Source organism: Toxotes jaculatrix, chromosome 11 (assembly GCF_017976425.1).
Source record: "Toxotes jaculatrix isolate fToxJac2 chromosome 11, fToxJac2.pri, whole genome shotgun sequence".
Classification (NCBI taxonomy): Eukaryota; Metazoa; Chordata; class Actinopteri; family Toxotidae; genus Toxotes; species Toxotes jaculatrix.
In genome coordinates this window covers 25,575,602-25,647,690 of record NC_054404.1, presented here as the reverse complement: position 1 = coordinate 25,647,690, position 72,089 = coordinate 25,575,602, and the positions used below count along the sequence as shown (strand labels likewise).

The 72,089-nt window shown below is 41.6% G+C and overlaps 1 protein-coding gene, 1 long non-coding RNA gene and 3 other non-coding genes across 5 annotated transcripts; 2 read left to right on the top strand and 3 right to left on the bottom strand.

The window, feature by feature from the left end:
* Positions 1-9,010: 9,010 nt before the first annotated feature.
* Positions 9,011-9,125, bottom strand: LOC121190156. Its single transcript, XR_005894951.1, has one exon. It is a non-coding gene; the product is annotated as a U5 spliceosomal RNA (small nuclear RNA).
* A 381-nt stretch (positions 9,126-9,506) lies between these two features.
* On the bottom strand, positions 9,507-9,697 carry LOC121190137. The gene has a single exon (XR_005894934.1). It is a non-coding gene; the product is annotated as a U2 spliceosomal RNA (small nuclear RNA).
* A 557-nt stretch (positions 9,698-10,254) lies between these two features.
* LOC121190160 lies at positions 10,255-10,418 on the bottom strand. Its single transcript, XR_005894956.1, has one exon. It is a non-coding gene; the product is annotated as a U1 spliceosomal RNA (small nuclear RNA).
* A 29,217-nt stretch (positions 10,419-39,635) lies between these two features.
* LOC121189272 lies at positions 39,636-40,114 on the top strand. Its single transcript, XR_005894862.1, has 3 exons — positions 39,636-39,686; positions 39,799-39,939; positions 40,054-40,114. It is a non-coding gene; the product is annotated as an uncharacterized LOC121189272 (long non-coding RNA).
* A 4,057-nt stretch (positions 40,115-44,171) lies between these two features.
* On the top strand, positions 44,172-47,706 carry LOC121189290 (stonustoxin subunit alpha-like; the record flags this gene model as incomplete). The annotated part of the gene is made up of 5 exons (XM_041049243.1): positions 44,172-44,329; positions 45,849-46,022; positions 46,726-46,729; positions 46,984-47,488; positions 47,681-47,706. Coding segments are annotated over 5 exons (867 nt in total), but the record flags the coding sequence as incomplete, so codon positions are not given.
* Between the last annotated feature and the right edge of the window lie 24,383 nt (positions 47,707-72,089).

Sequence of the window (72,089 nt, the reverse complement as noted above, 5' to 3'; positions counted from 1 at the left end):
AGAGGTCGTCCATATTAACTATAGAGGGAGGAGAAATGGGAGGATATGAAACAGCTCAAATACGAACTAACACTGACAGACAATGAAACACTATTGTTCATGATTCAGTTCCAGTTCCCAGAGGCCTGAGGGCTTTAATATGTTACTGTTTCAGCAACAAGCAGTGAAGGATCAATGATTCTGATTTTCTATCAGTCACTTTACAGGAAACTGGGGATCAATAAACCTCAGTTATTGAAGCTGTATTCACATTGTGTAGAGACCTGAGCTTTTATTGTTTCGAGCCAATGATCAAATAACCACAGTCCATTTGATTCTAATGTTAAATTCAGGACTCATAACCCACAGCCTCTCTCTCTCTCTCAGGAACATCAATCAGAGATGTTTAAGATACAAACAGTGTGAATGTAGATGTGGTGATGTTGCTCAGTCTGTCTGTGCTGTGATCCAACACTTGGATGGATTTTACTGTCACTCCTTCCTGTGCAGGCTGCACAAACACAATAGTTCATCATGGAGAAAAAGCTCTTTGTAATTTATCAGTGAAGTTCTCTCATTGCTTCAGGATTATAAACCATTTTAACTAAGAAGATGGACAAAGGAGCTCAAAAGGTTTTTGCCTGTAGACGTGTGATGGTTTTAATATTGAAATATATTATGCCTTTAACTTTGTGACAGTGGGATTAGTCAGGATCAGGGTCTGTTCATGGTCCAAGAAGAAGAAACGCAGTCCTTTAGCTGTGATAATGTTTTCACACGTTCATGATTTGCTTGACTCTGCCATTTCTCTTCCTCCATTGTCTCTCATCCTAAAGGTGTAACAGTTTTTCTGGCCCAGCAGGAAGTCATTTTTAAGTAAGCAGTACTAACCACTGACCCTCCTCCTCCACTGTTGATTGAATGAAACTCAGTGAGAGTGGGTGGTGTTGTACAGGAGTTTAACTCAGTGAACCATGAAGTGAGGAAATGGACAAAAACTTTAAATCCTGTTTATCTTTCTGCTTCATATCACTGGAGACATTTTGGTTTGGATTAGTGTTATGGCTGAGAGGTTCTTGATGAGAGCAGTTGTACAGTTTTGCCACTGAGCCACTGTCAGGCCGTTTACTTAGAGATACAATGAAATGTAATGTTAAAGGCATAGAGTGATGTAGAAAGTGTGCTTCAGCTTTTGTTATGTACAGACAGACTGCAGCACTCAGGCCACGTTAAAGACCTTGTTACCAAAGATTCTTCTGCTTTAGTTTGATCCTCCACTGAGCTCTCACCTTGGAAAACTGCCAACTTTTCAGTGTGATGAGAAATTCTCTGAACATGTTCAGGAAACATGCAGCTTTTTCTCTGGATGCTTTTCTCTTATTTTATAGTCTAATATAATCTGCATCATATGAAACCTGCTGTAAAACAAAAGTCTGTGTGCTTTTCTCTTTTTCAGTAGATTAGATCCATAATTAACTTCAACATACACAGATCACATGAAATCATTTTCTCTGTGTCTGTGCATTGTACAGTGAACTTCTCCTCCATCAGGACAAGCCAGGGACACATATGTCCACCGTCACCTCTCACCCATCAATAGATCATGCTAATGTTTGTGTAGCTTTTTTAGCTGGAGTGACAGAAGACACTGCTGTGGAGAAAGAGTTTGAAGAAAGTATTTGCTCAGGGTTTTGGTTTCATGGACACTGTGAATTAGAATTCATTTCTCAGTTTGGTGCTCATGCTGATTCCCTGAAGGTTTGGCTGCCATTTGTTCTGCAGGCCTGGTACAGTTTGTATTCATACATATGCAATTTCTGTGCTATAGAAAACATTTTGAATTGTTGTCTTATTATGGCAAAAGAGAAGTTTCATTATTTTAATCAGATTTGTTGCTATAATTTATTGCTGTTGTTTTAAAGCTGCTGTATATTATATATTATTTTCTTGAAGTGTGTGTGAGGTGAAGCTGATTCATCCATGTTGAGTCTGTGGAAAAAAAAAACTGGAGCGGAAAGTTTACAGAGTCTGATGCAAATAACTCAATCAAATGTTTCAGTGTAGGAGATGAAGACGTCGTCTTGATGTTAAAATAGTAAAAACAAAAACAAAATAGTGATAAATTTCACAATGAACAAAGGTGAATTGTGTGAGAGCTGATAAGAAATGTTTTGATGATGCAGTAAATCACAAGTCAATGAAACATTTGATTTCTTTTCTGTTTTCTTTCAGGTACTGGATGCTCATATTTTACTGACAAACCTTCAGGCTAAAACACTGGAGCAGGTTTGACTTTGAAGAGAGATACATGTGTCAGAGCCAGAGGAAATGTTTCAAAGAGAGGAGCTGTTCTGTTAGAGAGAGAGAGAGAGAGAGTCTGTGTGTGTGTGTGTGTGTGTTTGTGTTTGTGTGTGCATGTGCATGGAGTTTAGGCAGAGTTTTTTTCTTTTTTCCTGTGCACATCCAGCACAGTTGTCTCTTCTTTGTGGAGCTGCTGGCGGTGGTGTCAGTGTCAGGGCCCACTGTGGGAGCAGCTGAAGAGGCCTGTGAATCCTGCACCACAGTAGCAGCAGGCAGTGTACGGGGGAGGCGACCTCTCCTCATCATTTCTGCAGACACCAGGTTTTTCCGCAGCTCCTCCAAGAAAAGCCTCCTCCTGTGTGTCTTTGCATGGTTCCAGGTGGGATCCACAGCAGTAAATAGCACGAAGGAGTTGAAGACAGAGACATCGGTCATGTCAAAGAAAAGAACCTGTGGCCACCGACAGGTCTTTCGTCTGCAGCTGTAGGTGCAGATAACCTACAAAAGACTAAAATAAAAAATAAGCCTACTGAATACTAAAAATAAAAATAAAGTCACCAAATACAGTATATCTCAGACAAGCCCATTATTTTAGTAAGAATAAGGAGGCTAAGTTTGGAATAGATGCATGCAGTAATAAATATGTAAAGGCTCATACCTTGTCCAAGTTGTCAACACCTCCCCTGCAGCGGTTATAATCTGTGATGATCGCAGGTTTCCTTTTCTGATCCTCATTGACAGCTGCTTCTTGATGTTTGCTGCTTAGAAGGATCACATTTTTCCCCCGTCTGGGAATGTAGCTCACCACTGTGGTTGTCTTTGTGAAGGCAAAAACAGAGGACAGGATAGCTCTCCCTCTCAGCTGCAGGAGTTTGGGTGGAAGCTCATGCTTATTTTTTCTAATTCTCCCAACCAAGGTCCCTTTCTTCTTCAGAAGTTCCTGCACAAGTGAATATGTAGTAAAAAAATGTGACAGTGAAGCCTTGGAGCTCCTCTGTCATCTCCAGGACGACACGTTTTCCCTGGCCGACCTCCACAGCACTGCCAGCAGCCTTTCCTGTGTAAATCTGGCACTTCCAGGCATAGGAAGTGGCAACATCAGCAGTGACCCAGATTTTATTTTGCTGGCTTGCTTGGCATATACTGGTGAAAGTTGCACCAGCCTTTGAAAGGGACACGCTGCTCATCAACGCACACACCTCTCCCAGGGTTGAAAAGCATGGAGAGACGATGTATCCACATTTCCAAGATTGAGCGGATGGGTGTAAGCTTGTCCTCTCCGAGACAAGAAGGGTTGTTCAGCTTGTCATCAAATGGGACGGTGGAGTTGATTACCCTGAATTTGGTGTGATTCATGGTGGTCATCCCAGAGACTGGAGGTGGATTCCCCCTTGGACCGGTACACTCCAGCCAAAATCAGGAGTCCAATGTAGGCTTTCACCTCAGTGTGATCGATATCACTCCAGTTTCACACTGTGCGTCCTCCATTCAGGTTTGTCATGTTAAATCAAATCAAAAGAGGATTCCACATCACAAGTCCTGGTGATGGTGTACCGTGTCAGCCCCGGAGTCACACCTGTGGCAACAGGAACATAGTGAGCAGTTTCTGCATGTTGGAAAACTGAACCATCCCTTAGATGTGCTTCTATGGGCCTAGGCTGCTGGGGGACCTCCCATGATCCTCTGCACACCTCTTCTCTTCTCTCTTTCTCTCCTCAGACCCACTCTCACATTTATTAGCCTTTATTCCATGTCATTAACTCTGTGTCCTCTCTGTCCCGTAGTCCTGTGCTTGTTTCTCTCTGGTCTCTCTGTCTCTGTACCTTTCTGCAGGTGTCTCTGGCTCCACCCACCTGCTGCTGTTTACTGTCTACAATGATCCATTTCTAACACATTACTATGTTTAATATTCTGTCCTGACTGACAGATAGCTAACAAATAAATAAAAAGACCCAGTAGACTTTCCTTATTGTTTTACTGACTCTTCTTATGTCTTTTGTAAAACTGAAACACAAATAGATACACAACATGTTACAAACATACTACAGTTCACATCAGAACACACAATGAGGCTAAACAATAAAGTAAATTAGCCATAATGGCTTAACTAGCTTCTTGCTAGCGCTTAGCTGAGCGATGTTTTCTTAATCTTAAAATAAACATCTTAAACACTACCTCAAATAAGACCTCAGTGCCACAAACAAACAAACAAACAAACGAAATGCATCCACTCATACCGTCGGTTCCATTTCAAGGCTCGACAATCAACGTTGTGGTGGAACACTCGAACATCGCTACACACACCAGAGTCCGGCAGAAAAACTGCAGTACGCAGAAAACGCCACTAGGTGGAGCTCAACCCCACACAACACAACATAACTTTATTGAAACACTGACAAAGTCAGAACATTTAACGTTCCACTCTGCTACAGATACATGTTGGATTAATATTCTATGCAGACTGTAATGTAAATAATTACCAATCATGAAGCTTTTTGCTTCTGTGCTCTGTTTCCTATCATAACTGTAATCTGCTGAGCACACAGTATCCACTAACTGTTCTGTAATCTGAATGCTGGCCCTCTAACATTGTTCACTGCCAACCCTGTTTGTATCATGTTTTATATGCTGCATGTCCTTCTCCTCCTCTCCTCCATTCCTAGCTGTCCTATCTTCCTCCTTTTCCTCCTTTCAGCCCGGCCATCGGCAGGAGGGTCCCTCATATGAGCCACGTCTGGGTCTCTGTAAAGCTCTTTGAGACAATTTTGATTGTGGAAGGAGCTATATAAATTAAACTGAATTGAATTGAATTGAACTGAATTGATAAGATAAGATAAGAAAATCCTTTATTAGTCCCTCATTGGTGAAATTGCAGCAACAGCAGGGGTACAGTACAGTAAGTAAATATAAGTAAGAGGCCAATATGGCCAGAACAAGATTAAATAAACACTATTCCAATAGTAGAATAACTAAGAAACTAAATTAAGAAAGATAGCTGCTGTATACACATACATAAATATGAGATGGAAATTGCTGAGTAGTGTAACTATAGTACACAATAAATATAACTATTGCACATTGATAATACACTGATAGTTGCATGGAATTGTAATCAAGTTCGTGTGTCAACAATGCTCGTTATTGAACTCCATCTGTATAGAATCTCATTATTCAGTCGTGTAACAGGACTGATTCAGACACACTCAGCAGCAGAGGACAGTGGAATCATCTTCCCTGATCCATCCTGTCTGTCTCATCCACATCCTGTAAGACTTTCTGCTTGTCAATAATCCAACCATCATAAATGATTGTCCCTCAGTGCTTTCACTGTAAAAACAGCCTGTGTGACACCATGAGCCTCAGTGAGAACTGGACATAATGTCAAGTTGTTGGTGTTTAATGTGGTAACAAGTTGTTCTGATGGTGAAAGTGGATTAAATAATATAACAGCAATAAGAGACAGAGGACCACCTGACAGCATTAATGGACATGGACAGATATGTGCTCACACATTGCCGAGCTGCACACACTGTTAAACACTGTCACAGCTCATTAGCATCACGTTCTACCTGCAATTCAAGATCAACGAGTTGGTTCAGGATGGAGCTGAGAGAGAGCAATGGAGGAGAGAAACTTTAAAGTCCAACAGTGATTCATCATAGTTTGTGAAAACTACCTGATACTTGTCCTGAGTGTTCAGTCAGTGAAAGAAAGCATGAAAACAAAGCTGATTCTTCATTTTACATTTATCATGAATGACTAAGGGACTTTTTGTTGGATCACTTGATTATTCATCTGAGAAAAGCAGTAAGTTCTTTGAGTTACTGAGTCACTGCAGTGTGTTCAAAACAGCTATACTTATAGAAATGAAGGCACTGATCACACAGTCTAAAACATAAGCTTCAGAAAAAAATGAATACATTTCATATGCTGAAGGAAATGTTAGGTTTGTGTCATGTCTGACAGTCGACAATCAACCAAATACCCAACAAATCTAAGTCATTTAGCTTTGTAGCTCTGCACACATCCTTCTTCAAACACTGTGGTTTATGACACAGCCAGTTAAGTCTGGACTTCAAACCAGTTCAAACACAGTCATGCAGCATGTAGATGCAGAATGTAAATCATTTTCTCAAACATCTGCACCAGCACTGAGGAATAAACATCAATGATAATTCATCATGATTTATGTAATAAAAAAAGAGAAGTTTAATGTTTCTGTTGTTTTACTGTTTGAAAGAGGAGAAACAATGTTTGTATATTTGAAGACTAAAATCAGCTGTGAAGAACATTTTCCTTTGATTTCTTCTTTTCAGAGGTTTTTGAAAATCAGATAAAATGAATCAGTGGATGTATCAGAATATGGAGAGAATCTTTATCGACTACAAACTTGTGACTTTTGGAAATTTCCCAAAGCAAAACTCTGTTCATGTGAATCAAACCAGTAAATGTCTGGTTTCAGCTAATTTAACCTTTGGGCTGATGAATGAATGAACGACTACCTGCTGCATAATCAGACTCATCACTACATTATTCACTGCACAAGCAGCTGCACACTGGTTCACACCTGAGAGAATAACGTCTGTCACTGTTCAGTTAGAAGAGCAAAGAAGAAGCAGGTGGTAGAAGAAAAACTGATGAGAGGAGGAAACGGAGGAGGGTGAGAAAAAGATGAATAATTACTGAAGCTGCAACATCAACAGATGCCTGTCAGTGCCAAAGAAATGATTCTTATCAAGAAAGGCAGAGATTAAAGCAACTAGCCTCATCTTCATGTTCCAGATGCTCACACAGTTTTTGAAAAGTAAAGTAAACCAGATGAAAATAAATCATTCATGATTTGACTCAAGATGAAGAAAACAGATCTCTTTACCTGGATGCATGAAATAAAAGTAATAAATCAGTGAAGGTTCAGAATGGTTTCAGTTTAATATCACAGATCTTATTTAAAGCTCTGTTACTCTGTCACAGCAGACAGCAGGACAATGACAGTGAGAAGACTAAAGGAGACATGGAGCTTTGTCCTGGTTTGAAGGACAGAAGACAGAGGACACAAGAGAGCAGCTCCAGCCCTCTGACAGAAGACAGGCTGGGAGGGAGGACAGCTGTCCAGCTGTGGATCAGCTACTGGACACTGACGGGACACACACCATCCCTCTGGCTGTCCCATAGAACAAACCCTGACTTCATATCAGGTGAGGATGTGTCCTTCATTTAAACTGAGGACTACAGGAAAAGTATAAACTTCATTTCTTCAGAAGCTGTTTCCAGTTACTGGAATTTTAAAATAAATAAAATCTCAGTTTGATCACAAACAAAACAGATTCTATAAATTCCCTTGACAGAAGTAAAAACCAATCTCATTTCTATTATCAGCTGAATAAATGTTCATTTTCTCCATCATGAAGGATCATCAGCTCACCATCTGCTGGGCTACAGAGCTGATCAGCTCAGCAGACGTGTTGTGATCTAATAGGATCAGACAGGTGGAGACATGAAGGATGAAAACAGCTCTGCTCCAATGAAGGAAGCAGAACTAGAAACAGGCAGAGACACCTGCTGTACTGATTTCATCAACACTAACAGAGAAACACAGAGATGGAGTGAAGTTTCATTCATGCATCTTAGTTTAATCTTTAAAGTTTATTCTGGACCATGGAAAATAAAAGCCCCAGAAAAAGCTAGTACTCCTGACATCAGGAATGAATTTTAAAATGACTCATGAGCTGATTTAAAAATCTCAAATGTTTTGATGTGCATTTAAAAATATTAATTATGAGGGAAAGCTGTGTTTTTATTCAGTGTATTGAAAACTCACCACTTCAAGCTTCTCCTTCCTCCACCTGTTTCTCTCCCTCCTTTCATCTGTCTCTATGTAGACTCACTCCTTCCTGTACTGTCTCTCTGCATCTCCTTCATTTCACCTTCAGCTTTACTTTTCATGTCAGTATCATCCACATACAGAGACGATAGAAGCAAATGGGTCATTTAGCAAAGACAAACACATCAAAGATAAAACACAAACTTTCTACATGCTCCTAAAGTCAGAAACACACTCAAACAGCAAAATTCTCTTGTTGTTTCTCAGGCAAACACATGCACACCCTCCTACAGACTGTCCACACTGCTGCTCTCTGTGTCTGTGAGATCACTCGTTACCACTTTGTTCCTCCAAATATAACAGTGATAACATTTGTGTCTGTGAAAGGACACATATACACACACTGTTACACATTCTCCACCTGCTTTGTAGTTGTGTGAGGAGTGTGTGAAGTGTGGAGGCGAACGTCACAATGACTGACTTCTCCTCTCTGCTTGGTTCCACTCAGCTGCCTGTCACTGACTCTTCAGAGCAAAGTGTTGGAGGTTAAAAATCTATTTACTGAAGCTGGAGCTTTTAACAGGTCACATTCACATTCAAATTCGCAGGGGTCAGCACAGCAACACAGCCAGGTAAGTATGAGCTGCAGTTGTATATGTCAGCTTTTGCAGTCTGTCCACAAAGCCACTAGTCAAGCTGTCTCTTGGGAAATAAAGCAAAGACCCACGTGCAACACTTTTCTTGTCTCAAAGACGCCAGCATCCCCACCAAAGCCTAAAAATAAAGTATACCAGCGAAATGACAACACCTAGCACACATTTCTTCCACAAAGAAAGAGCAAAGTCGGACAGGGGAGCTCACACTTGTGGCGCTCTATAAAGATGTTCGACTTTTCACCAACTCAAAAAGCTCAGCCATAAGGCCAAGCCAGCCAAAAATAACTTCAACTCATTGGTGTTCCTCGCGACGGAAGTCTTTAGTAAAAGGCGAAAGACTTGTGCGTTAAGAAGAGAAACAAGAGTCAGAACGGGCCTGTCTCAGAGAGCAGCTGAGGACCCTAGTCGTCCCAGCTACCACCGTCGCGGTGCGCCTCCCTTGGCTTGCCGCGTGCTAAATCCCAGCCTCCCCACCACCTCCAGCCTGAAAAATCCAGGCCTGGCTTTTACATGGAGACTACAAAGTCTGGGAAACGATCAGGCGTCTTCAGGGAGTCCGCGACCAATCATCGTAGCTGAGGTGCACTGTGTTGTTGAGCTGGGTTCCCTGGGTGATATCAGTAAATCTACTGACTGGTTGTGCACAATTCACTTGATAAAAACTTAAACGCATTTTCCTTCAGCCACTGTAAAAGTTTGACTCCTAAACTAAACATGTGTGTCAAAACTTGATTTTCTACAAAGCAAGATAAAGGTGCACCGTTCCCGGCGGCACTGCAATGCCGGGTTGATGCATGGAGTGAACGGAGCAAGCTCCCTTTTCAGCTCCCTCTCCTAAAAATGGGTTTAATACATTATCCCCATATAGGGGACATATCAGATATTAAACTGATAAGAACAGATACTACACTTGATCTTAGCCAAAAGGCCGAGAAGCGATGAGGCCCAAGCCTTTGACGTCCAAATCAAGCTCTTGGTACAACCGCGGTGTCCCGTTTGTTAGCCAGCTTATCACTTAGCAACTCCGCCCATCTGTCTGCTGTGTACTTTTCCCTGCCGCTATACAAAGATGTTTGACTTTTCACCAACTCAAAAGGCTCAGCCATACGGCAAAGCCGGCCAAAAATAGCTTCAACTCATTGCTGTTCCACACCAAAGCCTAGAAATAAAGCATACTAGAACAACATCTAGCACACATTTCTTCCACAAACAAGCAGCAAAGTCGGACAGGAGAGCTCACACTTCATTTTGTCATGGAAAGGCCACGCCCACTTCCCCAATTCCAATGGGAACACGGGGAATTGTCATGACTAAACACGCCACTCTGTAGCGCACGCCAGAGAGCTTCTGCAGAGCAACACTGCCGCTTTGCGGACAGACTGCAAAAGCTGACATGTAACTCCAAATCAACAAAGCTACTTCACAAAACGGAGAGTCTTCAACAGGTTAGCACATGGGCATTCCTGACACATTGTGTTTTCTTCTACACGCACGCAACAGGGGAGAGCGCGAACGCAGTCCCCCACTACCAGAAATTATGCAGTCGAGATTCCCATATTTGGGGAATTCGCAGGGATCAGCACAGCCGGAGTGCAATGGCTGAGCCTCACCCTGGGTGAACCACCTTGTTGATCATGGTATCTCCCCTGCCAGGTAAGTATGAGCTGCAGTTGGAAGAGAGCGAGTGGTGGTCACCAGGCACAGCACTCTGGCTGACGGTGCCCACAATGCATAATCCCACATTTCAGTGCCTTGAGCATCAGCTCCCCTTTGTCTGTTACGTTTATGGCTGAAAAGACACAAACACTGCTGCAAATAGGCTGCGGCATGCGGCAAACGCGCTTTGTTGGATCTACCCATCATGCACTGCTCTGCCAAAAACAAAGGAACACTGTGTGAAATGCCACTAGTCAAGCTGTCTCTTGGGAAAGAAAGCAAAGGCCCACGTGGGACACTTTTCAAAACATTTCACTAAATGAACTAAACACTGACATGAACTACTAACATGTATGGACTTACTGAAAACCTTGGAGCTGATCTGGACTTTCCTGTAGTTTCCTCTTGTCCTTGTAACAGCAGTAGCTCCTCCCTTCCTTGTCAATAATTGTGCAGAAATATCTGAGTGCTTCTTTCTTCCTAAATCATGAGCAAGTCCTGTCCAGTCCAACTGTTTCTGCTCCTGTTTGACTTCTGAACTTGTCTCTGGCTGTGTGTCCACTTACTGCAGCCTGTGACATCAGGCTGTAGAATGTTGATACATCAAAGGCATCAAAGGACAAACACTCTCTCTCTCTCTCTCTCTCTCTCTCTCTCTCACACACACACACACACACACACACATTGTTGTCTTCATATAGTTATGAGGACACATCATAACTGAAAGCCTAACATTAACCAAAACATAAAACATACTAATGATTTTGAACCTTCTCAAAAATACCAAATGAATTACAACAATAAACACTCAGGACCATTCAGCTGGGTTGGTGAATTCAGCACCAAGGACAGCAGCAGCTGAACTGTACACAACTACATGTACTAACACACAGCAAATTCACAAAGTACTAAAATCTGGAGTCAGGCAAAAAAGTGTGAAAGAGTTAAATTTCTGGAGTTTATTTTATAACTCTGACTACAGTTTGTGTTAAGGTGTTTGTGGTGGAAAAATACTTTCCTCCTGATGAGAAGTGAAATAGAATTCTTTAGACAGTTATTGTCTTTTGATGTTTTATTATAAAATAAGGTTTACAGAGTAATCAATTTCTGCAGAAAGGACAGAGCTCACGCAGCATGTCATGCTACAGAGGTCTGACCCCGAGCTCCATGTTGCCAGGGCTTTTAATGTTTCTTTCTCACATACCAGGATTGCAGGGATGGCAGGGAAAGAAAACAAGCTCGAGGTCAAGTGATAAAATTAATGAGCAACTGAGATAAAGTGTAAGTTATGCTCAGAGACACCGGACAGCAACAAAGATAAAGAATAGACAGTCTTTGTCCAAGACATAAGCAGGTGTCCTCACAAAGCACAATGAACAGCATACTCAGCACATTAGGTCACTTCAGGTCAAGTTATATGTACTTCACACAGAATTGAATATACGAGTTTATGAGAATATACGAGTGTATGATAGGAGAATATATGGCTATATGATAAATTGGCATTACAATTCCCCCTTTGGCCATAAAATGGCCACACAAAAGTATATACAAATTTATCATATCATCAGTGACTACATTCCTTTAGGTTTAAGTAGACACATCATTAGCTGATAAATGTTAAAATATGCATTTAGCTGTTTTTGTAGGACACAGACATCCTTAAGTTGATAGCAAGCTGGGGAAAATACAAAACTTAAAACCTAAACATCATCTTCATCATCATCATCATTAAAAGGAGGAATCCAATCAGTGGGGTTTTCAACATCTGACAGGAGATGGGTCTCAGCCAGAGAGGCCATCTGGTGTGTGATTGACCTATCAATAGACCTTACAATGAGACTTCTAATGCAGGGAATAATACAACATCCAATCAGACTGAACACACTTGCACCAATAAGTATAACACACTTGCACCAATAAGTATACCAGTGATAGCAGATACGATAATTGACTTCCATTTACCAAACTTACTGTCAAACCAGTCCATCATCCATGTGTCAGTACCTGCATTGTTTTTTAACTCTACCGTAAGGGCTTCTAATTTGGTCAGTGCCCGTGTAAAGCTACCATTGGAGGCCGTATTGTTGGGAATGAATGTACAACAGGATTCTCCAAACATAACGCAAATGCCACCTCTTTCAGCCAGCAACATGTCCAGTGCTATACGATTTTGCCAAGCTATTAGGGACGTGGCATGTAGTTGTTCTCCTAGGGCTTTAAAGGAGTCTCTAGTGTAGTTGAAAAAACGCTGTTGATTGTAATAGATATAATTGATCCAGTCGACATTTTTGTTCATCGTTACCCAGATAAAAATGGATTCAAACCCTGCGGCTATTGAATTTCTAGCCTTAAATTCATTAGGCACACCACGGGGAACGCCAATCTCATCAATGTATATGTTAGGGTCCATTCCAAAGACATCTCGCGTCTGCCGGTGACGGTCAGTGGCTGCAAGGAACCTTTGTTCAGGAATGACAACAATTTCCTGTAACAGCATTACATGACCACACAAACCTGTCCAATTAAAAGGCAGGACAGAACGCAATTTATTATCTCCACAAACCCAGAAAACATCAGGAACTGGATAGATTTGCTTACCTATCCACTCGTACCATACCAGGGCTTGCAGTTGTTTTTTATTCAGGACAAAGTCGCTAGAGATGTTCTTTTGTGCCACTACAATTTGAGTACACGGCCCCGTCCAATTTCCGACGGACTGGTTACCGGTGGGGCGATAATAACAGACAATGTGTGTTGTTTAAAGGTGGTGGAGCTGTCCTTGTAGGCGGCGGGAGTCTTCCTGCAGTGGATCCTAGATTACATGAGGACCAAGAGGAGGCTCTAGAGCGGGCTCCTCGAGCTAGTAAACAGTCGTGCCTACACAGATTAGTACTGGTGGAAACACAATCATCTCCTTCAAACGGAATACCTATCATAAGCAATCTGGGTCTGCCTGCTGCACACATAAAACAGGATGTATTACCTCCATACAGTTGTTGAGCTGTGAAATTTAGCCATGATGTTCACAGATTAGTTTCATATAAATCAACAGAGCGTGGAGTGCGCATGTGCGCTCGGAATTGTGACACATTAGGATGTACACTGGTTAGGTTATGAACATTAGCTGGTGGTGTATGATGTGTGAAAAAAATAACAAATACCACAAATACAGCTAAAAGTATAAGTAAAGCTGTTGAACCTCTGAGACCGCACCATCCTGGCCCCCTGAAGGGATGCCATGGTCTGGGCTCCATTGTTGCTCTTGTTGGTGACACGGAGCTTGTGGTCACTTCGTTGGAGCTTGGCACGCTACTGGTGGAGGAGGGCGCTTTTTTCACCCCTCACTCTTATATTGCAGATGGTTCCAACGCAGCTGCAGGTTAGGGGCAGCGCACGGCGTACACCCCAGTTGTCTTCCTCAACGTCTAGATGAGTCAATTGTATTCTTAGACCATTATTCTGGGTCTAGAGGTGAATTTGTGTCAGCTCCTCAGCTTTACTCCTCTGGTGTCTAGATGTCGGCTGTTGGTTCAGGAACCTGTTTACAGTGGCTGGCGTGTACCCATGCGGCCTTCTCCGCAACCTTTACAGCTGTCTCAGTGGTCAGCAGAACCTGGAACGGGCCCTGGAATCGCCTTTGTTTCCAGTGACGGCGTCTGTGATCTTTAATGAGAACCCAATCTCCAGGCTGTAAGTTGTGGAGGACTGCTGTGGCTGCAGATGGCAGGGCACTCTTCACCTGTGAATGCAATGCTGACAAGGTTGTAGACAAGTTGGCACAGTATCTCAACATAGCATCATCACATGCACCTGTGGTAAGGGGAGGATGCCTAACTGGACCTACACCTGTCTGAGGGGGTCTACCAAACAAGATTTCAAATGGACTCAAACCATGTTTATTTCTGATTCGTGTGCGCATGTGGAAAAGCACCAGTGGAAGTGCTTTAACCCACGAAAGACCAGTTTCATCACAACATTTAGCAAGTTTTGCTTTAATGGTGCCATTTTCTCTTTCAACAGCACCTGCACTCTGTGGATGATATGAACAATGATGACGTATGTCAAACCCAAGATAGTCTGACACTTCTTTCAGGGCTTGGTTGACAAAACCTGGTCCATTGTCACTGCTGATGACTGAAGGAATTCCCCACCTAGGAATAATTTCAGTTAGCAGTGCTTTAGCCACAGCTCCAGCATCCTGTTTGGAAGAGGGGAAAACTTCAACCCATTTGCTGAACATGTCAACAATTACAAGACAGTATCTTTTCCCTTCACTTGGTGTTAGGTCAATGAAATCCATCATTAAATGATCAAAAGGTTTGTCAGGTGGTGGATGACCAGCAGGTGGCATATGAATAGCCCCTGATGCATTGTTGGATGCACAAATTAGGCATTTCCTGCAAAAATCCTGTGCAAAAGTTGAAAAACCACGTGTATACCAAAATGAATTAACAGCAGCACACATTCCCCCTTTGCCCACGTGGTCTCTTCCATGGGACAGTTTAGCATAACAGTGGAAAAGAGCACGTGGCAAACAAGGTTTGTTATCTGGACCCATCCACACTGAGTCTTTAAATGCAGCACCTGATTTTGACCACATGGTGCGCTCTTGAGGAGTGGAAAGAGACTGCAGAACAGAAACATCAGCAGATGAGCAGGTGTCAGGAGTGTTAGACAACATCAAACAGTTAACTGTGAAAGGTGAACCAGACAATGCTGCAGCTTTAGCTGCTGCGTCTGCTGCAGCATTTCCTGTAGAAATAGAGTCAGAACTGTTAGTGTGAGCTTCACATTTAATCACAGAGATAGATGCTGGAAGGAGGATGGCATCTAGCAATGCAGACACAAGTTTATGGTGTGAGATGGGCTTGCCAGAAGATGTAAGAAATCCTCTATGTCGCCAGAGGGCCCCAAAATCGTGCACTACTCCAAACGCATAACGCGAGTCTGTGTAAATATTCACAGTTTTACCTGAAGCCAGTTTACAGGCTTCAGTAAGAGCTACAAGTTCTGCAGCTTGTGCTGAAAAGTGTGGTGGCAGTTTGCCACTGAGCAAATTGTCATGTGGTGTCACTACTGCAAAACCCACTTGAGCAGCACCTGTGTCCACGTTGCGAGACGCCGAACCATCCACAAACAGATCCATGTCTGCATTTGGTATGGGCTGAGTGGAAAGATCTGGTCTGGGTGTGCAAACTTCATCAAGAATCTGAAGACAGTCATGTGGCTCTCCATCTGCTGCAGTTGGGAGAAGAGTTGCTGGATTAAGTACACTGCATCTTTTAACAGTAATGTTAGGCATATCAAGCAAAGTAGTGTGATATCTTAACCAGCGCTGTGCAGAGAGATGAGAGGTCTTCTGTGTGTGCAGAATGTGAGCAACAGCATGAGGAACCATGAGTGTCAAATCTCCATAACCCACAATGTCACGTGATGCAACCACAGCCTTCTCTGCTGCAGCTACAGCATGCAGACAGAGAGGGAGACCAGCAGCAACAGCATCAAGCTTGGTGGAAAAATAAGCTACAGGTCTCAGTCTACCCCCATGTTCCTGTGTCAAAACAGAGGTCATGTATCCGTCCTTCTGGTCAACAAACTGAGTAAAGGGAAGGTCAGGGTTTGGCAGTCCCAGTGTGGGAGCAGCCTGCAAAGAAGCCTTTAAGTCAGTGAAGGCTTTGTCAGTGTGGTCAGTCCAAGTCAGTTTGTCATGTGCACAAAGATTGTTACCATGAATCATGGAAGAGAGAGGTGCCTCTCTCTCTGAATAATTTGGGATCCACTGTCTGCAATATGACGTCATGCCTAAGAAACTCATCATTTGCTTTTTGGTGATTGGTTTTGGTACAGATTGAACTGCTTCAATACGTTTGGGAGAGAGAGATTTGCCCTCTGCTGTGATCACATGTCCCAAATATGTAACACAGGTCTGAGCAAACTGCAGTTTTGACAAGCTAGCTTTATGGCCATTATTTGCTAGATGTTTTAGCAATGCTATTGTATCTGTTTTACATGCTTCCTGTGATGGACTACAAATCATCAAATCATCAACATACTGTAACAAAACAGAGCCTAGAGGCAAATGGAGGCTCTGTAAGTTGTCACGCAGTGCACTGTGGAATACTCCAGGACTTTCTGAATATCCCTGTGGACAGCGAGTCCAAGTGTAGCCCTTACCATCGAAAGAAAACGCAAACCAGAATTGACTGTCTGGATGAACGGGAACGGAGAAAAAAGCATTTGTGAGATCAATGACAGAAAAATGAGTGGCATTAGGTGGAATTAATGACAGAATTGTATGTGGATTTGAAACTTGGGGCACCCGCGGATGTATTGCAGCGTTTACTGCTTGCAAATCTTGTACAAATCGCCACTCAGTGGGTTGATCTGCGTCTCGGATTTTCTTTACTGGAAAAATTGGTGTTCTGACAGGGGAGTCATCGCACGGAACTATAACTCCAGCCTTTAAAAGTGAATCAAAAACAGGCCTGATACCATTTAGCGCTTCTGGTTTCAATGGATATTGTCTCATGCATGGTCTGTAATCTGATTTTGGGTGAACTACAAGAGGTGTGGCTCCCTCAATAAGCCCCACGTCATATTTGTGACGCGCCCACAAACAGGGTGGCACCTCAGATAGTTCAGCCATGTCAACTGATGTGTCGTGTGAAAGCATGCAAGGTGTAGTGTGTGTATTAGGAATCAAGCAAATCGTTCTGTCGACAAAGGCAGTAGATGTAAGTTTTGTTTTATATACATCACCCCTTTCGCTGTACAGTGTTCTGGGATCCCCTTTCGTGGGCCTGAAATCAGAGAGGGTCTGTTGTCTGTGAAGCCATGGTCCCATATCCTGCCATGTCCAGTGGGCGGGTTTTGCCAGCGACACGTGTGGAGACGCACCATCAAACAGTTCATCTTGTGAATGAGAGAGAGATACAGAGACAGCAGCAGCCTTCTTTGTCCAATAAATACATGTCATATTCAATTTCTCCACTTCTAGTGGCTTTCTGTTCCAAACTTTCTCAAACCTTTCATCTGGCCCTTCTGAAACATGTGTTGTGCAGTGTAGTCAATCAGCTGACATGTCCTGTAGTGTGTGAGCAAAGCTGGTCTTCATTGCAAGCAGTGTGTGTGTGTGTGTGTGCGTGTGTGTGTGTTACCTCCTGTAGTCTGTGAGTCAGTGTCGCTGTGGTCAGATCGCTCCTCTCCCCCTGCCCCGTCCCACACCCACTTTTCAGCAGTTGTAGTTTGCACAGAGCCATTCTTCTGAGGGCATTCTTTAGCCCAGTGTCCTTGCTTATGACAGTCAAAACAGATGTTTAGGGTCATATTGCCAGTGTCCACCTCCATCGTATTCACGTTCTCGTCCCCGACCTCTATGTGGCCGGTCGCGGCCACGTCCTTGTCCGCCAGCCATAGGTTGAGCACCCCTGTACATGGTTAAGGCTGCCGTGTGTAGATCCTTCCTCGACTTTGTCTTTCTTTCTCCTCTGTTGATCCTTGATAGTGGTCTCGACATGCACAGTGTGTCGTCTGAGATCATTTAATCAAGCTTTGTCCCTTATTGCCAGATGTGTTCTCATCCAGCTGTCGGAGTTCTTCTCTCAGCTGTGACTCAGTCCTGGTCTGTAAAGCATCAGGTTTAGATGTGGTTGAATCAGGGGATGAGGATGATGTTGGTGGAGGTGATGAAGTTTCTGTTAGACGTCTGGAGGATCCTTCTGCTGTTCCCAGATCCCCACCAGGCTCATGTGGCAGTGAAGGTGCGGTCGGAGGGCAGGAGTCGAGGTCGCAATCCACCTTGACATATTGACTCACAGAAGGAACAGAAGGACAAAGTGTATTAGTTTCTTCATTTTCCTGTAAGGAATGTGTCTTGTACTTTTGCGTTTGTTACTTTCAATTCTTTATCTCCTTCTTTCCCTCTTCTCTCCGCATGCTATGTGCCTTCCAGTCTGCTTTAAACTGTTCATCCTTCTCTCGTTTACGTTTGGACAAAGCTGCATGCTGCTCTGCACTTTTTTTTTTTTTTTTTTTTTTTTTGCCTCCAAACATGTCTTCAGTTTGTCTAATTGTCTCAGGCTAAAGCTGCCATTTCCTGGAAACCCAAAATCAACCCACTGTTTAAATTGATTCATACATTGATTCATACTTTCAGATTTTTCTCAATCATCAATTTTATTATTGGTGGGAGGATTTTGGGAGTTGGCTCCACATCAGACTTCTCCTTACTCTGACTTTTACCCAACCTTTATCTCTGATTATTTTGTCTCTTGTATTCACAGAATAAACTGGTCCACTTTTTCAAGCAGATACACCAGAAATCCTCAAACACTACAATAATAACCAAGACACGTCTGTCTGCAAGTGCTTATGCGAGATATACCGGTTTAATTCCCTGATTAACTCTGTAACCTCTCACAAACAACATCAAAACACTTCTCACCGTGTGTGATTCTTTCCCTTTAAATCCTTTGGGATTGGAGCGATGACTGGGCTCCGTCCGAGGACAGCTTCTCACCCACAGGGAGGAATCTTTTGCAGCCGGCTTTCTGTCTTTTCAACAGAGTCCAGATCACACGTCCAATCCCATCCTCGTCGCCAAGTTTGTGGTGGAAAAATACTTTCCTCCTGATGAGAAGTGAAATAGAATTCTTTAGACAGTTGTTGTCTTTTGATGTTTTATTATAAAATAAGGTTTACAGAGTAATCAATTTCTGCAGAAAGGACAGAGCTCACGCAGCAACACCATGCTACAGAGGTCTGACCCCGAGCTCCATGTTGCCAGGGCTTTTAATGTTTCTTTCTCACATACCAGGATTGCAGGGATGGCAGGGAAAGAAAACAAGCTCGAGGTCAAGTGATAAAATTAATGAGCAACTGAGATAAAGTGTAAGTTATGCTCAGAGACACCGGACAGCAACAAAGATAAAGAATAGACAGTCTTTGTCCAAGACATAAGCAGGTGTCCTCACAAAGCACAATGAACAGCATACTCAGCACATTAGGTCACTTCAGGTCAAGTTATATGTACTTCACACAGAATTGAATATACGAGTTTATGAGAATATACGAGTGTATGATAGGAGAATATATGGCTATATGATAAATTGGCATTACAGTGTTCACCCAGGCCGAGTTGAATTTTGGAGTTTATTCCCCGGTGTTCAGGATCTGGTTTTAACTCTGTCCCTGGAGTTCACGACGCATTTTATCGCGGCATGAGCAGCACAAGGAACGTCGTCACAAGGCTGGTAAGAGCATGATTTTTATCAAAAAGTACTTTAAATGCGTGATATTTTGTCATTGTTCTCACTTTATCTACTTACATAGTACCGCTAATGACTGCGAACTTGATGTTGAACGTAACTCCATTGCTTTTACTCCATTATTTAGAGCAAGTAGCTCCCGCAGCATTAGTTAGCTAACTGTCCTTAGCTGCCATTGTGGAGCTGTTAGCTTTCACTCAAACGTTAATGTCGGCCATACTGTCTGTGGCGTGTGATGTGTCTGTATGACGGTAATGACAAACTGTTTGATAAGCTTCACAAATTAATGACGACGCGCATCTTGAAGGTAATTAATACAGTTTTGGAAATAACCATCCAACAATGCAACCGCATGTCGGTGTTTTAAGAGAATAATTTCCAGCTCAACGGCGCAGACGTAGCTGAAAAGTCAGTTTTGGCTAGCATGCTAACAGTTGAGCTTATAAACTGTAGCCTTGCTGTTTTGAACAGCGGTGAGAAACGTGTATTTTAACAGTGTGTAGTTGGGATAAACTTTAACTTGAACATGTTATTCTCAGACATATGACATTTTCTTCCTTTATGTCAAACCAACATGTTGATCAAAGTACAACATGGAGGGAAGAAGAAGTACATTAAACTGGAAGAGGCTTGCTTCTCAGATTTTCTCAGTGCAGGTCAGTCAGATGTTTAGTATTAAATTAATAAAGATGTAAACATGTTGTAACGTGGAGTTGTTATACAGCAGAGATGACTCTGAATACAAAGAGTATGAAGAGACTGGAAGTTTGAAATATTCCACCACACGGTTACTGGTTAATATTATTGTTGCTCACATGCATGGAAAAGAAGAGTAAGAGGCTTCAACTTAATCCTGTATCCTTTTATTAAAGAAATATGTATATAAAATATATTTTAAAAAATGGTAAGAGGTTTTTTTTCCCGCTTACAGGAGAGGTGCAGTAAATCGACAAAAGAGTTTCATGACCTCGGGATTGTTTCACTTTTCCCATCTTTGAAAGACCCATACTCCAAAAATGATATGTAAGTTTAACTCCCTTGTTTGCATATAAGCAACATACAGTATTTGTTCTTGAGACACATTTTTTTCTTTCAGGAACTTCTATGATATTCAAAGCAACAAAGGCCCTAACACTTTCCTGAGTGGTGCATGAAGACAAATCCAGAACCACCTCTTCATCCCAGAGTAGAGTGGAGCTAAAAGCAGGTCCCACATCATCCAGAACATATGATGATCAGCCAATCAGAGATGAATGTATGGAAGCCATATCTCTCCTTCACCACACAGCTGATCCTGACTTAGTGTTTCAGAGGATGTAAGTAAAAATATCGGTTTATTTTCATCGTTTGAAAATGTTGTTTTTCTGTTTTTATTTAGATTTTTAAAGACTTCTCACTGATGTTTGGAGCAGAGGTTGCTTCAAGGTTCCTTGAAAAATGGAACAGCAGTTTTAAAGATAAAGTTATCAAGGAGGCAGGAACCTGAAAGAGACGTCTCTCTTAAAACAACAACTGAAAGCTGCTCTGAATGAAGGATCTGACACTGCTGATGAAGCAGGTACAGTTATCATCAGAATAGTAATGCAGTTATGTGAGTCGTCCAACAGTCGTCAGTTTATTGTGTTTTTATTGATTTATTTTACAAAAGCATCTGAGTCTAAATAGGCCACTTAAGTCTGCAGTTAAGATTCAGTGTGAGGGCTGAACATTGCTTTGCTCTCCAGCACAGATTTATAATGACTGGGCCATTAATAGTTGTTATATGTGTATATGTTTAAGATCATAGTAAAACCATTAGAACAATGCACAGAGCAATATCATAAACACACTACTTAATATATATAATGAGTGTAAAAGTACTTTTCACTCTGTCCTCAGAGTGGGACAGCAACATGGCTTCTCTTCTGGTGCTGCTTCATCTTCTCACTCCACAACCAGCTGGAAGAAAGCATCCCACAAAGATCAGCGTCGGAGAGACAACGGATCATCTGGTAAAATTTCAGAAGGTTTGTCAAAACTTCCAAATACTGTAGATGTTGCTGAGTTTTAGAAACACATTTTTGTAAACATATTTCTCTTGTTTCAGTCATCCCAAAGCCTTGAGGATCATCTCCTGACCACTGAAGGAACCCATCAGCCATATCTTCTTTCCACAGAAACTTCAAAGACCCAGGTTTTCACCTTTTATATTGTCTTGGACAAAAAGCTTCTGTCATGTCAGTCATGTACATCCTTTGGTGCTTTTGATGAACTGTTCAAGTCACATTTTGTTTTCGGTGTGAAGTATGATGACGCTCTCTCCAGCCTGTACACATTTTTGCAGACAGAGTAAAAGAGCTCAGAGCAAAGCTGTTCAGTCCTTCAGTTTTGGGTTGTGGTAGAGGAATTTATCAAGCAGCTATCACTGGGAATGCCTGTCCTTAAAAACAGTTGAGTCTGGTCCAGTTAAAATGTGTTCAGTTGAAACACTGGATTTCTCTGAAGATATAACAGAATCTCTTCACCTTGATTCTGAAGCCATCGTCTGTCACACAGTGGGTGAAATGCTGTGGAGCTGAGTATCGTGTTGGACTCTTTGTGTGCACTGGTACTGATGAAAACATGAACCATTGTTCAGCAAAATAACATCAATCATTTTGCACAAATTGGTTGGTCTTGGAAGGGGTTTAGGGTTTATAATGCTCCGGCCAACAAAGCACTCGAGGAGAGAGTGAGGGATGTAATACCCAGTAAATTATGGATTTAATGTTTGTTAATTTTGCCTTGCTTTTTGATAGCACTTTTTTTTGGCTGTAAATTAAGGCACCGCTCAAATGCTATTTGTGAATCCGGCCATCATTTTTTAAAATTTCCTAAACTAAGAAGTAGTGGTGGGCAAGTGAAGCCTCATGAGACACTGAAGCTTTCCTAACAATTGTGCCAAAAAAGATTCAAAGCTTCAAGACTTCAGTCACGGTGACATCTGGTGGACAACTGAAGCCATAGCACCTTCTAAAGAGAACGACTGAAGCACTGGCACTGTTTCAATCCCATGACAGCAATAAAAGTTCAGAAAAGTCTGTGTGTTTTGTTCATTCATACCAAATAATGATTATATCATCATTACAATAAAATATGCAGATGCTCTCCCCCATACTCTAAAACACATTCCAGATTGACCCAAAGAATAAATGCTAATTATATTAAGGGTTAAATGTTGGTTAAGGGTTTATTTAAAGCTTTGAGCTTTATTTCTTTATGTCAAAAAAGTCCCTAACAGGACTAGAGATCCTTCTTACTTTGAAAATGACCATGGTGTTTGTCTTTGTCTTCACGGGTTTTTATTGAGAAATATAATTTAATAATAAATAAATAGAAATAATATTTTTTTCTCCTGTCACAGGCTTTAGTCGGCTCCTCTTCTGGCTGACCAGCTCCCCAGCTTTGGAAAATATCCTTTCACAGAGAACAGATGATGCTGGGTTGCACAGATACTTCCATGCAAGTTTCCACAGCGTAGGATATGAAGTCTTTCGTGCCACTCAGTACTTCAGGGGATCCTCTGCTCTTGTCAGAATCTGTTCTTTCAAATATCTGTTACACAGGCAGTAAGACAGTGAATGACTGAATAAAACAACTGATGTTTCAACAGTAATCAACATGCATACCTCTGGATCTCCACTGCAGCGCTGACAGATGCACTGCTGGTGCTGAGACTCTACATAGTTGTCCAGTAAAACCCACAAGTTGTAATTTTCTTCACCAGCACTGGCAGATGTTGTTGCAGTCTCCAGTGGCACATCTTCTGCCGACCCATCAATAAGACTGGCACACTCTCTGTCAGCCTTTCTACAGCAGCCTGAGCATTGCTTTGATTAGTAAAGCCAGCCTGTTTAAACCGTGGATCCAAGATGGTGGCCACAGACAGGGAGTTCACCTTTTCCAAGCCACTGAATTGTTCATTCAAATCAGTTTTCAAATGGTTAGCAAGCATGGCACCAATACAAGGAGCCATTTGGGCACATTCGGCAGAAATGACATGTCTCAGCATTTTGGCTATAGGAATTGCCTTTGACCCCGACACTCTCCTTTCCTCATAAAGCTCAACAGTTGCCTGAGAGAATGGCCTTAAAACTGTCAGGCAACTGGTTGATTGCTGCATAGTCATCAGCAGTGAAAGGCACTATGTCAGTGTTAAGTGATGCCAGGGCTGCCCCTAAAGGTTCTCTCTGCTCATAAAGCCTATGGAGCATGGCATAAGTGCTGTTCCATCTGGTTTCGACCTCTTGAACAAGCTTTTTTGGGGGCATGCCCATATTAGCTTGAATAGAGCACAACTTTTCCTTTGCTTTTGAACTGGACTTGAAGTGTGCCACTATTTTTCGGGCCCTACTGTGCATGTTTTCCAGCTCAGAAGTCTGACAGAGTGATTTTTTGACAATGAGATTCAGCATGTGGGCAAAGCAATAAATATGTCTAACTGAGTAACACTTGCCACAATATTGTGAGCTCCATCAGTAACCATCCCACAGACCAAGGCCTTCTCTTTGGTTACAGTGTACCTTGCTTCCACCATTGCCTTTACAGTTTTGCGGCTTGGAATGGAGCATGATGGGTCCAGGATTTTAATGAAATTTTGGAACCCTTCATCCTCAACGACAGAAAAAGGCTGACCATCTTTAACTATCATGTCCTCCAAGGCCTCATCCAGCTGCTGTTTTCTGGACACTGTGTTGGAGAAAGGTTGCTTCATCTATAATAAATAGACACACACATACATATATGCACTATATATATATATATGTATATATTTAATTTCAATTCAATTCAATTCAATTTTATTTATATAGCGCCTTCCACAATCAAAATTGTCTCAAAGCGCTTTACAGAGACCCAGAGCCTGACCCCAGAGCAAGCACTTAAGGCGACAGTGGAGAGGAAAACTCTCCTTTAACAGGAAGAAACCTTGAGCAGAACCTGGCTCAGATGGGGGACCCTCCTGCCGATGGCCGGGCTGGGTGAAAGGAGGAAAAGGAGGAAGATAGGACAGCTAGGAATGGAGGAGAGGAGGAGAAAGACATGCAGCATAATACAGACAATGTGGGTCATTATTTACATTACAGTTAGTGAACAGTTATTGGATAATGTGTGCTCAGCAGATTAGAATGATGAAACAGAGCACGGAGGCAAAAAGCTGTCATGACTGGTAATTATTTACATTACAGTTTGCAAAGAATATTAATCAAATATTTATCTGTAGCAGAATGGAACATTAAACATGTTAGAAATAGATCATTGTAAACAATAAACAGCAGCAGGTGGGTGGAGCCAGGACCATAGGACATGCAGCTCCGGAGCCAGAGGTACCTGCAGAAAGGTACAGAGAAAGAGAGACCAGAGAGAAACAAACACAGGACTACGGGACAGAGAGGACACCGAGTTAATGACATGTAATAAAGGCTAATAAATTTGAGAGTGCATCTGAGGAGAGAAAGAGAAAGAAGAAGAAGTGCGCAGTAAATCATGGGATGTCCCCCAGCAGCCTAGGCCTATAGCAGCATAACTAGGGGATGATTCAGTTGCCTGAGCCAGCCCTACTAAGGGCTATATCCTTAACTGTAACAGTGTCTATAGAGATAATTGTGACTAACTATAAGTTTAATAAATAACTAGGACTGTAACTACAACTAATTATAAGCTTTATCAAACAAGAAGGTTTTAAGCTTAGAATTAATTATTATTAATTAGAGAGGGTGTCTGCTTCCCTAACCCAAACTGGCAGTTGGTTCCATAGGTGAGGGGCGTGATAGCTAAAGGCTCGGCCTCCCATTCTACTTTTAGAGATTTTGGGAACCATAAGCAAACCTGCATTCTGGGAACGAAGCAATCTGTTGGGATTACTGATTACTGTTTAGATTACTGTCAGGATTTCCAGTGTTGACAGGGTCACTGGTTTGCTGGGTATGATTGTCATCATGCCTGCCACGCAAGTGTCTCAGCATAGAAGATGTGTTGTTGCTGTAAGACAACTCTTGTGTGCAGAGCAAACACCTCACCTACAAGCAACTGTAATTTTGAGACCCATTTAAAGATTAAAAATACAATTATGGAAACATAAAATCTATGCCATAAACTGCATTATACCTTATTTGGTGGTATGAGATCAAAATGATCCCAAACTTTAGAACATCGCTTTTTGGTGGTACTCACCATGAAACTTGCCAAAATACTCTCACTCTCACTCTCCAAATCTCTGTCTCCTCACAACCCCATTTTGAAGCATAATGATGCATCTTATATAGCTGGTATGGCACCAAACCACTCAAATCTGTCAAACCTGTCAAACTGTCATTGGCTCAGAATGCACTGAAACACCATGAGCCAATGACACACACGTAAATACTATGAGCCAATGAAAAGCTTCGTTTTGAACATTTTGAAGCAATGAAGCACGAAGCGAAACATCGGTCATGTGACACTGGTGTTTTGATACAAGCTCCGACACAGCGTTTCGAATCACTCCGCTTCAGGAAGAGTGACACAAGCTATAAAGCCTCAGTATCATTTGCCCATCACTAGGTACTGTGCAAAACCTGTCGCGCTAAAGTTGCAACATCCAGCGGAAACACAACCAGTTTATACCGACACCTGAAAAATCCCCACAGGTATTTGCATGACGAAAAAGTTCCGGTGAAAAGTCTGAGAATGATGCTCAGGCCCAAAGAAGCCAACAGACAATTATATCATGTTTCGCCAGCATAACTCCATTTGATAAGAGCAGCTGAAGACACCGGGAGATGACGTGGTGACTGTTAACACAGTCACCAAAGATTTAAAAACCTCCTCCACACGCTGGACAGAAGATATGTGATTCCCTCCTGCACCTACTTCAGCCAGGTTCCCATCCCACAGCTGTATGCAGAGTGTAAAGAAAACATGCTAACAGAGCTGAAAAATGTGGATATATCTGCCAGAAAAATCGCAATTAGACCTTTTCCTAAAATCGTCCAGCTCTACTTCACACCCTTGCTGCAGGACACTTAGATCTGAAGATCACACACACACAAGTATAAGGCAAATAAAATCTAAAGTCCAGCACATTAAAACTATATCACATACCTGGCTGGATATTACCTGTCTCAAGACAAAACACTACCATTACCTATAACTCTGCTTACCACAAGTAGTGAGGGTCACATATTCTGTCAGGTCTGAACGATCAGCCAGGTTCATAGATGCTTCAGTAGATGGGAGGTCTGAAATGCAGACAACACATACAGCTTAATATGAACTGATTAAATACTGTACTTTGGAATTCTTATCATCCACTTCTCACAATCACATATTTTTGTCTGTGTCAAGATACAAATCTCTGTCTGAGAATAACATGTTCAAGTTAAAATTTATCCCAACTACACACTGTTAAAATACACGTTTCTCACCGCTGTTCAAAACAGCAAGGCTACAGTTTATAAGCTCAACTGTTAGCATGCTAGCCAAAACTGACTTTTCAGCTGCGTCTGTGCCGTTGAGCCAGAAATTATTCTCTTAAAACACCGACATGCGGTTGCATTGTTGGATGGTTATTTCCAAAACAGTATTAATTACCTTCATTAATTTGTGAAGCTTATCAAACAGTTTGTCATTACCGTCATACAGACACATCACACGCCACAGACAGTATGGCCGACATTAACGTTTGAGTGAAAGCTAACAGCTCCACAATGGCAGCTAAGGACAGTTAGCTAACTAATGCTGCGGGAGCTACTTGCTCTAAATAATGGAGTAAAAGCAATGGGGTTACGTTCAACATCAAGTTCGCAGTCATTAGCGGTACTATGTAAGTAGATAAAGTGAGAACAATGACAAAATATCACACATTTAAAGTACTTTCTGATAAAAATCATGCTCTTACCAGCCTTGTGACGACGTTCCTTGTGCTGCTCATGCCGCGATAAAATGCGTTGTGAACTCCAGGGACAGAGTTAAAACCAGATCCTGAACACCAGGGAATAAACTCCAAAATTCAGCTCGGCCTGGGTGTACACCTTAACACAAACTGTAGTCAGAGTTATAAAATAAACTCCAGAAATGTAACTCTTTCACACTTTTTTGCCTGACTCCAGATTTTAGTACTTTGTGAATTTGCTGTGTGTTAGTACATGTAGTTGTGTACAGTTCAGCTGCTGCTGTCCTTGGTGCTGAATTCACCAACCCAGCTGAATGGTCCTGAGTGCTTATTGTTGTAATTCATTTGGTATTTTGGAGAAGACTGAATATCATTAGTATGAGTTATGTTTTGGTTAGAGTTAGGTTTTCAGTTATGATGGTTAAGGTTAGGTTAAGGGGCAAGGGAATGTATTATGGCAACGTGTCCTCACAACTATATTAAGACGAGAATGTGTGTGTGTGTGTGAGAGAGAGAGAGAGAGAGAGAGAGAGAGAGTTTGTCCTTTGATGCCTTTGATGTATCAACATTCTACAGTCTGATGTCACAGGCTGCAGTAAGTGGACACACAGCCAGAGACAAGTTCAGAAGTCAAACAGGAGCAGAAACAGTTGGACTGGACAGGACTTGCTCATGATTTAGGAAGAAAGAAGCACTCAGATATTTCTGCACAATTATTGACAAGGAAGGGAGGAGCTACTGCTGTTACAAGGACAAGAGGAAACTACAGGAAAGTCCAGATCAGCTCCAAGGTTTTCAGTCAGTCAAAACCTTTTTTAGTTGATGTCAGTGTTTCAGTTCAGTGGGATGTGTCTGTTAAATTGACATGATGTCTAATCACACAATAACTTCAGCCCAAAGGTTTCAGTACATGTTCAGTTTATTTATGCTGATTGTATCTGTGAGACTTTCCTATTGTCAACTTAGGTTTCCATTTTTGTCTTCAAAGCATTATGGTTTGTGTTAAAGGAAAGGTGCCTATTTTTTACAAGTTTATCTTTTAAACTTCAAATGTTCAAAAACATTCACATGCTTTTATGTAAATTGAAATCATTTGTGGTTGTTGCTTTGGATCCTCCTAAATGATGTATCATAAAATCCACAGTCCATGTCCTGTGTAAAAGGGACGTCCAAAGTTCAAAAGAAGCAAACATGAGGCTTCAGCAGTCTGACTTATATAGTTGAAACAGGCGTCCTCCAAGTCTTTTTATCATTTATGTTGAAGATCAACCACCAGTGCTTTGCATGTGGAACAGTAGTTTGCCTGCAGCCACAGATCCAGACTCCAGATCGAGAGGAATATTGATTGTAGTTATCAGTGAGTTGGCAGTGCTTTAGTAGAAGCTCATGTAGCAGGATGAGATGTTTCACCTTTCATCTCCCAGTGCGAGTTTGCACCGTTTTGTTCACCTCGGTCCTCGTTCGCCTATCACCACATGACGGCACTCTATAAAAGGGTGCTGTGGCCATCTTGACCCTCTCTTGCTCCTGGCTCCGAGGTCCACTTCCTGGTCCCCCGCTTCTTTCCGCCTTGTCGTCGCTGGCGCAGACGCCGAACTGCCGATCCTCCACCAACGTGCGCGGCTCGTGGGTTCATTCCCAGTGCTGTAAATTAGCCGCAGGTTGCTGCTAGCCTCCACTGTTGCTGAGTGGACACGCTCAGCTTCTCTCTCCCTCAGGTGATCACACGTAGCCTGATCGAGAATTATTTGCCAGCTGCTTTGTCCTGCACGGAGAAGAAATACTGCTGCTTTGCCTTGTTCTACCTTACCGGGGTGTTTCTGCCGCGGTTCTCCGCTGCGGTTCTGCCGGTCGCTCCGGTGTTGCTGCTGTCGGGCTGCGCAGGTGGACAACGCAATCACCCCCTACCTACACGAGTATTGAATGGGCAGTTTCGTTCGCCTTGGGCCTGGACTTTTAAAAATTGAATGAATGTACGGTGGGGTTGCTCTTTATTTAATGCCCCCTTGTTCATGTAGTTAGAATGGGTTTTGGGTTATTGTTTTGATTATTTTGTTTTTTTATAGCTTTATTTCTTTTAGGTTATTTGGTTTATTAAATATTGTGTTTAACTAGGTCCTGTGCTGGTTTATTTATGTATTGCTTATTTTTTGACGTTCTGTGATTCAATTAGCCCTGATATTCAGTTGGATTTTTTTTTTTTTTTTTTTTTTTTCTTGACTGTTTCTTTTGCTTGTGACAAGAATTTTATGTTATGTTTAGTTACTGATTTTCTTTGTGCTTTGATTAATTTGTAAGCATTAATTTATTGTTTTCTTTTGGCGGTTAGGGGTTAGGGGGTTAGGGAGTAACTCCACTAATTTTATTTCCTTGTCCCCTTTTCAGTGGCTGAGAGCTGAAGGTGGTGGCAGTCGTGGTGCCGGGTGGTGGTTTCCCCCTCTTTCCTGTGTCATGTGCCTCCTCTGGTCCCGGGTTCCTTTCACTATGTGTGCGTGGGTGTGTGTGGCTGTCACGTGTGGCTGGGGTGATAATTTTTGTATATTATTAGGGATCCCTCACCCCTCTCCTCAAGCTGGCCCCCTGGTAAGCCTCAGCCCTGATAGGGTCTCCCCCCTTTCCCCTCACGTCCCCTGTGTGTGAATGGTGTTTTATAATGTTTAAAGACATACTGAAGTTATTTTGAAATAAAGTATATTGATTATTGCTCTGGAACTACGTCTCTGCCTGTTGTAAAATGAACCTGGGTGCCTTGGAGTTGGTACAGTTGACTAAAACTATTTCCTTGGGCAAAATTCCCAAGGTGGTGTTGTCTGGCTTCGTAGGTTGCTCTTAGTTGGGTGTTGTAGTGATTGACACCATCCACTATCTGCTACAACCCCCATTATCATCTATCTCATCTCCCTCGCTCGCCACACTCAGATCAACAACTTCATTTGCTGTGCAGTAAAGTGGAAAAACACTTTTTTCACTGTTCCAGCACAGTTTGAGTGTTAGTGACCATTCATATCATGACTTGATGTGACTACAACCAACACAATGGAAAATCCTATTTCTATCTCTAACACTGAAATATCACATTCAGTGTGCAGCTCACACTGTTGGTGGTTGGTGTCTTCAGACTCCCTGAAAGCTGACATACAGTATTAGTTGAAGAAGGTAGTATTTTTATTTTGGATGAAACACATCCAGGTGTATCACTGTCCCTGTATAATGTGCTGACTAAACCATCACTGAAGTTCATTGTGCAGAAGTGACTGTTACATGTCCAGGCTCCACAGTATACCATGGACCTTCTGCACCCCCACACCATGAGCTGATCTCTTAGGTCAGGACTTTCTAAATGTACCTCGGACATGTTTTAAGACTCAGGAAGATTGTGCTTTCCAGTTTGCAGCCTCTAAACTTTGGAATAATCTCCCAGTAAGTCTGAGGTGTGTGGACTCTGTGGACTCTTTCACAAAGCAGATACAAATCCATCTGTTCAGACAGGTTTTTAGGTAACGTAGTATTTTATGTTTACACTTGTGTTCTATATCTGCTCCTCTCTTGTATTTTATCTGCTCTTCTTATTGTTTTATTTATTTGTTTCTCTCTCTTTGACTGTGAAGCAGTGTGTGACTAGATTAGAGCCTTTGTGGAGGCAGAGTGATGAGTCTGTGCTTTAATTGACAACTGGGATTGTGGCCAAAAACTTCTTACTTAAAAATACAAACCGTTCATCCTGCTTCATCCTGTGCCCTCGACAGACTTGATAATGAGCTCACGATGAAACTAATCTCACTTAAGGTCTCAATCATTGTTCTCCTTCAAATCTTATACCAACAGCCTGTAAAAGAAACAGTGTTCTCCTGTTGGCTTTTTAATTAGCTGTTGAATTTAATGTTTTATTAGTGATATGATTGTCAGTTGTTAATGTGAATCACAGTATGTTGCCTCTTAAATACAGTCACAGCAGTGTTTGTCCTTCAGAGCTGTGCCTAGGCTGAACTGGGCTGTGTCTCTTTTGTCACAGTGTTTGTCTGCTGACTGCTGGTAGAAATGAGTGTAAAGTGTCTTTCTGTCTCCTGTCAGTCCATAACAAGTCCTCCTTCAAGGACTCCAGGACTGGTTTCAGAGGGTTCTTCATCTCTCTCTGCTCTCTGTGCTTTGCACCACCTACATTCCAACTTTGAGAAGAGTTTTTGTCCATCAGATCTTTGTTTTTTCATCAATACAGTAATGTGCTCTTTCCTCACACTCTGGTTTTCCTGTGACTTTGCAGTAGACATTATTTTCTGTCTTCACCTCTTTATTGAAAGTGAGGAGTGATATTCACTATCTCTCCATTGCCACAGACAGTTTTAGTTGTTTCTGCAACAGATCAGCTGCTGCACAGAGAATCATTTTGACTCATGTTTCTTTTAGATCTGGTTCAACTTATCTTGTGCTGTTAGACCTTAAATCCACAGAGTCCTGCTGTATGTTGGTCTCTTCTCTGCATCACACTGAGATAACAGTTACACCTGTCACCTGAATCAAGTAGGAAGCTGATGGTGGAAGTTAAAGCTGACACTATATCATCATGTTCTGGGAGTAGAAGCTGTAAAATAACCAGGCTGGATGGAAGGAGGAAGCTTTTTTTTCCTCCAACTTTATTTTATCATTATTTTCAGTTACTGGTATTTTCTCAGTCTGGATCCAGAAACAAAACTTTCTTTGTTTACTACAATGACTTTAAGGTGATTCTTCATCTGTTTGTAAGTTTGTGTTTTAATTGTATTTCTTTTATTTCTCTCTCTTCTGTTGTGGGGCTCCTGTCTCCTGATCTCCTTCATCCTGGATCTTCTTCTTCAGATCCTAAAACAATGACTTATTTTTATGCTGGTGTGAGAGTTTACATGCAAGTGTGTTTGTTACCTGTGAATCACATTGTGGTTAAGTTTGTGTTTGGGAGATTTCCTCCATGTGTTTATGGAAACAGATGAAGGTATCAGGTCATTCCATTATCTGATGATCTCTACCTGTTAAACCATCCAAAGCAGCTCTGCAGTGTTTCCATCTGTGTTCATGTTGCTGTTTGAGGGTTAAGACTTGGTTTCAGGGTTAGAATTGGGTTTTGGTTAGGGTTAGGGTAAGGACTAGGGAATGCATTATGTCAGCAAGTGTCCTCACAAAGATATAAGTACCAGTATGTGTGTGAGTTTTTGTCCTTTGATGTTTCCATCTCTGCTCATGTTGACGGTGTGAAGTGTCATGAATTGATGTAGTGTCAGTTAAACCTTGCTGAAGATCATTGGTACATGTGCTGTGAGTTTGACACTGAGGAAACTTGATTTCACTTCAGCTCTGGTGGTACAACACACAGATAACTCATAATTATTTATTGTGGCAGAATGACTGTTCATGGCTGTCCTGCTCTCAGCTTTGCTCACTTTTCTCTGATGCTGTTTGTTTAATAGCAACAAGCTGAATTCTGCTGAGGGGATTGGTTTGAGTGTGAGTCTCAGAGTCTGAATGTTGAGCAGTGTAGCAATATATATATCTATGTATATGCATATGTGTGTGTGAGTGTGTGTGTGTGTTTGTCCTTTGATGCCTTTGATGTATCAACATTCTACAGCCTGATGTCACAGGCTGCAGTAAGTGGACACACAGCCAGAGACAAGTTCAGAAGTCAAACAGGAGCAGAAACAGTTGGACTGGACAGGACTTGCTCATGATTTAGGAAGAAAGAAGCACTCAGATATTTCTGCACAATTATTGACAAGGAAGGGAGGAGCTACTGCTGTTACAAGGACAAGAGGAAACTACAGGAAAGTCCAGATCAGCTCCAAGGTTTTCAGTAAGTCAATACATGTTAGTAGTTCATGTCAGTGTTTAGTTCATTTAGTGAAATGTTTTGTTCAGATGATTTGTTTGTTAACTTGATGTGATATCTAAGCACACAAGATCAAGATGTTCAGCCCAAGTGTTTGGGCGCACGCACGCACGCACGCACACGCATACACATACACAAAGTAGTTGTTTTAAATATTTCCATCTTACCGTGAAAAATGAGATGAGATGTGTGTCTAAGTATTTGTGTCTAACACATGACTGAGAGAGAGAGAGAGAGAGAGAGAGAGAGAGACTGCAGGTGAGGCAGAGGTGGAGGGTGAAACATAAGAGAGAGAAAGTGCAAAGGTTCATTTGAAAATGTCTTAAAAAACTGGTCTACTTTCTGAGGTCACTGTATGTAAACAAACCATATCTGAGAATGATGAGCTGAGGTTATCATTCCACATGTAAAGACTTTAATGTCATGAACTTTTTTTGCCTCATAGAAAATTTTAAATGAGCCAAACCAAATGCTTCATTTGGTTCTGAGCTGCTTTTACTCTTTTGGACCAATTTCCATATAGAGCTAACAGGTCAGTTGATGATGGTGTATATGTTTGCGCACTATTCTACAACATCTAGATGGTCCTGGTAACTATGTCAGAGTTTTATTTGTCGATTATAACTCTGCTTTTAATACAATTTCACCAACCAAACTGTATAACAAGCTTTTGGACATGGGGGTTGAACAGTCAATGTGTAAGTGGTTAGCCTACTGGACTTTTTGACAGACTGGACTCTGGTGGTCAAAGTCAACAGCAGGGTATCGAATACCTTGACCACTGGCACGTGGCCCCACAGGGCTCTGCACTTTCTCCCCTCCTGTTTTCACTGTACACAAATGACTGGATTTCTCTTTGTCACTGTTTGTCTCTGTGACACTGTTCAAATTTGCTTTTTATTCTGTCCTGGCTGACAGATAGCGAACAAATAAAAAGACCCAGTAGATTTTTCTTACTGCTTTTCTGACTCTTCTTATGTCTTTTGTAAAACTGAAACACAAATAGATACACAACATGTTACAAAATAATTATTATTACATACTACAGTTCACATCAGAACACACAATGAGGCTAAACAATAAGGTAAATTAGCCATAATGGCTTAACTAGCTTCTTGCTAGCGCTTAGCTGAGCGATGTTTTCTTAAACTTAAAATAAACATCTTAAACACTACCTCAAATAAGACCTCAGTGCCACAAACAAACAAACAAACGAAATGCATCCACTCATACCGTCGGTTCCATTTCAAGGCTCGACAATCAACTTTGTGGTGGAGCACTCGAACATCGCTACACACACCAGAGTCCGGCAGAAAAACTGCAGTACGCAGAAAACGTCACTAGGTGGAGCTCAACCCCACACAACACAACACAACATAACTTTATTGAAACACTGACAAAGTCAGAACACTGATGATACCACATTGGTGAGAACAATGAAACAATGTATAGACAAGAGACTGTAACATTAGTGGACTGGTGCAATGCAAATAACCTGGAACTGAATGTGAGCAAAACTAAGGAACTTGTGGTGGATTTCCATAAGCAGAGGGAGGCTCATCAGCCACTATTAAGGAACAATACACAAGTGCAGCAGGTGGACAGCTAGAGATTCTTTGGTTTTAATATCTCCGCAGACTTAAAATGGACAAACACCCATGCCACCCTGAAGAAAGCTTACCAAAGACTCTATTTTCTGAAACAACTAAAAAAGTGGGGACTGTCGGGCCCAGGGATGTTGTGTTTTTTATCGAGCTGCTGTGGAGAGCATTTTAACTTTTGGCATCACTGTCTGGTTTGGAAGTCTGACTGCAGAGGATAAAAGGCAGCTGAACGGTGTAATGTGCACAGCAGCCAGGATCATGGGACAAGAGGTGACATCTTTGTCTGAAATCTATGAGACCAGACTAAAGAGAAAAGGACTCAAGATTTTAACAGACCCATCCCATCCAGCAAACTGTCTTTTTAACTCTCTGTACATTAGAACTAGAACAACCAGATTCCAGACCAGCACATATCTATGGTGTGGCCTGCTGGAGCAGCAGCATCTCTGCGGCAGACAGGAAGAGACTGGACAAACTGATCAGGAAGGCCAGCTCAGTCCTGGGTTGCTCCCTTGACCCAGTGCAGGTGGTGGGAGAGAGGAGGATGGTAGCAAAGCTATCATCAATGATGGTGAATGAGTCCCACCCCATGCAGGACACACTGACTGCACTGAGCAGCTCCTTCAGTGAGAGGCTGCTTCACCCCAAGACAGTGAAGGAGCGTTATCGCAGGTCCTTCCTTCCTGCGGCCGTTAGACTGTACAACCAGCTGTGCTGAGCAAACCACATACACCACTTGCACACATACTCTGTCCTGGACTTAAAAAACTGGTGCTATATGTGCAGCCTTCTTCTTCTTCTTTTTTCATACTGTTTACTGTTTATAATATTTATTATTATTATTATTATTATTATTATTATTATTATTATTATTATTGTGCATTATTGTGTAAATCCTGAGTGTCTTCTCTGCTGCTGTAACAGTGCAATTTCCCCATTGTGGGACTAATAAAGGTTTATCTTATCTTTATCTTATCTATGACCATCATTTTTTATTGGATATATCCTGTGTCCCCTTTGTTGCTATTTTACAAAGTGCACAGCCTCCATTAAATTCTTTTACAGCATTTTTCCTGATAATTAATGTTTAGCCAAGCCATATAAATAATAAACACTTGATATAATGTATGTTTTGTACATTAGTAATTAATTTTACACATAATTTTGCATTACTTTAGTAATAAATTAAGTAACAAAAAAATCTGAGGAGCCATTTGGGAGCCGAAAGAGTTGGCTCTTTTTAGTGAGCCGAGCCATAAGTACCGGCTCTCTGAAAAGAGTCCGAATGCCCATAGCCGTACCCCACAGTTCCTGAAAGTTTACTTTCACTTTTACCGAAGTTTGTGGCGCAGATGATTTTCTCTGTCTGAAGGTAAATGTCAGCACTTTTAATGTTTTACTCGTCAACACTTCCTGTAGTTACCTGAATTATCTGATGTTCGAGTTTTTTGGATGTTGTTCCATTTTTTTATACTGCGTTGTGGTGTTTAGCTGTGTAGACTCTGAGTTGTCACTGTAAAGTCGGAGTGAGGCAGGAAGGAAGAGGACCGTTATTATATATATACATGGCGACGCACAGAGACGCAGCAGTTTGTGTTTCTTCATTCATTATCATGTTGTGTGGATATTTGCAGTAGAAGCGGTGGAGTCAGAGTAGAAGCAGAGTGAGCTGATGGTCAGTAGCTGAACACGGAGCCTTTGTTAGTCTGTGGCTCCACTTACTGCTGACTGAAGGCAGCTTTTCCTGCCTGAATCAGCCTGTGGAGGAGGCGGACCTGAGCCGCTGCTCTCCCGCAGTCTGAGCCGCTAAATGCGGTCTGAGCTCGGCCGGACAGCGGCTGGAGAACAGCTCTGACTTTCTCTGTCATTAGATGAACTCTACGGGACTGAGCTCAGAGGGACTGACAGGGTTTTTCAGGCTCTATGTGATTTTCAGAGAGACAGTTAACACTCCATCCACAGAGTCAGAGGCCTCCTGGTCCTATCAGGACAAACTCTACCTGATGAATTAGATGATAAAGACCCAAATCCATAAATACTCTCACAATAAAGCATCTCAGCAGCTCTGATAAGTGATTATATCTCTGTGGCTGGTCACAGTACAAACAGAAAAACTGTCTGTCATGGACATATTTGCTGTTTTTATTGATGTCTATCTGTGTCTCTGCTGTTTGGTTTGGTTTTGGTTTGTTGTTGCTGCTTCATATAGTTCAGACTTTACTATTAGAAAAGGCAGGAAAGTGTCAGGGGCTCCAACTAAAAGGGCCCCTGGAATAATATTGAGGAGAAATGAACCGAGTCTGAGTTGTTTTGTGTGGAATAATCACCTGCAGCTTGTTTCATCAAGTCATTTTCTACAGAAACACTGCAGACAAACAGATTGTCAGATAAAATCAGTGGATCTCAGTCCATCTGTGTGTCAGTGAATGGAAATGGTCGTCTCTGAATTGTGTGTGAAAGATATGAAAGAGGAAAGAAGAGCCAATCAGTGGAGGAGCAGCTGATATTTCTACAGGACAAATGATGGAGACATTTAAAAACTTTTACCAGTATGTCTCCTGTCCCACCAGGCAGGAAAAGACACTGGACCTGTGCTATGGGTCGATACAGGGGGCCTATAAATCTCTTCCTCTCTCTCCTTTGGGCACCTCTGATCACAGCTGTGTGCATTTGCTGCCCACATATAAAACAGTTTTAAAGAGGGAGAAGAAAAAGATCAGGGACATAAAGGTCTGGACAGATGAGTCGGTGCTCTGCCTCCAGAGATGTTTTAACTGCACGGACTGGGATGTTTTCACACAGTCCTGTAGAGATGGTTTGGACTCATTGGTGGACATGCTCATACATGGTCTTTTGCAGGGATATGATCATTCCCTGTAAGCGTGTTCAAATATAACAAACCATAATTTACCAAATCAGTCAAAGCAGGATTACAAATCAGAACTGGAAAACAAGATGGCAGCAAACAAACTGGGTTCAGCCTGGGCAAGCATGAAAACTACTGCAGGCCTTCAGAGCACAGAGCTCAGATGCTGTGGTTTCTGTCCCAAAACACTAAATGATGTTAGAGCAGTCTCTCTGACTTCAAATTGAATGAAAACCTTAGAGAAACTGGTCAGATCTGAGGTCCTGAAGCAAACTGAACATGCACTGGATCCTCTGCAGTTTGCATACAGGCCTCACAGAGGAGTGGAGGATGCTACAGTGACTCTGATCAACATGCTTTTTAAACATCTGGATTTTAATGGGACACACGCCAGGCTTTTATTTGTGGACTTGTCTTCTGCTTTTAATACAATCCAACCTCACATTTGAATTGAAAGGCTCCTACAACAGTTTGATTTAAATAATAATCTGGTGGGTTGGATTCTGGATGTTTTAACCAACAGGACACAGAGAGTGAGGGTCAACAGTACATTGTCTGACCAAAGGTGTTCTTCCACTGTTTCTCCTCAAGGGTGTGTGTTGTCACCACTATTGTTTATTTTATACACAAACATGTGTCAGAGCAAACATGACAGCAGAAGCATCATAAAGTGCTGATGACTCAGTTATTGGACGGTGAGAGCAGAGCATGGACCAGTCATTGATGATTTAGTTCAGTGGTGTGAGGAATCCTACCTGCAGCTAAATGCTACAACAACCAAAGATATGCTCATTGATTTTAGGAGGAAACCCCACAGGCACCAAGTCACTGTAATTAAAGGTCAGACCACTGAGTATGTGCAGTCTTACAAATATCTTGGGACTATCATTGACAGCAAATTGACTTTTGAAGAAAATTGTGAAGTGGTTTGTAAAAAGGCTCAGCAACGTTTACACTGTTTAAGGAAACTTGTACATTTTCACATTGACTGAACCATAATGAGCATGTTCTCTCTCTTTTATAGAATCCATTTTATCATTTTCTTTACTGTCATGGTTCAGTCAGACAACTTTAAAACAGAGGAAGTCCTCAGACCAAATAGTTAAGTGGTCTAGTCGTCTGCTTGGTGAGTCCCAGCCAAGCCCAGCGTCCCTGTACAGCAGACAGGTACAGAGGACAGCTACCTCCATTTTAAATGATGACTCCACCCTTTGCACTGCCACTTTCAGCTTCTTCCCTCCGGGTGGAGGTTTATCGTCCCAAGATGTAAAACCCAGTGATATAAAAACAGTTTTGTTCCTGCTGCTGTCACAGAGTTGAACAAGCTGCAGTGATACATTGCACATACTGACTTATTTAACTTCTTATAAACTAAAGGTTTTTATTATTTTACCTTTTACCACAGTTATTCTTTTTTTTGAACCTTCTCTCTCTTTGATCCTGATTGGTGGAGCTCTGAGCACTTTTACTTTTATCATCATATTTATAGTCAGCTGTGTTGGTTTTGTGTATATGTGTTAAAAGGACTTCATCATTTGATCATCTGACTGCAAAACAAATCTACCTACAGGTACAAATAAAGTAACATGAACCTGAACCTGAGGATGATTTCAGTTGATGTGCAGATGAATGATTTGTATTTTCTCTTCAGATGAAGGTAGAAAGTGTGTGTGAGCTGATGTGGATGTGAATTCAGCATCATGAATCAGTGTGAGGACAGAGAGGAGGGAGCCCCTCCCCCTAAAAAAGTCTGTGTGGGGACCATGAGATCCAGACCAAAAGCTCAGAGGTGAGATGAGGATCTTTAACTGTCCATGACTCTTCTCCATGTCAGAGCTCAGCACTCACATCACTGCACCATCATTATTCACACTCAAAGCTCTGTGTGTGTTGTGTTGAAGGCCAGAGCAGCAGCACACACCAGACTCTGCTGGACCTGGACCTGAACATGGACCTGAGCCCAGCTGTGTGTCCATGAAGCGTGACAGGTCAAATGATCGCCTCATTAATTTCAAAGGACAGCCTCCCTCTGCTGCAAAGAAGTGAGCTGCAGCTGACTACATGTTTTCTTCTTTACTATTAGAACACTGTATGAATAATAGATATGTTGTCCCTGTCCCCATGTCCCTGATGGTCCTAATCTCTGTGTCCGCCAGGATCCATCAGAGACCAGACTTCCCTGTACCTGAGCCCAGCTGTGTGTCCATGAAGAGTGACATGTCAAAGGGTCGCCTCATTGATTTCAAAGGACAGCCTCCCTCTGCTGCAAAGAAGTGAGCTGCAGCTGAGTTTAAAATGTATCAGACAGCTGTCCTGTATAACTGGTCTTCTATGAAAGATGAAGTGATTGTGTTTTGTCTCCAGGCTTCATGAATGACACAGTATATGAACATGATCAGGCTGAAACACAGGCTTTAGTGGCAAAGTTGATGTTTCTCTTTTCAAGAAAAGCACTTCTTATGTTCTTATATGTGTCATTCAGATCAGAAGTAAAACTCCCTGTAACTCAGCACCTATCCAGTTCCAGTGTTTGTGTTAGTGTCCTGTAGCAGAGGTGAGACTTCTGTCAAACCCAGTGTGAGTCCTTAAAACTCATCATTTAAAAGGTGGACTTGTTGTGATGTCTCTAGGTCATGAGGTACAGAAGTGATTGCTTGTTTCCTCTCATTGAGAATGTCACAGCACAGTAGTGTTTGCTTTAATCAGGACAGTCACCACAGAACATAAAAGCAGCTGTTGTTTGTGTACAAAGCATAAAACGCTCACAGATGCTGCAAACATAATGTGAGCTAATTCTTCATGATTCCTCCACAGAGTGGACCAGGAGAGCTCAGAGGTTCCCAGTGCTCAGTCTGCCCAGCAGCATCAAACACACCTGGACTCCATATTTATGGTCTGTACATGGACAACAACTACTTTGACATCTGTTGTGTTGACAATAATCTCCATGCTGCACTTTTTAGAGCAGTGGATTGTCAGTGTGTCCAACATGGATCTGATGTTTGGCTCCATGGTTTTACTTTGATTGTGTCATTCATATAGTTTTCTGTTCCAGCTGCTGGATGAGACCATTGTCACTTTTGTGAAGAAAGAGCTGAAGAAGATCCAGAAGGTTGTGAGTCCAGATTACCCAGAATGCTCAGAGAGTCAGAGGGAGTATGAGGAGGTGTTGGACGGTGAGGATGAAGAGCAGAGGAGGAGCAGCAGAGAGGCTTTTGTGAAGATCACAGTGAACTTCCTGAGGAGAATGAAGCAGGAGGAGCTGGCTGACTGTCTGTACAGCAGTAAGAGGATTTCTCTAAAGATTCAACATGATGGACAAATGGGACATTTACTAACATCTCAAGACATGAAGGGAAATATGTTCATGTGTGTTCTTTAGGGGGATGAACATGTCATGTTTTCTTTATGAATCAGTCATTGATGTTGTTTCTTGTTTGTTCATTCAGGACATGTTGCTGCAGTTTGTCAACGTAAACTTAAATCTACTCTGAAGAAGAAGTTCCAGTGTGTGTTTGAGGGGATCTCTAAAGCAGGAAACCCAACCCTTCTGAATCAGATCTACACAGAGCTCTACATCACAGAGGGAGGGACTGGAGAGGTCAATGATGAACATGAGGTCAGACAGATTGAAACAGCATCCAGGAAACCAGCCAGACCAGAAACAAGCATCAGACAAGAAGACATCTTTAAAGCCTCACCTGGAAGAGACGGACCAATCAGAACAGTGATGACAAAGGGAGTGGCTGGCATTGGGAAAACAGTCCTAACACAGAAGTTGACTCTGGACTGGGCTGAAGACAAAGCCAACCAGGACATACACTTCATATTTCCATTCACATTCAGAGAGCTGAATGTGCTGAAAGAGAAAAAGTTCAGCTTGGTGGAACTTGTTCATCAGTTCTTTCCTGAAACCAAAGAAGCAGGACTCTGCAGGTTTGAAGAGGTCCAGGTTCTGTTCATCTTTGATGGTCTGGATGAGTGTCGACTTCCTCTGGACTTCCACAACACTGAGATCCTGACTGATGTTACACAGTCCACCTCAGTGGATGTGCTGCTGACAAACCTCATCAGGGGGAAACTGCTTCCCTCTGCTCGCCTCTGGATAACCACACGACCTGCAGCAGCCAATCAGATCCCTCCTGAGTGTGTTGACTTGGTGACAGAGGTCAGAGGGTTCACTGACCCACAGAAGGAGGAGTACTTCAGGAAGAGGTTCAGAGAGGAGGAGCAGGTCAGAGGGATCATCTCCCACATCAAGACTTCACGAAGCCTCCATATCATGTGCCACATCCCGGTCTTCTGCTGGATCACTGCTACAGTTCTGGAGGATGTGTTGGAAACCAGAGAGGGAGGAGGGCTGCCCAAGACCCTGACTGAGATGTACATCCACTTCCTGGTGGTTCAGTCCAAACTGAAGAACGTCAAGTATGATGGAGGAGCTGAGACAGATCCATATTGGAGTCCAGAGACCAGGAAGATGATTGAGTCTCTGGGAAAACTGGCTTTTGAGCAGCTGCAAAAAGGAAACCTGATCTTCTATGAATCAGACCTGACAGAGTGTGGCATCGATATCAGAGCAGCCTCAGTGTACTCAGGAGTGTTCACACAGGTCTTTAAAGAGGAGAGAGGACTGTACCAGGACAAGGTGTTCTGCTTCGTCCATCTGAGTCTTCAGGAGTTTCTGGCTGCTCTTCATGTCCATCTGACCTTCATCAACTCTGGAGTCAATCTGCTGTCAGAAGAACAATCAACCTCCAACAGGTCTAAACTGCTCAGAAACAAACCTGATCCAACGCAGCTCTACCAGAGGGCTGTGGACAAGGCCTTACAGAGTCCAAATGGACACCTGGACTTGTTCCTCCGCTTCCTCCTGGGTCTTTCACTGCAGACCAATCAGACTCTCCTACAAGGTCTGCTGACACAGACAGGAAGTGGCTCACAGACCAATCAGCAAACAGTCCAGTACATCAAGAAGAAGATTGAAGAGACTCCCTCTGCAGAGCAAAGCATCAACCTGTTCCACTGTCTGAATGAACTGAATGATCGTTCTCTAGTAGAGCAGATCCAACAGTCCCTGAGTTCAGGACGTCTCTCCACAGATAAAGTGTCTCCTGCTCAATGGTCAGCTCTGGTCTTCATCTTACTGTCATCAGAAAGAGATCTGGACGTGTTTGACCTAAAGAAGTACTCTGCTTCAGAGGAGGCTCTTCTGAAGCTGCTGCCAGTTGTCAAAACCTCTAACAAAGCTCTGTAAGTGTATAGATAGTTGGATTTATTCATCATCATATAAAGACTCTGCTATTTTATTCAGCAGGAGGGAAAATAAATTCCTCTCTTCTTTAATTCCTTATCATCATCTCTGAGCTCTGAGCTTCATCACATTGAATCTGAATTAAAATAATGGATCCTACATTAAAGAGCCAAGTCTCAGCTTTAATTTGAGCAGGTTGACATCATTATAGAAAGAACTGTGTGGGAGATTCAGCCCTTTTAGTGGTTCAAAAGTAACTGGACAAATACATATGAAGTGAAACAAACTCATCAGATTTAATATTTAGTGTAAGATCTACTTGATCTCAGTGCTACATTTGACACTATTGATCACAATATTCTATTACAAAGATTGGAACATGTCATTGGGATTAATGGAACAGGTTGGGTCGAGAGAGAGAGAGAGAGAAAGGATGAGAGGGGAGGAAAGAACATAGGACAATGCAGGTTTCATGAAGACAGCAAGATTAAAAGTTATGAGACGACAATAGGCTGCTTAGTAATAGCACTAATAGCAATACAAGCAACAATAGAAGAACTACACTGCACAATTATTAGGCAGCTTCTTTTCCTCAGGCAAAATGGGCCAAAAAAGAGCTGTAACTGACTCTGAAAAGTCAAAAATTGTAAAAAGTCTTTCAGAGGGATGCAGCACTCTTGAAATTGCTAAGACTGTTGCAGATCCACATTTTACAGCTCCGAGGGCAAATGAACCTGCAGAGAGTGACAGCAGAAGAGAAGAGAGGAGAGAAAGAACAAAACTACAGGAAAGGGAATAAGTTGAGTTAGTAACATGTATTAATGGGATATGAATGAGTACAGATAGAGAGAGAGAGCTCGGTGCATGATTGGAAGTCTCCTGGCAGTCTAAGTCTATAGCAGCATAACTAGTGTGAGCTGCAGAGTAAACTGAGAGTTTTGTTCCTTTGATTGTCCTTTCAACACAAATGTTATTTGACTTTTTTTTCATTGTTTCCTCTTCAGACTGAGCAGCTGTAACCTCTCAGAGAGAAGCTGTGAAGCTCTGTCCTCAGTTCTCTGCTCCCAGTCCTCTAGTCTGAGACACCTGGACCTGAGTAACAATGACCTGCAGGATTCATGGGTGAAGCTCCTGTCTGCTGGACTGAAGAGTCCACACTGTAGACTGGAGACTCTCAGGTCAGATCAAGTTCCAGTTTGTTTGAAATGGCTGCAGATTTTTTTGAGTCCAGCAATGCTGGCCCATATTTAATGATTTTCACAGTTTATAAAATCTTTGGGTTTTTCAGCCTATTTTGTTTTTATCCAGCTTCACATATATGAATTCTGGCTGAGATACACAAGCTCATCTATGCTTTGTTATAAAGTGGTTTAAATGAGACCCACAACTCTTTACATGCTGCCTCTCCTTCACACATTCACACACACTGATGGCAGCCAGCTACCATACAAGGTCCTAGTCTGTCCATCAGGGCTGGTTTGAAGTTGAGGTTTTTAGCCTATGGACACTTGATGTTGACAGGAGGAGAGCTGTGATTAATGGACAAACCTCTCTACCTGCTGAGACACAGCTGCCCTGTACTTACAACTAATAAACTATTTCATCGGACGATTCAAACTAAATCAAATCAGGTACCAACATTAACACAGTTACAGTCAAGACCTGAAGTATTTGGACAGTTATTGTTCTTCAGACTCTGAGCTTCAGCACATTGAATCTGAATTAAAATAATGGATCCTACATTAAAGAGCCAAGTCTCAGCTTTAATTTGAGCAGGTTGACATCAGTATAGAAAGAACTGTGTGGGAGATTCATCCCTTTTAGTGGTTCAAAAGTAACTGGACAAATACATATGAAGTGAAACAAACTCATCAGATTTAATATTTAGTGTAAAATCCTTTGCAGTCATTGACTGTAGTATCCATTATTATATTTTAAAGGGAATGTGCTGAGAACCTGAAGAACAAAACATGTCTGACTGTCCAAATACTTATGACCTTGACTGTACATGTCTGTTTATTGGTGATTGTGTCATATTTAACTGTCATGTCTCCAACTTGTTGAGAATAAAACAGAAAGGATTTGAATCAGAGCCAATGAAAGATGATCATCAATGTAGAAACTGAGAGTTTGGTTCCTTTGATTGTCCTTTCAACACAAATGTTATTTGACTTTGTCTTCATTGTTTCCTCTTCAGACTGAGCAGCTGTAACCTCTCAGAGAGAAGCTGTGAAGCTCTGTCCTCAGTTCTCAGCTCCCAGTCCTCTAGTCTGAGACACCTGGACCTGAGTAACAATGACCTGCAGGATTCAGGAATGAGCCTTTTGTCTGCTGGACTGAAGAGTCCACACTGTACCCTGGAGACTCTCAGGTCAGGATCCATCAACCTGTTTAGCTGATGATTTTCCCATATCTGATTTACATCAGTGGATAAACAGCCAACTTGTGTAGGATTATTCAAAGTAAATTTTACTAAAGTTCAGCAGAACTTTCTAGACTCAGACAATCATTCATCATTTTTTGCTTCAGTTGTTGATTTTTTTTAATCCTACAGATGATGTTTAAGGAATTTGCCTTAAATACATCGAACCTGGACCAAAATGGACCAGAACCAAAAACAATTAACAAAAAAGAACAACTAAACAGACCAGCAGGTTTTGACAGAGGGTTCCTGTGTGATGTTGTGTGTGTCTGCAGGCTGTCAGGATGTCTGATCACAGAGGAAGGCTGTGCTTCTCTGGCCTCAGCTCTGAGCTCCAACCCCTCCCATCTGAGAGAGCTGGACCTGAGCTACAATCATCCAGGAGACTCAGGAGTGAAGCTGCTGTCTGCTGGACTGAAGTATCCACACTGGACACTGGACACCCTCAGGTATGGAGAGGCCTGCTGCAGCCACAAACAGTGTGTGATAGAGGAGGAAGAGCTGGAAACATTTAGTGTGTCACAGCTGATGACAGATCTCTACACAAGTGCTTTGAATTCAACAACAACACAAAGAGGGGTTTTCTCTAATTCTGACTTAAGTATCTCATCGTGACTCACTGTGTCATATTTAAGAGAAAATATGTGACAATCAGCTGTTTTCTGTGACCTGAGCAGGACTTTCTCAGACTGGATTTCATGCTGCATCAGCACAAAGCTAGCGAGGAAACATTTGAGCTGCAGCTGGTTGAACTGCTCCTGAACCAACAGAGCCACTTTGAGCACTCAGAGTGCTTTCACCACAACAACCCCAAAGACTTTAGATACCTGTTCAATGCTGACACACTAATAATAACATCCCAACAATAATAAGAGCATCTACACTGCTCAGAGACATTCATCTGCCAGTGTCTCAGACCAAGGAGGAAATGAAATCAGGTCTCTAATCATGTCTCTGTCTTCTAAAATGTCCATGATCAATAATCAGCTGAACCTCTCCGAGATCCTGATCTTGTCATTCTGAGACCTTTTGTTGTGTCTGACACCAAAAGTGATATCAAATGGAGAAGACAAATGATGAAATCTTTCCTCCATGTCACCTCCCTGCTCCGTATAATTCCAAGATAATAATCAAAGTATCTGTGTATGAGAGCCATGTAATGTCCATGTTTGCATGCTGAAAGAGAACGTGCTGGTCTGACCCCCCTCCTCCTTTCAGGGTGGAGCCTGGTGGAGTCCAATGGTTGAGACCAGGTCTGAGGAAGTGTAAGTGTGGTTTTCATTTGATTCCTGAAAACAAAGCAGCTCAAATTCAAACATCTTCAAAGTATCAATCAATGATCAGGTGATAGATCAATAACTGCAGCTATGTTGTGTCTTCTTCTCTCCATCAGATTTCTGTGAACTCACCATCGACACAAACACAGTAAACAGAGAGATCAAACTGTCTGACAACAACAGGAAGGTGACACGTGTGGAGGAGGATCAGTCATATCCTGATCATCCAGACAGATTTGACCAGTGTTCTCAGCTGCTGTGTAGTAATGGGCTGACTGGTCGCTGTTACTGGGAAGTCGAGTGGAGAGGAATGGTTGATATATCAGTGAGTTACAGAGGAATCAGAAGGAAAGGAGGCAGAGAAAACTGTTTGTTTGGAGAGAATCAGTCCTGGAGTCTGAGCTGCTCTGATCTTGGTTACTCTGTTTGGCACAATAACAGAAAGACGTCTGTCTCCTCCTCCTCCTCTTCATCATCTTCCTCTGTCTCTCACAGAGTAGCAGTGTATGTGGACTGTCCTGCTGGCTCTCTGTCCTTCTACAGAGTCTCCTCTGACTCACTGATCCACCTCTACACCTTCAACACCACATTCACTGAACCTCTGTATCCTGGGTTTGGGTTTGAGCTCTGGTGGTTTGGTTCCTCAGTGTCTCTGTGTAGAGTGTAGCAGAGAGAGTCTCTTCCTGTTAGAGAAACTCTCTCACTGTTGAACAGATAGTTCAGTCTGTACATGTCTGTCTCTTTCACTCACACACACCTTTTCAGATTCATGTATTAAAGCAGTTTATTTGTTAAACTCTTCTAAATGATTCCTTGTAAACTTGGCACAGAGTTCACAGAGTTAGAAAGCTCCTGACTACCCTGAAGAGTTTGAGTCTCAATTCTATGAATTTTAAAAGTCAACTTTAAAAAAACCCAGCTTCATGTGTCATTTTTACAGTGTATACCTGGTGTTCACACTGTTTTTCATGTTTTACAGTGAATCCTCTGGCTGCTGATAATACTTGTGTACTTTTACTGCTGATGTCATTTGTCGTTTTCATTTTCACACTGCATCACATATTTCTGACAGTCCTTTCCCTTGTGATGTTTTCCACGTTGTCACCCTGGTTGTTGTGTTTTTAACAGTGCAGCCTAACTTCCACTTTACAATACATTTGCTGCTTTTTATTTTTCACAAGGTCTGTAGTGTCAGAATTTCAGTGTGTACTGTATGTGTAAATATGTTATGTCTTTAAGGCCACTATTTACAAGGCCACTTCTTTTAACAAAGGCTCTCTCTTTAGAAAGCAGTCAACAGACACCTGGATTCCATTACAAGCAAAATATGGTTGGTATAAGTAAAGTTTTGTGGTTAATATGAGACAGGGAGACGCCATTAGAAATTAGGCCTGCTAAAAACCAGGAAAAAGATAAAGTTGACGCAGGTATTGACTCAAGTGAAATCACACCAACCAGACAACATAAAAACAAGAAAGGGACATGCCCAGTTACGCCCAAACAGGTCCTTGAACCTGGGCACAGCCTACAATATAAAAAAATTATGTACAGTTGGTAAAATTCAGCTGTTGTTCATGCAAGACAGCTCGGGTTTTTGAACTCTGTGTTGAGGAATAAAGCTCTCTGGACTCAACTTCTTTGGACTCCTGTATTTGTGTTTTTCCTCAGAAGAAGATTTGAACACTTAGAAATTTTTTGAAGAAAAGACTTAGAAGAGAGTAGAGGTGTGGAAGAGTAAGGTGTGGTCACTTGGGCAGAGTTGGACTCAGCCATCAACTGGCCCTCAAGTGTGAGTCAATTGTCTGATAAGCCACCATGGTGCGGAAAAATGGGAATGAGTGAATGAGTGTTAATGGAGGAATTTTTGCTTAACACTGCTCTCGTAGGTTGGCCAGTTGCGTGCTTAGTGTTTGCTGGAGGAATGATTTGGTTAGCAGTACAAGAGAGAGAGTAAATTCTGTGTAAAGTTTCATAGAGCAAAGCAGAGCCTGATCAGTGAGTGAGAGACCCTTTGATGTTGAGGAAGTGTATTCAAAGGGAGGGAGGAAAAGAGAAAGAGGGTTCTTGCTGCTTAACCTAGAGAGAAGAGTGATAAATATACTCACTGGCTGCCCTGGAGGGAGAGGGCTGTTAGAGTGGGCTAAAACCATAATTTATAGCGCCTGTGATGTTTTAAAGAAAAACCTTTTATGGATACCGCTCTCAGTGTTGAGAGGTCTGCAAGGGTAAAAGTGTTTTAAAGAAAAACGTTTTATGGATACCGCTCTCAGTGTTGAGAGGTCTGCAAGGGTAAAAGTGTTTTAAAGAAAAACCTTTTATGGATACCGCTCTCAGTGTTGGGAGGTCTGCACAGGTAAAAGTGTTTTGAGAAAACAAACCTTTTTCGGATACATCTTAAAATACAGGATGAGAGGTCTGCACGGGTAATGGAGTATTGTTCGCGCACTGCCCTGTTGTGTGTGTGTGTTGTGTTTATGTGTAATTGTTGTACTTAAAGGCGTATGTATACAGCTTATATTTGTTACAGTTGTGAGTGTGTTAGAGACAGCCTGTATTTGTTGTAATTGTAAGTGTGTTAGAGACAGCCTGTATTTGTTGTAATTGTGAGTGTGTTAGAGACAGCTTGTATTTGTTGTAATTGTGAGTGTGTTAGAGACAGCTTGTATTTGTTGTAATTGTGAGTGTGTTAGAGACAGCCTGTATTTGTTGTAATTGTAAGTGTGTTAGAGACAGCCTGTATTTGTTGTAATTGTAAGTGTGTTAGAGACAGCTTGTATTTGTTGTAATTGTGAGTGTGTTAGAGACAGCCTGTATTTGTTGTAATTGTGAGTGTGTTAGAGACAGCTTGTATTTGTTGTAATTGTGAGTGTGTTAGAGACAGCTTGTATTTGTTGTAATTGTGAGTGTGTTAGAGACAGCTTGTATTTGTTATAGTTGTGAGTGTGTTTGAGACATGCTGGAGAGAAGGAATAGTGTAAATAGTATAAATAGTGTGAAAAGTGTGAATAGTGTGAATAGTCTGAATAGTGTGATTAATGTGAATAGTGTTAATGATCTGATTGTGAACAGTCTCCCACTGAACATATAATCTTTGGGATAATAATATTAGTGGCTTCCTATTGTTCCTTAGTGGAGTACTACGGAGAGGGATTGAAGATACCAGCTAAAACATAGTGATCAGCTGAGATAATAAAATAAAATAACAATTAAAGCTGCAATCTGTGATGGGCGGGCCCTCACACTCCTTGCAACCCACAGAAGTCGCAGCTGCCACTGCCAAGCACCAGAGTCCTCCTATGTCCTCTACTCTCTCTTGCTCTTCTCCCTATAAAAGCATAGCATTATATAGCAACAGAAGAGACATGGCCCATTCCCAGCAGGGGGCGTTATGAGTGTATCATAATAGGAGCATATAAATCAGTTGAGAGTCTGAAGGTCATCCTGACTGTAAAGTTTGATCCACATCGGATGAAGTATGTGGGAGATACAGGCACAAATACATCCATTTCCTGTGTTGGCGAAGGGTCAATTTTGTGGCGGCCCCACGGCCAGACCGTGTGACCCAGACCAAAGCTTTTCACAACTTATAGTCATTAAGGCCTTAAGAGCAAACAGAGTAATTTTTAGCATGACCGGACGATTCTCCTAGGACGAGTTCGTTAAACTACACTGTGCGAAATGCAGAATTGCAGCATTTTGATTAAATAAGTTTAGTGTAAGTTGAAAATACACAAAAAGAAAAAGCTATACAAAAATATGAAGAGAGAGTTAAAAAAAAAAATACAAGGTGGGGTAAGGTGAACAGTTAAAGAAAGTATGGGTTATTGCACATTAATGAATATTGCACAGTATGCAGATATACAGATATTGCACAGTGAGTGGATAGAAGGAAGTCCGGAGGGTCAGGGGAATAGACTGTGGAGTTCAGTGTGGTTATGGATTTCGGGAAAAAACTGTCTCTGAGTCTGTTAGTCTTTGTTCTGATGTGCCTGTAGCACCTTCCTGAGGGCAACAGGTCAAACAGAGCAAAGCCAGGGTGGGAGCTGTCCTTGGTGATGCTCTTTGCTCTGCTGAGGCAGCGGGAGGTGTAAATGTCCATCAGGGAGGGGAGGGGGCAGTCGATGATCTTCTGTGCCACCTTTACCACCCTCTGAAGCCTCTCCCTGTCTGCAATGGTGCAGCTGCCGTACCATACTGTGATGCAGTACGTCAGCAGGCTCTCAATGGACGAGCGGTAGAAGGTCAGCAGCAGGATGGAGTCCAGGTTGTGCTTCATGAGGACCCTCAGGAAGTGTAGCCGCTGCTGAGACTTCTTAATGACCGCTGTTAGCGGAGATGAGGATCCCAAGAAACCGGAAAGTGTGGACTCTCTCCACGCACTCGCCGTTGATGTAGAGGGGGGCTAAGTTGGTGCTGTGCCTCCTGAAGTCGACAATGATCTCCTTGGTTTTCTTGGTGTTCAGAGCCAGGTTGTTCTCTGAACACCAGGATGCCAACTTCAGGACCTCTTCATTCATACATGAACCTGCTTCATCATATCATCCATTATATTAATGCCAAACCAAAATCCCCCCTCCCACTCAGTGGGACCTGGTATGTACAGGTTCCTCCTACCACTATATAAGGCAGCCTTCTTCAGCTGCTCTGGTTCAGCCCCCAGGCACAGAGGAGAGGACCAAGATGGCAGCAGCACTGGTAAAAGCATATGAGTGAATAAACCATCTTGAAATAACAGAGCTGGTGTGTAGTGTGTTTCTTATGTTTTACTGTGAGGGTTGGGTATATGGTGTATGAACATGTGTCCAATGTGGTGTGTGCATTCACCAGGAAAACAGTGGGAATTATTTGTTATGAACCATGAATGGGTACAGGGCTGAGTGTCTGTCCTACCATGTGCTACCACTGAGCAGTGACGTGGTCTTCGTCTCAGAGGGAACAAGGAAAAAGACAAGAAGTAGACAGAGGACAGATACACAAGGGCTAAGGTTTCAAAGGGCCCGGTCATAATGCAGGAAGAACTGAGAGACAGGAAGAGGGAGAGAGATGCTGAGAGCAGTGGTCAGATGGACATGTGCTCTGGAGATGCAGATGATCAGGTGAGAAAATCAGCTACAGCATCAGATGTTGTTCCAGGGATCAGTAAACTTTCAAGTGGCCTCATCCTGAGGTTTAAAATCCTTTCAGATGATATTGTGTCCACATGGTGTCATATATTTAAACACTGTGTAAAAATATGAAATGAGAGGTCAGAGGGACCTGTTACAGTCACTGCTGTGGCCAGAAACACTAAGGGGGAGGGGACAGGGGACAGGTGTAGAAACCTCAAGACGGACAGACGAGTCAGTTAAAGTCCTCTTTATTAAACTCAAAATCACTGGATCAAAGTCCAAGGCCAGGAAACAAAACAAGAAGGAGAAAAACTTAAGAAGCTCAAGTTCAAAACTTAAAACTCTGAAGTCCTTATTTGGGGTGAACAAATGAAAGTGAATCCAAAGGGGAAAGAAAACCCGGAGGTGACAAAGAGCGAAACAGGTAACACTAAGGACAGGACAGCAGGTGAACACAGATTCCAGGATGAGAAAAGCAGGTACAACCACAGCAGGAACAGACTTGGACAAAACACTGGAGCTCTTACATGGACTTATACAGTAAACAATCATCACAATCATTTCAAGTTTCCATCATATTATTCCTGAGATAATATGAAACATTTCCAAATCAACACTTCAGGAGCTTTGGCACCTTCTAGAGGCAGTTAGTGGAAAGAAGCTCAGGTGAAGAGCACATTTCATTGTTGACTCTCTTTAATATCACACTTTGTGAATGTGTTCCTCTTCTGCTCTCAGCTTTCTTACCCTGGACTTCATCTGTCAGCCAGTGATGATGTTTAACCCAGCACCTGCTTCATGGTTCACTTCTGTTTATCTGAACATCTCAGCTGCCATCCCTGGTGGGGTGAGTGCAAAGAGGTTTGGAAACAATATAGAGATGACATTTCTGGAAATCACATTCAAAATGATCAACTTTACTCAGTACCCTAAAACAGCTCCTATTGGCCCACATTTTCTCTGCTCCTCCTCTGTTTAGGGGCCAGGAACCATGGTCAAGCCCTAAATGTTACATGGACACTTTTCTTCATCACTACAGAAGTGTTTATTTTTGTACAAGTTCATGTGTAAAGCTGGAAATACTGCACACACAGCTAATTTTAGCCTCTGGAATAAACTCTGTGTGAGTTAAAATCAGCTCAGTCTGAGTGAACATGTGTGACCATCGAATAGACTCTGTGGCAGAGTTAAAATAACTCTGTTCCTGGAGTTGAATTTTTAACTCTGAAACAGAGTTAACTTGAACTCCTCCTGGTGTTAAAATAATTTAGTTAATTTCAATATAAACTCTTCTCCAGTGTTGACACCTAACACTCAAAATGTGTTTTATTTACACTTTTTAGAATTAAAATGTATTCATTTATTATATCATTTAGTTTTATGGGAAAATGACCACCAAACACCATCCTGTTGATTTTTGTGGCTTTTATTTGTGCAAATACATTTAAAAATTCAATACATGACACTTTGAATTAATTGCTGCCTTAAAACTGTAAAATTTTACAGCACACAGGCAGCAAATAATGTCAATGAAAAACATTAGTGAAGTTGTACAAAACACTGTAAACAACACATTACTGCATAATAAAATGTCTGTAAATGTATAAAAAACTGACACATTTCTCTGTGGTGCATTGTGTAACTTGAGGTAGACGACTACTCACTTTACAGTTCAAGTATAAAACAGTAAGAGAACTCATTAAATTGAGATTAGAAATCATTTTATGCAACTGTCTGATACAACATAACATTATGAATCACAACCATATGACATCTGAGCATCAAACCATTTGAAATATCTTAATCTCTCCCTTTCTAGAATCAGTTCACTCTGTGTAGTGTCACTCACTTGGAAAGCATGGAAGTGATCATGGAAACAAGTTTCATGCTCAATCAAACCAAAAAACACTTTGTGCAAAATGATTGATGTTATTTTGCTGAACAATGGTTCATGTTTTCATCAGTACCAGTGCACACAAAGAGTCCAACACGATACTCAGCTCCACAGCATTTCACCCACTGTGTGACAGACGATGGCTTCACAATCAAGGTGAAGAGATGCTGTTATATCTTCAGAAAAATCCAGTGTTTCAACTGAACACATTTTAACTGGAGCAGACTCAACTGTTTTTAAGGACAGGCATTCCCAGTGATAGCTGCTTGATAACCTGCTTGACAGATTCCTCTAAATTTTCAGTTGTATAAAGAACTACAGTATTTGGTTCACCACTCCCCAAAAGCTTGGCTATAACTGAAGCACATGTCTTTGTTGTGAGTAGAACCTGAAGGAGCTGCTTCAGTATTTTGGAAATGAGATGAAGTATTTCATCAGTTACAGACTGAGAATTGTTTACTGTCTCTGTGTCGTTGTTGAAAGGGATCTGGTTAGACACACTTGTGTTATCAATGGAGCTGTGTATCTTAATGAGGTGTCTCCTGAATCCACAATAACTAGAGAGATTTTTACCTGGATACATGGCATGAATTCATTTGAGGTTCCTGAACAAAAGCAACACTGAACCAAAGGATGAATTACAGAGGAAACATCTCAACATTTTGGCTAAATAAGCTACTTATGGTTTGTTTAACAGCTTTGCTCTGAGCTCTTTTACTCTGTCTGCAAAAATGTGTACAGGCTGGAGAGAGCGTCAACATACTTCACACCGAAAACAAAATGTGAATTGAACAGCTCATCAAAAGCACCAAAGGATGTACATGACTGACATGACAGAAGCTTTTTGTCCAAGACAATATAAAAGGTGAAAACCTGGGTCTTTGAAGTTCCTGTGGAAAGAAGATATGGCTGATGGGTTCCTTCAGTGGTCAGGAGATGATCCTCAAGGCTTTGGGATGACTGAAACAAGAGAAATATGTTTACAAAAATGTGTTTATAAAACTCAGCAACATCTACAGTATTTGGAAGTTTTGACAAACCTTCTGAAATTTTACCAGATGATCCGTTTCCTCTCCGACGCTGATCTTTGTGGGACGCTTTCTTCCAGCTGGTTGTGGAGTGAGAAGATGAAGCAGCACCAGAAGAGAAGCCATGTTGCTCTCCCACTCTGAGGACAGAGTGAAAAGTACTTTTACACTCATTATATATATTAAGTAGTGTGTTTATGATATTACTCTGTGCATTGTTCTAATGGTTTTACTATGATCTTAAACATATACAAATATAACAACTATTAATGGTCATTATAAATCTGTGCTGCAGAGCAAAGCAATGTTCAGCTCTCACACTGTATCTTAACTGCAGACTTAAGTGGCCTATTTAGACTCAGAGATGCTTTTGTAAAATAAATAAAAAAAAACACAATAAATTGACGACTGTTGGACGACTCACATAACTGCATTACTATTCTGATGATAACTGTACCTGCTTCATCAGCAGTGTCAGATCCTTCATTCAGAGCAGCTTTCAGTTGTTGTTTTAAGAGAGACGTCTCTTTCAGGTTCCTGCCTCCTTGATAACTTTATCTTTAAAACTGCTGTTCCATTTTTCAAGGAACCTTGAAGCAACCTCTGCTCCAAACATCAGTGAGAAGTCTTGCAAAATCTGAATAAAAAGAGAAAAACAACATTTTCAAATGTTTAACATAAACCAATGTTTTTACTTAAAAAATATATTTAATACTAACCAGTCCCATGACATCCAAGAAACATGGAAACATGTAATACATCAGCTAAGTCATGAAGAACCTGCTGATGGTAGTAGAAGGTTTCTCTCATCCTCTGGAACACTAAGTCAGGATCAGCTGTGTGGTGAAGGAGAGATATGGCTTCCATGCATTCATCTCTGATTGGCTGATCATCATATGTTCTGGATGATGTGGGACCTGCTTTTAGCTCCACTCTACTCTGGGATGAAGAGGTGGTTCTGGATTTGTCTTCATGCACCACTCAAGAAAGGGTTACAGCCTTTGTTGCTTTGAATATCATAGAAGTTCCTGAAAGAAAAAAAGCTGTCTCCAGAACAAATACTGTATGTTGCTTATATGCAAACAAGGTAGTTAAACTTACATATCATTTTTGGAGTATGGGTCTTTCAAAGATGGGAAAAGTGAAACAATCCCGAGGTCATGAAACTCTTTTGTCGATTTACTGCACCTCTCCTGTAAGCGGGAAAAAAAACCTCTTACCATTTTTAAAAATATATTTTATATACATATTTTTTAATAAAAGAATACAGGATTAAGTCAAAGCCTCTTACTCTCCTTTTCCATGCATGTGAGCGACAATAATATTAACCAGTAACCGTGTGGTGGAATATTTCAAACTTCCAGTCTCTTCATACTCTTTAATCACAGTCATCTCTGCTGTATAACAACTCCACGTTACAACATGTTTACATCTTTATTAATTTAATACTAAACATCTGACTGACCTGCACTGAGAAAATCTGAGAAGCAAGACTCTTCCAGTTTAATGTACTTCTTCTTCCCTCCATGTTGTACTTTGATCAACATGTTGGTTTGACATAAAGGAAGAAAATGTCATATGTCTGAGAATAACATGTTCAAGTTAAAGTTTATCCCAACTACACACTGTTAAAATACACGTTTCTCACCGCTGTTCAAAACAGCAAGGCTACAGTTTATAAGCTCAACTGTTAGCATGCTAGCCAAAACTGACTTTTCAGCTGCGTCCGCGCCATTGAGCCGGAAATTATTCTCTTAAAACACCGACATGCGGTTGCATTGTTGGATGATTATTTCCAAAACAGTATTAATTACCTTCAAGATGCGCGTCATCATTAATTTGTGAAGCTTATCAAACAGTTTGTCATTACCGTCATACAGACACATCACATGCCACAGACAGTATGGCCGACATTAACGTTTGAGTGAAAGCTAACAGCTCCACAATGGCAGCTAAGGACAGTTAGCTAACTAATGCGGGAGCTACTTGCTCTAAAAATGGAGTAAAAGCAATGGGGTTACGTTCAACATCAAGTTCGCAGTCATTAGCGGTACTATGTAAGTAGATAAAGTGAGAACAATGACAAAATATCACACATTTAAAGTACTTTTTAGTCAGGGTTAAAAAATAAACTCCAGAAATGTAACTCTTTCACACTTTTTTGCCTGACTCCAGATTTTAGTACTTTGTGAATTTGCTGTGTGTTAGTACATGTAGTTGTGTACAGTTCAGCTGCTGCTGTCCTTGGTGCTGAATTCACCAACCCAGCTGAATGGTCCTGAGTGATTATTGTTGTTATTCATTTGGTATTTTTGAGAAGATTGAATATCATTAGTATGGGTTATGTTTTGGTTAGAGTTAGGTTTTCAGTTATGATGGTTAAGGTTAGGTTAGGTTAAGGGGCAAGGGAATGACTTATGGCAAAGTGTCCTCACAACTATAGTAAGAAAATAGAGAGAGAGTGTGTGTGTGTTTGTCCTTTGATGCCTTTGATGTATCAACATTCTACAGTCTGATGTCACAGGCTGCAGTAAGTGGACACACAGCCAGAGACAAGTTCAGAAGTCAAACAGGAGCAGAAACAGTTGGACTGGACAGGACTTGCTCATGATTTAGGAAGAAAGAAGCACTCAGATATTTCTGCACAATTATTGACAAGGAAGGGAGGAGCTACTGCTGTTACAAGGACAAGAGGAAACTACAGGAAAGTCCAGATCAGCTCCAAGGTTTTCAGTAAGTCAGTACATGTTAGTAGTTCATGTCAGTGTCTAGTTTAGAGTTTATCTGCTCGTGAATCTAGTTTAATGTTTTGAAATGTTTTGTCCAAATGATATGTTTGTGAAACTGTGACGACAAGTAATCATACCCATAAGCCCGGTGGTTTGATTGTGTGCTTATCATTCATGGACAATATTGTGTTTTTTTTAAATGCTGATCATGACTGTGAGATATTCTCATGGTTGCTCAACTTCTTTATTTTGGTGTGATGCTCTGTAGTTTGTGTTAAAGGAAAGGATTTCTAGGAAGTCTGTACTGTCTGCAACAAGATCCTTTCTAAAGAAATTCTAATGGCAATGATGGAGTTGGACGTCACAGCACAAAGTGGAGAGTGCTGTGTGTTATTTTAGGAACTTACGTCAATGTACTGTAGGTCAGGTCTGTGATGTATGATGATACTTGATGGAGGACTTCACTTTAAGTGCTGTGAACAGGAAACAGTTTGATGTGTTGGTAAAATCTTCTTATTTCTAATGTGTGAATCACTTTCATCATCTCTCAAGATTTGGCCCAAAAACAAAGAAGCACAGTTTAAGACTCAGGAGAAATAATCTCCCAGTCCAATGCAAACTAACCAGCACACACTGTTTCCACTTCTACAATCATCTACTTATTATTGTGCTTTAAAGTTTCAGCCTTCTTACATTTACCTATCACTGAGTCCACTTGTGTCTTATACGGAACACTAGGTTCAAATCTCCTTTTGGCTTTGAGCCTTGATTTTTAGTTCATTTTCAGTGCAATACAATTATGTCCTGTAGTAAATCTGCAGAATGAGTCGTAGGACTTAAAGCTGGATCAGCTGTTGCATGAAGGGTTTCAGGCTGTGTTCATGTTCACCCTCTTTGGTTAAGGGACAGTAAAACAATCAGTGATTTCCTCACTGTGGAGTAAATTTAGGCTGCTGAGAATTCTTCCTGCCTTGAAAACCTTAGTCCTGAAACTGGAATCTAAAATATGTTGATGTGTTTGAGGTGGCATGTGATGCATTTGGATGAGTGTTCATCTGCAGTGTTTTGAGTGTAGGAGGAAAACTGTTGATGACTGTGTGGACAGAATAAGTTTGGAAGTTTAACTCTGCCACTTTAGACTCTCAGCTCTGATTCTTGTGTTCTGCTCCATGCAGCTCATCTACAGGACTGTATTAAGTCCTAGTTGTTGAAGGATCTTAATTATTAAGCAGTGAAACTATTTCATATGAGGAAATGGTACATTCATTTTTTGAAATGTTTCCTTTCTTCTGTTTCCTTGTCTTTTGATGATGGTCACTAAGCTCCAAATCTTGTATCTGTTCAGAATTCAGCCTCAGTCAGTGTGAGAGAGCTGATATGTTTAAAGGTTCATAGACTGAAAAGGTTCTGAGAAGTTCTCTTGAAAAATGGATCCTAAATTTAACTCTAACAAATTGCACAGTCCTGAAGCTCTAATGAAACATTTGATGGTGTGTTGGAGTAAAGTGAGACACACACACACACACCTTGTTTAGATGTAACAGAGCCCACAGCCATTCTGAAGAATGACACAATCAGAAAATCCATTTGGCCTTTGAGGAATTTAATTGTGTGCCTGCTCCAAATGCTATGCTAGGTCTATGTGGAGCAGCTTGTGTGAGACATTATGTTTCTGTTTGTTTACTATGAAACTGTGAATATTATTAGCTGACTGGATGAATAGAACACAAGAGAGATTTGTTTGTGCAGATAGATGAGACCTTAATGTGTCGACTAACCCTTATTTTAAGATGCACACACAATCATCTTGATAGGAAAAGAAGGGTCAAGGAAAAGTTCTCACTGCAGCAGCTGTAGAATTTTATTATTATGACCACAATTACACCACAAGAGCCAGTTTGACTCTGTCATTTCCATGCTCTGTGTTTCCAGTTCACCATTCACCACACAATGATGTACTTTATTTCTTCATGATGACTCTTGAAAGTTTTTGAAGAGAGAGGAGAAAATTTCTTCTGTCATTTTTCCCTTTTTTCTCACAAAACTCGTTTTAAAGATTTTCATGATTTGAAGAAAAACACATTTTCTTGGTGGTCGGAGAAAATGATGAACTGTTCCATCATTTATCCAGAAGTTTCTATAGTAATGTGATCATTATTCTGTGACTGTGACAGGAGGAGTTCAGTGTCCTGCTAGATCTTAGTGCTGCATTTGACACCATTGATCATAATATCCTATTGGAAAGATTGGAACATGTTATTGGGATTAAAGGAACAGCACTAGGCTGGTTTAAATCATATCTATCAGATAGATACCAGTTTTTTCATGTTAATGATGATCCCTCCATATATACCAGAGTAAGTCATGGAGTTCCACAGGGTTCTGTGCTTGGACCGATATTGTTCACCTTATACATGCTTTCCCTAGGCAATATTATCAGGAAGCATGGAATAAATTTCCATTGCTATGCAGATGATACCCAGCTATATTTATCTATGAAGCCAGACGAAACAGATCAGTTAGCCATACTTCAGGCATGTCTTAAAGACATAAAGGCCTGGATGACCTGTAACTTTCTTCTTCTGAATTCAGACAAAACTGAGGTTATTTTGTTTGGTCCCAAACACCTCAGAAACAGTTTATCTAATCATATAGTTACTCTGGATGGCATTAATTTAGCCTCCAGTACGACTGTGAGAAACCTTGGAGTTATTTTTGATCAGGATTTGTCCTTTAACTCACATATAAAACAAGTCTCTAGGACCGCCTTCTTTCACCTGCGCAATATCAGTAAGATTAGGAACATTCTGTCGCAGAGTGATGCTGAAAAATTAGTCCATGCTTTTGTTACTTCTAGGCTGGACTACTGTAATTCCCTATTATCAGGATGTCCAGTTAACTCTCTAAAAAGCATCCAGCTGATCCAAAATGCTGCAGCGAGAGTACTGACTGGAATTAGCAAGAGAGATCATATTACTCCTGTACTAACTTCTCTTCATTGGCTTCCTGTAAAATCCAGAATTGATTTTAAAATCCTTCTCCTTACATATAAGGCCCTCAATGGCCAGGCTCCTTCATATCTCAAAGAGCTGATAGTACCATATCATCCTAACAGATTGCTTCGTTCCCAGAATGCAGGTTTGCTTATGGTTCCCAAAATCTCTAAAAGTAGAATGGGAGGCCGAGCCTTTAGCTATCAGGCCCCTCTCCTATTGAACCAACTGCCAGTTTGGGTTCGGGAAGCAGACACCCTCTCTAATTTTAAAACGAAGCTTAAAACCTTCTTGTTTGATAAAGCTTATAATTAGTTGTAGTTACAGTCCTAGTTATTTATTAAACTTATAGTTAGTCACAATTATCTCTATAGACACTGTTACAGTTAAGGATATAGCCCTTAGTAGGGCTGGCTCAGGCAACTGAATCATCCCCTAGTCATGCTGCTATAGGCCTAGGCTGCTGGGGGACATCCCATGATTTATGCGCACTTCTTCTTCTTTCTCTTTCTCTCCTCAGACCCACTCTCAAATTTATTAGCCTTTATTACATGTCATTAACTCTGCGTCCTCTCTGTCCCGTAGTCCTGTGTTTGTTTCTCTCTGGTCTCTCTTTCTCTGTACCTTTCTGCAGAAACCTCTGGCTCCGGAGCTGCATGTCCTATGGTCCTGGCTCCACCCACCTGCTGCTGTTTATTGTTTACAATGATCTATTTCTAACATGTTTAATGTTCCATTCTGCTACAGATAAATATTTGATTAATATTCTTTGCAAACTGTAATGTAAATAATTACCAGTCATGACAGCTTTTTGCCTCCGTGCTGTTTCATAATTCTAATCTGCTGAGCACACATTATCAAATAACTGTTCACTAACTGTAATGTAAATACTGACCCACATTGTCTGTATTATGCTGCATGTCCTTCTCCCCCTCTCCTCCATTCCTAGCTGTCCTATCTTCCTCCTTTTCCTCCTTTCACCCAGCTCGGCCATCGGCAGGAGGGTCCCCCATCTGAGCCAGGTTCTGCTCAAGGTTTCTTCCTGTTAAAAGGGAGTTTTTTCTTGCCACTGTCGCCTTAAGTGCTTGCTCTGGGGTCAGGCTCTGGGTCTCTGTAAAGCGCTTTGAGACAATTTTGATTGTGGAAGGCGCTATATAAATAAAATTGAATTGAATTGAATTGAAATTGAATTGATGTGACTCGTCTGTGCTCTTTCACTGCTCATTTTAATGAAGTATATATTCCCTCTCTGTATTATGATATTGGATTGTAACTCAGCTTTACCACAACACTGTCATTGTACACCTGTATGTTTTGTTCACCGTGTTGATCCATCTGTCTTCCTGTATTAATTCTCTCACTCCCTCGCTCACTACAACCACATACACTAAATACACTAAACTGTAGTAAATCCATTATGTGTGAAACATAATGTGGCTGGATGATGTTCAGAGGAAACAGATTTTCTGAATGAATGAGGTAATGAAGTTTATTAACAGCAGTGGAGGTGGGAGACTGGGGTTTGTATCCAGAGTCCACTCTGTGGTTAGGTTTGGTATTTACAGCTATTTAACAATACACACAAGCTAACTTGCATACGGCCTAATACAAATGTCACACACACACATTTCATCAGAGAGACCAGCTCTCAGAAATAAGTCCAGCAGTGGAGACAGTCCAACAGGCTCCACATGTTTCTGTGCTGAGAGGAGACTGTACTGAAGCTGTCAGCTGTACCATCAGCCTCTGAGGCTGCTCTGCTCTCTGTGTCACACACTGCTACTGTACATGAAGACTGCTGTCAGCTCGGCTCAGCTCCACTCATCACTAACTTCATTTAGAGCAAACAGAGCTCTGCTGTAACAGGAAGCAGCAGAAAGTCAGAGGCTTCGCCGTGAGGAGCGCAGACCTCTCTGTCATGTGGAAAGAGGAAAGCGACGGCGGGGATCCACATGGTGTGTATCCAGAAGTAAAGCATGGTGTCCTTTAATCAGCTGCAAAAGCTCCGCGCTCTTCCCGACGAAGCTCCGTGTCCAGCGGTTCATTTCCAGAAGAGAAAGCGCTGCAGATGAAGCCGAGCGGAGGAAGAAATCCCAGTGTGAACGCTGCTGATGAACACAAGAGCTGGAGACTCTGTCGCTGCTTCTTCTGCTGCTTTCACACGGACATTAGCGACCCCTACCGGAACTGTTATCCAGAGAGGAAGAGACTGTGTCTGTGTGTGAGTCCTTTGAGTCCTCTGTCCAACTCATTTCATTCAGCACCACAACCATGATTTGTCACATGGAGTGAAGTGAAGCCAGTGAAGAGGAGGGGAATGGGAGGAGGAAGCAACACAAAGTGTTTGCTGGTCTCTGATGGGATCTTAGCCAGCAGTTTGTCTCTGTACCGTTAAACATTCATACTCAGGTGGACAGTCACAGTGGACACTGTCTAATGTCCAGAGGAAAAAAAAAAGTTCAAAGTGAAGACAGTCTAGTTTGTCTCATTGGATAAAGACAGTTATCTGTGTGCAAACAAGCGTGACAGCAGATTTATTCCACTTAGTTCTGTCAGAGCCACTGAAGCTGTTTCTTTACTTTTTATTCTTCCCTCGAGCTGCAGTGAGAACATCTACAGAAGAAACATTATTATTATTATTTACTGTCCAACAGTAAAGTGTAAATGATGGACATTTACTCAACACAACTTTTTATTTCCACTGTCACAGGATAGAAAGAACAAAGAACTTCAAAAGTGCACATTTGTCCACCCGCTGTTTCCATAATGTCTCTACATGTTGTGGGCTTCACTTGGTTTTTGGATCTTTGTCCTCACACAGAAGAGACACTGCTGCTCCCAGTTACATTTTCTATTATTATATTTGGAATTTATTGTATTTTTGTTCTCACTTTTGTTTCCATCTGTTTCCACCCACGAGACCTTGTGGCACAGGTGGACTGTGTTTGTAGAGTTTATTTACATTCTCCACCTGTTTCCATCCCACTGCTCATTTGTATTTTAGGCTCAGAGAAAGAAGGAAGAAAACTGTTTTCATTATAACATGCCAGCAGCAAGAGAAGCAAAGCAAAGCCATCACAGCAACATGATGGTGTGTGTGTGTGTGTGTGTGTGTGTGTTGTGACACAGTTATCTTTATATTTTTAGGTTTCTTCAAAGTCTAGAAACAGACTTTAACCTGAGAAACCTCCTCTGTCAGAACATGTCCTCCACATTGCATTTTCTCATTAGAGAGAAAAAATTCAGATTCATTTTACAGAGTTCAGTCCACTCATGTCTGCTGCTGAGTTCAAAGCTCCTGACCTCTAAGAGCCTTGTTTCATAATTCATTTCCAGCCCACAGTGTTTCTGTCCTCCAGCAAACCTTTGGATGTCAGTGTGTCAAGCTAATGTTGGTGAATCTGAGGCTGTGTTGACTGAGAGAAGAAGCTGTGAGATCTTTTAGACCCTGAGGACTCACTCGGGACTGATTTGATAGATGCTCCACAAATAAAAGACAGCAGACACATTATGATGCCTCAACTTACTGCATAACTCTGAACCTACAAGATCTGTAAGACAGAAAAATGGGTTAGGGGTTAAATAATGTGGAAATTAGCTGCAATTCTCCATCTCACCACATGATGGAGCTGATTAATCTGACTCATCACTCTGGGTTCAGCATCTGTCAATGAATAAAATAAAACCAAATAAAGTCCAGGTGGAGGGTGGAGGAGTCTCAGTGTGTCTGCAGAGACTGTGTAGAAGGACAGAGCAGCAGCAGAGCAGTCCAGATACACTGATGATTCTCTTTCAGATCCAGAGGAACACACAGGGATGATGGTGGACTTGACAGTGGAGCTGTTCTCAGAGCAGTTCAGACTGCAGCACTGAGAGTCTTCTCCACTTCTTCTGGTTCCTCTGTCAGTCACTGCTGGATGAAGCTCTCCTCTCCACTCTACCTCCCAGTAACATGGACCAATCAGAGCCTCTCTACACACAAGCTGCTGCTGCTTCAACCTCTCTGGATCATCAGGACACAGCTCGTCCTCTCTCAGCACACACACCGTCCTCCTCACTCTCTCCTTTAGAAAGATCACTACCTCCAGCTGTTGAGAGAAGAGGACAGACAACAGAGGAGATAAATCAGTGTTTACAGAGACTCACTTCATCAGCTGTCAGTCACTGATGCAGCACATCCAGTATAAAAAGCAGCAGGGACTTCAGTCCTGTTCAGAGCAGCAGTGGAGCAGCTGTGTAGTGTAGCAGCTTCCTCTCAGCTCTCATGTTAACGTATTGGAGTGAAGACACTGAGCTGGAAGCTCACACACCTGCAGAGACTTTTAGCATCAAGTCTGTTTACTCTGAACATTTCACTCAAGTCCACAGTGGAAATAAACTGCTGAGTCATGAAGCTTCATTACTGCACAAACAGTTTAGTGATGGATTCACTGCTGTTACATGTCAACTCATGTTCCATTTAAAGAAAGAGTCTGTGTGTGTTGATGAACATCTGATCTGCTTCTGAAATATCAGCTGACAAATAAACATGGAGGCTGTCACTGAAAGTATCTGACAGATGGACAGATATACAGATGTGATCACTGGACTTCAGCAGAGGTTCTGCTCTGTATCAGACCACATGCTGACAAAATGTCATGATGCTTCTCTGAAATCAGAGCCAGTGATTTGCAGGCTGCAGTCAGACTGATCTCAGAGCTGTGACAAAGATCAAACTCATCAATTCTTTAGTGTTGAAATGAGAGAACAAACAGTCTCAGATTAGATGTGATGGTAGGACAGTTGGACCAATGAGGACAACTGTCTCTACACATCCTGTGAGGCTGTCAGCTGTGATCCAGCTCTATTTCCTGTTAACATGAACACAACAACAACAACAACAACAACAGATCACAATTAGCTTGTGGCTGCTGTGATTGGCTGACTGTCCTCTGCGTCTCTGTCTTTCTGTCCCATCCTGAGGCCTGTCCCCGTTCTCCTCTCACAGCTTCAATGAGGAAAGCAGCCACTGAGAAGGTTGGAGGTTTACAGGAGACACTGGATCTTTGCTTTGATACGAACTGTGTTTAGTACAATACTGATGAAAGCAGCATGGACTGACTCCAACCCTCTACTGACCTCAGAGTCTCCAGTCCACAGTCTGGACTCTTCACAAGATCAGACAGATCCTTCACTCCTGAATCCTGCAGGTTGTTTCCTCCCAGGTCCAGGTGTCTCAGATGGGAGGGGTTGGACTTCAGAGCTGAGGCCAGAGAAGCACAGCTGATCTCTGACAAACTGCAGTAACTCAACCTGAATAAAGAATAAAAGATGTGAGTTTAGGAGACAAAGTTCCTGCTTGAAAGCGTTGAGTGTTTCATCATCTGTTCAGAGCTGAATAAGGTTGAGAATGTACAAGTTTGGAAAATGGAAACTCCAAACACCTGAACCAACAGGATGCAGCTTAAAAACAGTCAGATACTAAAAGTCAAACACAGCTCTCATTAATATTAATGACAACATGCTGCTGCTTCAATAAAGACATAGTGACTTCAGCTCTTAAACTCTTCCAGCTCCACCAGTGGCTCCATCTATACAAACTCATGTTGTTGACATTTGTTTCAGATTCTACTAAAGATCCTAAAGTTTTGACAGAGAACAAACATGTCAGGCTGAAGTTTGGAGGAAAGTCAACAAATGATTGAGACAAAATGGAAAAGATTTTCACTTCATGTAACGGTGACGGCATTTAACAAACATGCTGAGTTTGTTCTGAATACAGCTCTGGAAAAAATGAAGAGACCACTGCAAAATGATCAGTTTCTCCGTTGTTACTATTTATAGGTATGTGTTTGAGTAAAAAGAACATTTTTGTTTTATTCTATAAACTACTGACAACATTTCTCCCAAATTCCAAATAAAAATATTATCATTTAGAGCATTTATTTGCAGAAAATGACAAATGGTCAAAATAACAAAAAAGATGCAGTGTTCTCAAACCTCAATACTAATGTTTTAAGTTAGGAAGAGTTCAGAAATCAATATTTGGTGGAATAATCCTGATTTTCAATCACATCTTTCAAGCATCTTGCCATGCTCTCCACCAGTCTTTCACGTTGCTGTTGTGTGACTTTCTGCCACTCCTGATGCAAAAATTCAAGCAGCTCAGGTATATTTGATCCATCCTCCTCTTGATCACATTCCAGAGGTTTTCAGTTGGGTTCAGGTCTGGAGATTGGGCTGGTCCTTCATCCAGACCTTGATTGACCAAGCTGTGTGGCATGGAGCATTGTCCAGCTGGAAAAAAACAATCCTCAGAGTTGGGGAACATTGTCAGAGCAGAAGGAAGCAAGTTTTCTTCCAAGATTACCTTGTACGTAGCTTGATTCATGCGTCCTTCGCAAAGACGAATCTGCCCGATTACAGTCTTGCTGAAGCACATCATCTTCCACCAAATTTCACAGTGGGTGTGAGACACTGTGGCTTGTAGGCCTCTACAGGTCTCCGTCTAACCATTAGATCACCAGGTATTGGGCAAAGCTGAAAATTGGACTCATCAGAGAAGATGACCTTACTCCAGTCCTCTATGGTCCAATCCTTATGGTCTTTTGCAAACTTCAGCCTGGCTCTTCTTTGCTTCTCATTGATGAAGGGCTTATTTCTAGCTTTACACGACTTGAGCTCTGCCCCTAGAAGCTTGTTTCGAGCCGTTCTCACCGTGCACTTCACCCCAGCTGCCATTTGCCATTCTTTTTGTAGGTTACTTGATGTCATCCTACGGTTGCTGAGTGACATTGGAATGAGTTGACAGTCATCCTGGTCAGTGGAGAGTCGTTTCGCCCTCTGCCAGTCTGCCAGCTTTGTTGTCCCCAGTGTCTGCTGCTTGACCTTGTTCTTATGAACAGCCATCTTAGAAATTTAAAGGATGGAAGCAACCTGACGCTCACTGTATCCCTCTGCCAGTAAAGCCAGAATTTTCCTCTTTTTTCTCTCTTTTCCTCAAACAAAACTTTTCTTTTCAACTGTTTTGGCATGGTCAATAGTTATTTTTTTGATTGCTATTACTTTTGAGGTACTACCAGCACTGTTTGTGCCATCCATCCAGTCCTATTGCAAGAGCATAGTGATGACCCCAGCAGTGGTTTTTATACTTTTCCTCATTAAATAGGATTTGGTTCAGGTGATCACCAAATCAGTACCTCATTAAGTAGACTGAGGTGTGCTTGTGTTGGAATTCAACATACACAGGAATGGAATGGCTGTCATACCTGTAGAGATATTGATTTCAGAAGAATTTGCAGTGGTCTCTCAATTTTTTCCAGAGCTGTATCTGAGTCACTTTGACTTTAGTCTCATCACTTTCTAGTCGTGTTGGAAGAAGAAAATACTGAATATATATTTGTTATATTTGTTGTTTGCTTTAAAGAGTGAAGCTTTTTTCTTGTTAAATGAAGCTTTGAAATCTGTAGCTCAACGTTGCTCTGCCACAGTCAGTGGACTAAACCACAGAAGAAGAAAACAGACTTTACCATGAAGATCCTCAGTGTGGATCAGTATAATATCAGTGTGATGTCTGCACTTTACTGTCAGCACAACTTTCACATCATATTCATCTCAGCACATAAGTAAACAATGGAGTCTGACCTCAGAGTCTCCAGTCCACAGTCTGGACTCTGCAGAAAACCACACAGATGCTTCACTCCTGAATCCTGCAGGGTCCAGTTTTCACTCAGGTCCAGGTGTCTCAGATGGGAGGGGTTGGACTTCAGAGCTGAGACCAGAGAAGCACAGCTGATCTTTGACAACCTGCAGGAACTCAACCTGAATAAAGAATAAAAGATGTGAGTTTAGGAGACAAAGTTCCTGCTTGAAAGCGTTGAGTGTTTCATCATCTGTTCAGAGCTGAAGAAGGTTGAGAATGTACAAGTTTGGAAAATGGAAACTCCAAACACCTGAACCAACAGGATGCAGCTTAAAAACAGTCAGATACTAAAAGTCAAACACAGCTCTCATTAACTTCAGTCACTATAAACATCACAGATCATAAAGCAAAGAGTGAAGAAACATTTCTTTCTGTCTTAATGTGGAATATTTGCTTTGTATGTGAAGAAATATAAAAGTCAACTGAAGGTGAAGATGAAATTGTTCCAAAGTAAAGAGTCAATTAGCAAGTGTTGGATTTTGAATCTTCATTCAATGAGTTTGAAATATGAAGCTGAACAAGATGCTCAGTGTGGATCAGCATCAAATCTCTGAGCTCAAATCTCCTTCAAAAAGTCCCACATTCACACTCAGGTTTAACAGTTTGGAAGAAAGTTTTCAAAGTGTTCACTAAGGTTTCAAATGAAATCTTTCATATTGTGTGAAATAATAGTTTGAGCCTTTGATGTTTTGAGTGTGACTGAAGTTTGTGTTGAGAGTTTGAGAAGCTGCAGACATTCAGCACATGTGCAGTGTGTTGAATGAGACATTTCATCACATTCCAGTCATGTGTCTTTGGTCCAAAGCAAGTTCAGCTTCATCCAACACTCTCTGCTCACACATTTGAATCTGCTGTTCCAGCATTGCATTCTGGGATTCCTGGCCCCACCTTCCTGGTGGCTGTCAGCTTAGGGGGGGTCTGTGTCCCACAGTTTGTGTCAGTGTGACAAAGACACAGTGGGACGTTGACACCCAGTGGGCTCAGTGATTGGTCGGCTGTGTGGAGCTGAGAAAGGAGCCAGGGTTTGAACTTCTCTCTCTGCTCTGTTTTCATTGGTTCCACAAATATTTGTGTCCCTGTTCAGCTCAGCAGCTGAGTGTAGCTCTATGAATGTCTTCAGGAGACACTGTGTGAAAATGTCCTCTCCATATTTAAACCATGGTGACGTGTCCTCTCTGTGACAGCAGGCTTTTCACTGTGCCTGTGAGTGAGGCCATTGGGAGCAGCTATGAACACTTGTGCCTTCAGACCTGCTCACACGTGTTGTACAGATCAGTTCTTGTCAAACATCCTGATCTCAATGAGACTTTGTGAATAACACAAGCTCAACTCAGTCAAACTGCTGACACTGTCAATGTGGACTGTAAGAGTCAGAATCCAAATCATTTTCAAAGCTTTAAAAATCACTTTGAAAATCAGAGTCAGCACTTTCACAGCTTCCTTTCAACCATTTCACACTTTGAATGTTAGAAATTCTGAAGGAGATTTGACCTAATAAATACTGAATAAAGCACAACTTTCACATCATATTCATCTCAGCACACAAGTAAACAATGGAGTCTGACCTCAGAGTCTCCAGTCCACAGTCTGGACTCTGCAGAAAACCACACAGATGCTTCACTCCTGAATCCCGCAGGTCGTTTCCACTCAGGTCCAGGTATCTCAGATGGGAGGGGTTGGACTTCAGAGCTGAGGCCAGAGAAGCACAGCTGATCTCTGACAAACTGCAGTAACTCAACCTGAATAAAGAATAAAAGATGTGAGTTTAGGAGACAAAGTTCCTGCTTGAAAGCGTTGAGTGTTTCATCATCTGTTCAGAGCTGAAGAAGGTTGAGAATGTACAAGTTTGGAAAATGGAAACTCCAAACACCTGAACCAACAGGATGCAGCTTAAAAACAGTCAGATACTAAAAGTCAAACACAGCTCTCATTAACTTCAGTCACTATAAACATCACAGATCATAAAGCAAAGAGTGAAGAAACATTTCTTTCTGTCTTAATGTGGAATATTTGCTTTGTATGTGAAGAAATATAAAAGTCAACTGAAGGTGAAGATGAAATTGTTCCAAAGTAAAGAGTCAATTAGCAAGTGTTGGATTTTGAATCTTCATTCAATGAGTTTGAAATATGAAGCTGAATAAGATGCTCAGTGTGGATCAGCATCAAGCAGCTTAAAAACAGTGTGAAGAAACATTTCTTTCTGTCTCTCAGTCTGACCTCAGAGTCTCCAGTCCACAGTGTGGACTCTCCAGAAAACCACACAGCAGCTTCACTCCTGAATCCTGCAGCTTGCTGTTGTCACTCAGGTCCAGGTGTCTCAGATGGGAGGGGTTGGACTTCAAGGCTGAGGCCAGAGAAGCACAGCTGATCTCTGACAACCTGCAGGAGATCAATCTGAATAAAGAATAAATCATGTGGATAAAAATCATTTCTAATCCAATCAGATATGTCCTAATCAATGAGCTTTCACTAACATGAGTAGAGGGACTTTGTCCTTCTCTTATTGTGGATCATCATAATGTCAGCCTTCTACACACATCATCCAAATGTCACCACAACATTCATACAACTATTGTCAACACAGATTCATAACATACTGCTGAGCTCAGTCAAGTCTGGAATTAGAAGATAAAGATCAAATCAGACATGTTGGACTAAAAAGAGGGTTTAGTTTTAATCAACAATTATCATCACAAAGTCTCCTCATGTTATTCTGAGCTGCAGTGATGCAATAAGAGTAAAAGCATCAACAGTGTCAGGAATTCTGTCAGATTAAAGAATCTTTGTTCACTTCAAATGAAACTAGAATATTTATTATGTTGTTATTTAGTGATAAACTCTCCGTCTGTTTGTTTCAAAACCAGAGTGAACACATGGAAAAGCTCCAACAGAAAAATGATTCAACTCATCCAGAAAAAAAAAATCTGTTGCTCTTTATTTTTTTTTGCCATTTTGTTCTAAACACTTTTTTCCCATTTGGGATCCTGTAGGAAGGATGGTTTCATTTTTTCCAGTGTTCTGATTGGTCAATTTTCAGGCTGTTGACAGGTCTCATCCTCTGAAGTTTACCTGCTCCAGAGCAGGTTAGCTGTGCAGCATAAGTTACCATGGCGATGTAACCTGTTCACAAGTGAACCACCTTGGTAATTCTGAAAACCCAGAGTTAAACCTGAAGTTACCGGGCTAATCCCAAATCCTGATTCACAGTACAGGTCCCTGATCAGCTCAGGAAATCTAGAACTAAACTCATGTTAAAGAGAAAGTATTTTAATCCCAAACACGCTGATTTAATAAAGTTTGTACTTAGATGATAAATATCAACTCAGATGAGGACGAATAAAAACCTTCTGCTTTATGAACTTTGTAGCTGAATAGGTTTTTGTAATTAAATGTGAGGGTTGAGTTAGGCTTAGAGGCCTGGATGGTTTAGGTTTGTAACTCCACCCACTAATGGGTAGGAATAGATATGGCCGTCTTTAAAAGCCCAGGTGAGGGTGTAGCACTTCTTATAATTACTTCTTATAATATTTATAATTGTTTTTATTTTTAGGTAGAGGTCCAGCCTGTGGGGAGTAGTTTGCAGGGTACACACTCTGCATGCTGTGTGGTAATATAAATGGTAGTGGTTACACAGTTGTCTTGAATTTTCTCATATGCAGTGCAGTGTTTGTAGACTTGCAGTGTTTGAAGTGTCTTCTAGTGGGACCAGCACCAGGTGAGCATATGGTGTGAGTATAAGCAGGTTGTGATAGAATCTCCCCACAGTGAGGACTCTACCCTTGTTTTAAACTTTTATTGTTGTATTC